This window comes from Chiloscyllium plagiosum, unplaced genomic scaffold, assembly GCF_037043375.1.
Source record: "Chiloscyllium plagiosum isolate Xiang-an unplaced genomic scaffold, Cpla_swu_hap1 HiC_scaffold_30, whole genome shotgun sequence".
Taxonomy (NCBI): Eukaryota; Metazoa; Chordata; class Chondrichthyes; order Orectolobiformes; family Hemiscylliidae; genus Chiloscyllium; species Chiloscyllium plagiosum.
The window spans coordinates 32,917,676-32,989,764 of record NW_028270168.1 but is presented as its reverse complement, the minus strand read 5'-3'; the positions used below and the strand labels follow the sequence as shown (position 1 = coordinate 32,989,764).

Below are 72,089 nucleotides of genomic sequence, written 5' to 3'. Positions count from 1 at the left end.
TAAAAGGAACCTAAGGGGCAACCTTTTCACATATAGGTGGTGCGTGAGCTGCCCGAGAAAGTGATGTAGTTTGGTACAATTACAACATTTAAGAGGCACCTAAATGGGTATCTGAATAGGAAGGATTTAGAGGCATATGGGCCAAGTGCTGGCAAATGGGACTAGATTAGATTAGGATATCGAGTTGGACCGAAGGGTCTGTTTCTATGCTGTACATCTCTGACCCTACGACTCACGCCAAACATTCTCTGATCAATCCAATATCAAAGTATGGCCTGAACATAAAATTGTGTTCGATGATCATTCTGGCGAAGGCATGTTTCTATAAAACATGCAGTTGGAATATTGCATTGGTGGCCTGGGACACAGCTGTAGAAGACAGCCTTGGAAGATAACTCTAGCCTTGTTTTGGGGGTCAAAATCTGTTGGGTCTGTCTTAAAATGAAGGAATCATGACAGCTGTCAGGAAAGTTAGCAAGTATTTACATACGTCAGTGCTGATAGTTGCATACAGCAGAATATTAAGAACACAATCCTGTGATTCATTTACGTAGTGACATTGTGTGATGAAGCATATATCATTGTACGAGTGCAACCTGTGATGTTGGTATCTTGTATTCTATCACTCTAAAATTGTTTAGTCTTCTAGTGTTCCCATCAGGGGTCCATGGGGAATGCACTACAATTGCTCAAAATAAAGTACCTTCAACTTGCTTCACACCTCTACGAGCGGCTGATTGGCTGCTGTTTATGAATCTCTATTGACAGCTTGAAACAATGTTGACACACAAGACTCCAGGGTTACTGTGACTTCTACAACCACTAACAATACCATGCTTTTGTGAAGCTGGGAAATGACAGTCTCTGATCAGTGGTGACAAACGAGCCTCTCAGTCAGAAGACCATGGGTTCAAACTCACTCCGATTTTGTTAATGCTCTATTAAAAACAGTTCTCCGTTTGGTCAAGTGTTCACTATTGGGAGAGGGCTTCTGTGGTACAGTAGCAATGTTCCTACTTCTCGACCAGAAGATCTGGGGTTCAAGTCCCACCTGCTCCAGAAGTGTGTCATAACATCCCCTGACAGATTGATTTAAAATATCTGTACTATTGAGAGGAATCTGAGATTATAATAGTCAACTACTTGTACGGACAGTCATTTCATTTTAACCTACCGCTGTATCATTGCTTCAAATGAGCCAAAATTTTAGCTGTTCACCTATTTCACTCGTAGTTTATTTGGTCCCATTATTGTTTACTAATGGTACCACTCTAAGAGCCACCTCCTTCCTCAACTGCTACTGCATTACCATTGATTCCCTGGCTAGAAGTCCAGCTCATCCATGTCCTCACTGGCTGAACTGGGCTTCCCATTCCCTTAATCAACCCTATCCATGAACTCAGCATTATTTTGACATGCCTTTAGGAGCTCCATTCTCCCAAACACTTCCCTCTAACTCAGAGTTCATACACATCCCTCCTCCACAGCCACATGTTTGGCAGCCATGTTTTTAGCTGGCTGGACCTCAGTCTTGATTGTTCTCACCAAACCCCAACTGCCCCTCCACTTCCCTCTTGGCCTTTTCAGTTAATAAACTATGTATTTGTTGATAAATAATTAAAAATGACACTTCACCTGCATTGAACATTTAATTACTTAAATGAAAGTGAAAACTATCGTACTACAAGTTAAAAGTTTGAGGAAGCTATCTTCCATCATTCGGGACAGCTGTGTTCACAGGGAATGTGTAGACTGAGGATGTTAACAGAGTACATTCTCAAGGGGTAACAAATGCTTTATAACTCATTATCCACATCTTTATAAAATTGTCTTTACAGTTCTCCAACTCATACTCACCCAAATAGATGTGATATTTAGATCATTTTTCATTAAAGTTCAAGCAGTGCCCACTCCCTTAAAGTTTGAAACCTATTTGATTTAATGCTGCTTTTGGAGTAAGCTATTTTACACCTTCAATGCCCCCGGTAGGAGATTCTCAGTTGACAATCCACTTACCTTTTCCTATCTTGAGTCTGTTCCCTTTTGTCCTAAAACTTCTGTTAATATTGGACTTTTCTGCTGAATCTAATTCCTCCACATCTTTAAAATCTTGAATAGTTCCTTAAAATCATTTCCCAGTTTCTTCCGACATAAGAATTTGCTTAACCTGAAGATGGTAATTATCATCTTACTGTAGTTAACTTTCTCTGCTCCTGAGAGACAAGGATGTGGATGTGGATGTAGGTTTGCTCGCTGAGCTGGAAGGTTTATTTTCAGACATTTTGTCACCAGACTAGACAACATTTTCAGTGAGCCTCCAAATGAAGCACTGGTGGTGTAGCCCACTTTCTATTTATATGTTTGAGCTTCCAAGGGTTGGTGATGTCATTTCCTGTGGTGACATCATTTTCTATTCAACCAAAGAGAGGTTTCTGTTTGGTACCATGTCTACAGTAGACATAATGCTCATATTTTGCAGTCAGCAGTGAAAGAACCTATGCTAAGGTATTCAGCCTTGTTGGATGGCTGCAATAAGATTTGAAGCACAGGCTGCAGCTGATGAGAAGAACAGTGAGGCCCTGCTACGAAACATGTTCTCAGTGAAATCATGGCCACAGTTGTTGTCATGAGCTGAAATCATGTTGGCAGCAGAAAGGCAGGTTGAATGTTTTATCATGATCTTTTAAAAATAAGTTTTTAAACATGTTTTCAAATTTCTACAAGCTTGTAAGACATTGACAACTTAATGAACATTTGAAAACTTTTAGAAACATTATAAGTTGTAAAATAAATAGACAAGTTTAGGGTGGCATAGTGGTTAGCACTGCTACCTCATAGTACCAGGGACCCAGGTTCGATTCCAGCCTCAGGCAACTAGAATGTGTGGAGTTTGCACATTCTCCCTATGTCTGCGTGGGTTTGCTCTAGTCTCCTCCACACAGTCCAAAGATGTGCAAGTCAGGTGAATTGGCCGTGGTAAGTTGCCCTTAGTGTTAGGTGCACTAGTCAGAGAGAAATGGGTCTGGGTGGATGACTCTTCAGAGGGTCAGTGTGGACTTGTTGGGCCAAAGGGCCTGTTTCCATACTGTGGGGAATCTAAAATGTAATAGACAGTCAAGCTAAGTTTTTTATTAAATTAAGTTTTGTGCCTACTGATAAAAAGATGACAGCATGAGAGGAACAGGCATCATTCTATCATGAATAGGATCTAAGAAATTTCATAACCAGGGAGAAGTACTGGCTCAATGGTAATGATAAATGTAGGGCATCCAGAGAAGTTAGCATCTTGGTGTGAGAGGAGGTCTTAGAGGCTGTGACTGCTAACAGCATCATTCTGTGGATCAATGGAACATGGAACAGAATGATTGCTCGGAAAGTCAGTCCTTGGAATTTCTTTATATAAATCTGAAGTGAAAATTTAAATGAGTTATAAAATGAGGATCTTGTTTGCGGGTGGATGGAATCATTCCAGGTTAAATGGCATCAAGCGACTACAAAATTCAATTGCCTTGGGGGATAAGGTTCCCCAGCTGTTCAATAAAGATCTTTTATCCACAGTCCTCTGAGTAGAAGCATGTCATCTCTAAACCACTCAAGTCTTAGCCAAACCAACAAGCAGCACAAAGTAACATTTATTTTGCGTGTGCATTTAGAGAAAGATAATGCTCGAGGGTATTCATTAAGCTGGGATGGTGAGACTTTTTGGAAGATCTTAATGAGCATGACAAGAGGGGCTGACAGTGTTGTTTATTGAGAGCTATGTTTATAAAATTCTGTTTGTGTTTTAAGCTTGTCATTATATTTACACATCAACCTATTATCATTCAAAAGTATTATGATAGGTTACAAAGTAGAAAAATCACAAGCGTAAATTGTTTTAGAAGTCTTGTTCCAAGCACCTGAAGTATGCATTGTTTAGCAATAACTACCTCAAAAGTCTTGCCATGCATCTTTGCCCATAAGACTTGTTTCACTTGCAATTGACCCAGTGTGGTGAAACGGTTAAAAATTATGTCCCAATACATGTGTGAATCTAACCGGAATGGAGGTGTTGCTTAGTCCCGTGTGAATCTTATTACACACCTCCCCGTGTGAATCTTCTTATCTGTATGTAACCAGAATGGAATGTGTTTTTTAGCCTTGCTCTGCTGTTCACATGAATGTTTATATCTGGAAAAGAGTATATCAGCTGGAAAAGTCTCCAGTTCGGTGAGTCTGCTCCGGGGTTACGTTTAACCGCCGAGCGTGGGTTGTTGGCAACCGCTCTACGAGAACTGACGGCTCCCAGTTCCGGTAACATGTAGAGTGAGTATAAGCCAGACCCGTTGGTTGTGGCGACGCTGCGGGGAATAAAATGCCCATATTCTAGCAGACTCGCCTCTTGATCGTTTGTTCTGTGTCAGACTACTCTCCTACGAACCTGACCTTGAGAATTTTTTAAAACACCCAGGCAGCACAGGGGCTCAGTGGTTAATACTGCTGCCTCACACCACCAGGAATCCATGCTGGATTCCAATCTCAGTCAACTTTGTGGAGTTTGCTTGTTTGCCCTGTGTCTGTGTAGGTTTCCACTAGGTGCTCTGGTTTCTCCCCACAGTCCAAAGATTGTGTAGGTTTGGTGGATTGGCCATGTTAAATTGTCCGTAGTGTCCAGGGATGTGCAGGTTGGGTGGATTGGCCATGCTAAATGCAGGGATAGGGTGGGGTGGATTTAGGTGGGATGCTGTTCGAAGTCATGGTACAGACGCAATAGGCCAAATGGCCTCTTTCCATTCTGTATGGGTTCTATGATTCAACCCATTTGCATTGCTCCTTGCTCTGATTTTGAAGGGAGAGAGAGAGAGAGAGAGAGAGAAAGGAATGTTGTCAATGTCCAAATACATGTTCAGCCAATGTGGATGTGGCAGCCAAGATGTCCTCAGGTGCTTCAGTAGGTATGGCCACAGCAACATCCCCATTAGCATTCTCCATTTCTTTTACTTCTATCACAATTTTTCCTGCAGGGAGGAGGATTAGCTTTTGCTGCAGGACTAAATTGCAATTCTTTCTGTTCTTATGTTCCTGATCAGCCGATAGGAAAGGTACCTGACACTCTGCTGACCCATGTACCGGGTTGTTATATCATAAAATATGAAAACCGGTGCACAGAGGAAAGGTATGTTTGCCCCTCTCGGGCTTAATCATTAAAAGGTGTTAACCAAATCAGCCAGAACGTTCCCTGTGGGTTTCAAAACCCCGTTGTCAAGCTCAAAACGTGGCCTTAAAGCCCACATGAGGTTCTGCCACAATCCGATAATACCCAATGTCAGTAAAGTGATAGAGGGGAGCCCACTGTCCAAACAGGGATGCTGGGTGTGCTCTCAAAGCCTGAGGACCAAACAGAGAACTTTCAGCTAGAAAGGAGCAGCTGCCTGAGAAGACAGGAAGGTTTGAGAGAATGACCGATCACTTCAAAATGCAGGTGACCTCTCTCTCCAATCTTTAAGTATTAAGAACTTCGTCACTGTTGGGAAAGGGGAGATACTGTCTATAAGGTGGTCAATCTATCTGCTGAAGCATGCTGGCAGCCAAGACCTCTAGACTTACATAAAGCATTGCCTAGCCTCAGGTTAGTTGGTGCTCACCGGGAGTGGGCAGCTGGCCCCACCACATAACCCCTTCCCAATCCCACCTTTGTAAAACTGGGGAGGTGAAGCCAGGCAACTAGCTTGCCAGCGGATGGCACTATTTTCAGCTGCCATTTGCCTCTGACAGCTAAAGAACAAGTGTAGAATCCCATAGTGAAGATATATTACAATGGCAGGCACAGGTAAGCAGGATTTTGAAACATCTAAATTTTTTTCAAAGTCACTTTAATCTTGTTAAAGAGTCTTTTATTGAAACATCAAGCAAATCAGACAAACGTTGATTAGACATCATATACATTTACAAATCATTTAAAAGTCACTTCGATCTTGTTAGAGGCTTTTCTATTGAAACATCAAAGTAGTCAGATAAATGCTGTTAAAATGTTAAATACATTTAACAGTCACTTCAATCTTGTAAAAGTTTTTATTACATTGAAACATCAAAACAAGTCAGATAAATATTGATGAAAAGGGTCATGTACATTTCAAGATCTTTATAAAAGTCACTTCAATCTTGCTAAAATAAGTCAGAAAACCAATTTAGGTAGTCTGATAAGGCAGGCTGAAAAGTTACATAAACAAAAAATTCAACATGTAAAATGTCAATAGAAGCTTTTACCTTAAAGTCCCCTTCTCCTGCAGCCAGTACCTTCTTGGAAGCATGGAGGTGAGCTGAGAATATAATAGATTTACTCTCCCAAGCTGTCTCTGTCACTGATAACAACAAATCTAAACAAACCAATGGAAGAATCAGTAATAATTGTGGACAATTAGCTCAAATTCACAAATCACAAATCCCCATTTACAAAGCTGGACTGTTCTACGAGAAGCAGCAGTGGAAACTGAACTACTGTTCTCTAGTTTTAGAAGGATAAGAAGTGATATAATTGAAATGTACAAAATCCTTAAAAGACTCAAGAGAATACGTGCAGAAAGGATATTTCCCTAGTTTGTTGTGGTGGGGGTGTCTCTAAAACCACTAGACGAAACCTGAGAATAAGGTGCAAGTCATTTAGAAAGAACATGATGAGGAATTTATTCAGTTGGTGGGAATAGTTAGCCTCTGGAATTCTCTACCCAAGCATGTACATGACAGAAATTGATAGATTTCCAAACACCAATGTTAAGGACATGGATCTAGCATGGAAAAATAGCACTGAGGTAGATGATCCGCCACGTACTAGAACAGTCTCAAGAGGTTGAATGGTCTACTCCTCCTTCTATGTTCCTAAACAGGGCAGCAGGAACATTTCAATTTCAGCATGAAGGTGCAGGTATGTGCATTTCAAACATTACAGTATAAATGTCCTCAAAGCTGGCAAGTGCCTCAGAGCTCACTACACTTGGTGCTGCAAACTCCAGACCCAATATGTGCCTTCATCGGAATGTCTGAACCTCTTTCTAAATTTCAGAAGAGTCAGTGCTAATCTTTGGTGATGACTTAACAGTTGCTAAGTATTGTCATATCTCCCAATTCTACAAATGAGTGGGTACAACAAATGTCTCATTAAATCAAGTGTAATAATATAAAAGGAGTCAAAAGTATAATCAAATAAATTAATATCCTAACAAAATAACTAATATATACACTATTCACCTAAATATTGATTAGTAACATAGCAACATGCAGTATGCATCATTCCACGAGAAATTATACTGAATACTAATAGAAAAGCTTCTTAGGCATGCAATAGGTTCTAGGACACGAGCATTCCATTATTCGAATAAAATAACAATATGCCATTTTATAAGCAGCTGTGAAAAGGATTAATGTACGATTCTTTACAAGAAATTAGTGACCTAATGAAGTGGCTAAGAATACTGTCATGATTTTTTTTATTGGATCTAAATTATGTAGTACAGGAGTTAAGTGCCTAACACATAATGACATAATGAATAATGACTGGAGCTGGGCTGCTAATTTGTCCCAACTCAAGTCAAGGGAGAGGGTTACTTGCCAGAAAATGTTATATTTTCATATCATTTAAAGGCTTTGGGGATGAGAAGAAACCATTGATACTAAACCTTGGGCTGCATCAACTAAAGGTCTTGGACCATGTAAATTTGTGTATACTGATGTCAACAGAGAGGCTTTCACTTTATCTGCACAAATTCCACAATTCAGTAAACCAGTGCCAATACCTACTCAGTGTTTGTGACTCTATATATTACTATGTTACCTTATTATGTAAGTATACAACATCAAAACACTCACAAAAAGAATAAATATCATCAAGTACTAGTTCACAGCCTCAGCTGGTATAGTGTGACCTATACTGAACACCACTTTTTTTTTAAAAAGGGGATGTGAACATTTCAGTGAAGAAATGATTTACAAGAGTTCCTTCATAAATGAGGGATTTCAGCAGATTACATTAATTGATTATTTTGCCTTAGCAATGACATGACAGACATGTTCAAATCACGAGGGGTCTAGATGTAATTTATAGAAATGGTTCCCATTGCAAAAACCTGAGAACACGGAATTAAAGGGTTTAGGAAACGAACCAAAAGGCAAGATGGGGAAAAGCTTGATTTTAAAGACAATAAATGGTTACAGTCAGAAATGTGGTGTCTGTAAGGTTTGAGGTGGTGGATCAATCATGGTTTACAAAAGGTAAAAATTGAAAGAAGGGCTGGGGAATTACAAAATTGCTCCTGCAGAGAGCCACCACTGGCTTAATGGACAAAGTGGACTCCTCTGGTGTTGAAATCATTCTGTAATCTTATTCTACTTATTCCATACTTCAAATGCACAGAATTCAAACAAATTATTTGTAAAGTTGTAAAATTTATATATCTATCTCAGATACTCAAGAGCTCAACATTTTCAACACAATCTTGGGGTTCAGGTGATGGGCATCACCCACTAGGAATCCAGGTTTCCTTTCACATATTCAGTCCCCAAGGCAGAGCTGAGAACACTAAGTTATTGTTCACTGCAACCTCCAGGGGGAAGCAAAGGGCAATGCATCAAACATCCATTTTGCACCTCACTTGATCTCCCTAGTCAACAGAAAAGGAGAATTAAGCTGGTGTTAAACAAGCATCCAATTTCTACCACCATTTTGCAGTTCCACAAGTACATTTAAGCTGTACTCCAGAACTGTCACTTCCATGCAGTACTTAGCAAATGCTACATTGTCAGAGGAGCGTTTATTTAGTAACATTAAACTGAGATTCTATCTGCTTGTTTATTCTCATTATTTGTGGGAGAAGTGTATTTTCTCCAGTTCCCTTAAAAAATATTTGATTCACATATTGCTTGTGAGACCTCGCTGTACACAAAATTAAGTGCTACTTTTACCTCAATAACAATACAATATAAAAACCTAATCCATGGGTATAGATACAGGTACATGCTTAGTGATGCTATACAAATACATTTTTTCTTTTCCCCTGCAACTTTTTAATCAAAGCTTTCATTCTTACAGATTTATTTCAGTGTTATGAAAGTGAACTTAATATTGTTGCTTGCATTTTTACCAGTTCCAATCCTTAATTACCCACATGAGCTTCTTCTGATTGTCAAGCGTAAATGTACGGTTTGAAGTATCTCACACAAAGAAAACAGATGAAGGGGTGACCAGTCTGGTTCCTATGATTCTCTTTCAAATATTGATTATTATTTTGGAAAATGAGTACTCAAGAGCTATAGTCACTATATGGCTGTTGCTCCTAACAAAACATTGATGCACTTTTATCATGGGTAAAAGCTGCTATGTTAAATTATATTAGAATGTATTTAAGTCAGCCACTGCAAACAATGCAGCAAGATGATATCTACAACTTGGACTGACAACAGTTAAATTGGAGATCTTACAATGTAAACTATATCCCCCCTATCTAGTCTGTAAAACGTTTGCCCTGTTGACCTGTGTTTGGTACTTCATCCATAAAATATCATTCACCTGGAAAAGGAGCATGTTTAAGCAGCTTAATCATTTTATCCAGACTATGCATTCATTCAGTCTTTTGTGTTTTTAAAATAGTTTCTGTATTCACTCGTGGGACATGGAACGTGGGCATTGCTAGCCAGGCCAGTATTTATTGCCAGACCCTTAGTTTTCCTTGAGAGGGTGGTGGTGGTGGTGATCTGCCTTCCTGAGCTGCTGCAGTCCTGGCTAGAATGGATAATTTAGTGAGGTATGGTGCACTGCTTTGCTGGTCTAATTCTGATTCACACCGAGGTTCTTCAGAAAACTAGATTATTAATATATTTGGTTTCAGTTGTACAGCCATTAAAGTTTTATTCTCAAGTTGTTAAATGATTGATTTGAAGGAGGTGAAAACAACCAGTTGGCATTCTTGCCTTACTTCAAAGTTCTGAGGTCTTATCTAAACTACAGAGCATTATTTAGATTTAATAGGCTGCTATTGAACAAAGTTGTGGGAATTCCAAATTCCAATATCATAAAACCTAATACGTAACATTTGCCTCCCTCCATTTCCTTCTTCTCTTCTTTGCGTCTCCCTCTTCTGAAGGGAGTGACCTTTTGCTGGCCGGTTTCATAGGCACCAATCATCCTTTCAAATTCAGTCATGTCCATTCTCTATGTTTGATCCTAAACAGTGGCCAAACAAATTGGTCAGTCAGAGAGTTACCAGAGTGAACCCAGATCCTGTTCTCACTTCAGACTTTTCTTTTGTAATATATTCATCCACTGATAGGATTAGTTGTTTCTGGCAAGGACAGTAATTATGATCAACCTCCAATTTCCCTTAAAGGTGTTATTGAACCACAATGTTGAACCTCTGTAGTCCATGTGAGGCAAGTCCAACCATAGGTAGAAATCTCCAGAAATTTGACCCAGCAATGAAAGAACAGTGATATTGAAACATCAAGGTGGTACAGCGGTTGAGCAGAACTCAGGTGGATTTCTATTACTTTACATTCTTTTGGTGATACAAGGCCACAGGTTTGGAGGGTGCTGTTAAAGAAGTGATTTAGACATTGCAACTTATGGTTTTGACACACTGCAGCCATGCAGTAGTAGAAGGAATGTATGTTTATAGTGGGGGGTTGGGCTGTTAAGCAAGCAGGCTATGTGCTGGATGGTGTTATGCATTAAGAGTACGCAGATAAGGCGAGAATATGTCAGCACACTTGTCGCTTATAGATGGTGGAAAAGCATTGTGGTATCCCAGGTGAGTCATACACCATAGAATATCCTGTCTCTGATTTGCTTTTGTCGCCACAATATTTTGTGGGAATGGCTGAGTTAATATTCTAGATCCCTGGATATTCAGGAACTCCTGGGACTGAATTACAATCCAAAGATGCTGAAACCTACTCGTGAGATCAGCAAACCCAGAGAGACCAATTAGGACCTTCCTACAGCTTAGCTGCTCATCATCTTAAGCAGATCCAAAGAGAATGAACAGAGCAATAGAGGTTGCAATAGCTAAGACACCAGCACTGCATGCAGATGATGTGTAGTGCTAATGGTGGCAGCAGCGGCTGAGGGTGGAGGAATAATTGTGAGGGTGAAAGATCCTCCTTTTGCCTTTCTTGGCACCTCTATCGTGACAATTTCTTTACAATTCACTCACCATTTGTATAGTTTTTAATTTCTGTAATGCTTTTGCCCATCATTTGTCTGAGACCTGTTTGTAACACTCAGCTTACGTTTATTACTTCCACCCTCACCTCTCCTCTCTGGTTCCATTAATGCAAACACAAAACAGGTTGTCTGTTGTCTCTAATCCCTAATGATTATCCATTTATATGGTTACAGCTTTTAAACATTTTCCTAAACGAGCTTTTTAAGTGTTAATTCATTGAAACTATATGCCCTGAAATTGCAGTCCATGACAAAATCAAAGTGTCATTTCTCGCCTTGGCTTTTCATATGCCACATGCTCAAGATGACACTTTTACATTGTCAGGAAACGCTGCCATCAGGCATTTGAATACAGAAAGATAACTGTTTATCAAATTTATCATTACATTACGGTGCTGATGGGTAGATCATTAAATTAACTCTTCCCTTTAAGAATTACTTTGTAACATATTTTGTGCCACCTCAGACTGCCCACATCATATCAAAACAATTAAAACAAATTAGTAAATCAATTGAATGCAGCTTTTACAAACCTAAGGTGTGCCCAGTCAAAGTGGTTTCCTCCAGACCAGCTGCAGGAGAGCTGCTTGAACATCAGTTACGGGTTCTGCCTCCTAATGTCATGTCACTAGTTTAATGAGACCTCAGGGACTCCCTAATACTTTTTGGCATAAATAGTTTTATTTTAATCTTCATGAAGTACTGCGATAATAAGCAGAATAGTATGTAGATACATGTCAGAAGGTTAGATTTCACTGGAAAGTGAAGTGGGTATAAATTATGGAAAAATGTTTTGTTAATCAATATATTTCATCTTTTCTTCAAAAATGCATATAATTCAAAAGGAACACAATTTTGCATTCCAGTTATAAAATACATCAGACTCAATCAAATCTCTTCAACAAGGAATTGTGATGTGTTATTTCAAGAGCTGAAATTTTATAGAATTTCAATTTTATTTCAAATGTTAATATTTTAATATAACACTAATCACTACTGCCTTATATTTATTAATATTGCAAGTCAAAATATTTTACTCCATAAAATTAAACTTAAACCTACACAATTATTTCAGATGATTATTTAATTTTACAATTCTGTACCAAATTACAGTAACATTTATCAGAAAGCTACTGAATAGAACTTTTGTAGGAGCAGAGGAATAGCAGCAGAGGTTAAACTAAACAACTGAATTTTTCAATACCTACCCTTGTCATCGGTGAATTGTGCCGATCTGAGCAAGCTTGCCACCTGCTGACGCATTCTATTAAATACAATAGAGCGGCATTAGTTTTTAAGAAATTCGACTTCTCCAGGTTTGAACTCCACTGGCCACTGTAAGACAAGTGCATTGTTCAGTAATTCCATTATTCAATGCCTAGCGCTGATTTCTTTACGTCGTTGCTTACTCCCTACAATTCGTCTCATGTTAGTCATCCCAGGATCCAATACTTATCAATGAAATGCATTTTAAATTAAACCAGACAAAAACAATATTCAGATGATGGAGTATTTTTATGTATATGTGTACTCACCTGTAGCAAAGAGAGAATGCAGCATTCAGAAAGGCTGCGTATGAATAGACATTTTCTGCTTAGTTGCAAGTCAAGAAAATGTTTCCTCATCTAGGCAGAAATCGAGTGACCAACCTTTACCTGATGCTATGAGATAATCAAGGATACGAAACTCACTTGTTCGCTGGCTGAAGTTTCGCTAATGTAACACATGTGGTTTCTCAGTCTGCAAGGTATTTGGCGATGAATCTCGGAAGGTAATAGATGAAAAAGAGAACAAAGTTGACTGTCAATTTAAGACAAAATTGATACAACCCCAGAACGTTATTGTTGATATATTAAAAGATTACATTGAAAGTGCAGCCGCACTTGTCACTGCTTACAGTACCTTTCTATTCAAATCTTTTTGCAAAACGTAGGAATGAAGTTTGCAGCAGGAATTGATTTAGAAGTTACTTTTTAAAGAGGGCATTTCCCCAACTCTGCACGAAGTTTCAGCAGACTTGGTCTTTGGCATTTTGGAGCCTGCAGTAGGCGAGTAAGTCTGTTTTCTTTTCAAAATAAAACTCATTGCAATTCCAACCAATTACAAGATAAGTTTAGAAATTCTGGTCAGAAAAGGAATGTTCCATGTGAGGGAATTAATACATTCAAACCGGAGCTGGAGGAGAATTCTAACTCAACAAATTTGTTGGAAGCATACTTTGGGAGAGAAGAACCTACGTACAAGGCAATAGCATGGCACACGCTGGGAGAGGTAAAATGCTGGTCTCACACCCGTCACTCAAACCAATACCTTATTGAATACTTTTCTTGCTTTCAACTTATGCAAAAACCTTTGGCGCTCGCTGAAATTCACACTGATATCAGGAAGCGTCTTTGAAAGACGGAGAGTAAGGATCTTACGTTCTCTGGATCACTATACAGTACCATAACCCATGCATTGCAAGTCCTGTATTGCAAATGAGCTAAATTGACGATATGTTTCAATCTCAAACAAGGATGGGCTTTTCCTTCTCTGAAAGGCTGACAAGCTCATAGGAGTAAAAATGCAGTCAGTTTTAAAACACGGTTACAGTGACAGTGATTTCCTTGACAGGAAAACTTTTACTTTTAAAAGATTTTAAGCAAACTGGATTGGGAACGGGAGGAAAACTCTGCTTGGTACATCAACCTCATGTCTAAATGCGGATAAAATGGGTTTTAGTACATAATTCCTAGCGAGGACAGGTACATGCATTAAGTTTTGAAAAGACCTAAACTGCATTTGAGATCATTTCATTAGAGGCAGAGAATAACCGAGTCAAGAAATAACAATAAGTATGCACAAAAACGTTAAGAGTATCGATCGGGGACAATTGGTAAAGTTTTCGGGCATCCTATTATGAAAGGAGGAAGAGATATACCAAAAGTATAGAATTCAAGTGAGAAGACGAAACAGGAACCGTTTCCGCTAGTTTCCGCCGTAGTGAGGTGTTTTGATGGGGCAAATAGGGAAAGCCCATTTCTTCTGGTTGATGTATCAGTGACAAGTGGTCTAAAGTAGGTCACTGGCAATTAGAAAGATGGAGACGTTTCTTTATTCGGGGCTATGGAAGCGTTCAATGCTTTGCCATAGCTGATTGAGTCAGACACCATTTCATCTTTTATTGGAAAACTGGATAAATATTTAAAGCCGAAGACAGCCTATGGCTCAGGGTAGGGAAGGAGGACTAACATTCAGACTACGATTGGCATAGACATGATGAAAAGTGCAATTTTAAGTCCAAAGTATTTTCTAATCCTTTAATTGAAATAGTAGGGATGTAAGTTTGGTAAGTTAGGATTGATAGATTTGACTAAAGAGGAGTTTTTTTGGCAATCTGACTTTACCTTAATTATTTAAAGCTTGTTTTTCGTAAGTGGCTGCATTTCTAATCACCAAAAGGCGGCTCTCAAAATCATGGATTAGTGGTGCTGGAAGAGCACAGCAATTCAGGCAGCATCCAGGGAGCAGCGAAATCGACGTTTCGGGCAAAAGCCCTTCATCTTTATTCCTGAAAGGCTTTTGCCCGAAACGTCGATTTCGCTGCTCCCTGGATGCTGCCTGAATTGCTGTGCTCTTCCAGCACCACTAATTCAGAATCTGGTTTCCAGCATCTGCAGTCATTGTTTTTAGCTCTCAAAATCATAGTGAACGTTTTAAGAACGTGCTCCAAGTGAAATTGAAGTGAGTGAAATTGGGGAGTGAAAGATTATTAAAACACAGCATATTATAAACTATTCTTAGTTCAGTACCCAGATAAATTTGGAGTGAACAACAGATTTCGATATAGGCTGACTTTATTCAGAAAGCCATCAACTGATTTCGGATCCTATGCCATCAGTATTTTTTTTTAAAAAAGTGTGTTTAAGCAGGTATATCAAGGGAAAGGGCTGCTTCATAGCCTAGTTAATTTTTTAGTAAAATTTTGCACCAAGTAACATTTACTTTTTAAACGCTAATTTCGCTGTAACGATGGCAGGCCGAAGAAATATTGAGAAAGTCCTCTCTACCTACAATACTTTGAAGTCAAAAACACCCGAGTACTGAACACAAAGGTTTGGCTTCCTGAATTGCTGATCACTTATTTAAAAACTCCCGAGAAATGGGCCCCATCAGAAAGAAGATAAGCCTTCTTGGTACACGCCAGTCATATCATGAAACATGGAGAACAGGCTCTGGGAAAAAAAAATCTTCCAATATCACTGTCAGGGTTTGAAGCGTTCAATACGCCTTTTGGTACGGGTATACCCTGCCCTCTAGTGGTGTCTTAAACTCGAAGCACTTCGCAGATAATGGTTACATTCTTCTCGTACATTAACTTAAACAATTTTCTTTGTATGTTACAACAGGGCAACAATTTCTTTTAAATGTTGTTTTCACGAATTTATTTGGTGAACGGAAAATGTATTCAAAGTTGTAGGAATCAAACGCCCCAGATTAGAAGACAGATGAGGTAGAGTGCAATGGTAAATCCAGTATCCTTAGAGGAATTTAAATAAAGCAGGTTTATGAACAGTTATATGCAAGCTTCCAGATACATTTTTCAACTTTACGCGTTCCATTATAATTTTATTAAGCTTTAACCAGGAGGGCCTTATGGTACATCCAAAGAAGAAATCTTCCCAACATATACCAAGGGCAGGTAAACAGCAGAACAAAGATTCTTGGTCAGTAATGTAACAAGGAAACTTAGATCCTCTATGATACAGCTCCAGCCAACTTGAACATACCAGCTGGTGCCAACACGCATTCAGTCTCTCCTCCAATTGAGGTAAATACAGACCTCTCTCTCTCTCCTTTCTCCCTCTGCAGTGTTCCTAACACAAATCTGACTCACCTTCAGGCAAAGAATTCAAATAAAATGTGCTTAAAACAGTTGGCTTTTTTTCATTCAGGAAAAATCTAGCAGAATATTTTCAGAACTTCAGCTTTGAGTGTAGGAAGAGATGAACAATTATTGTCTGCTGTAGGAATCTCCCGAGAAGGTTTAATCCACCATACATCAAAACAGAGACACCACTCAAATAAGTATGAGAGAGACTGGGATTCAAACAAACAATTATGTGGGGTGAGGGGGCACAACAGGACAGCAATGGGAAATGGAGAATGAACATGGGATGGAAGAGAACTACAGAACATGTGATTGTTTAATTACTACATCAAGCATTTCCTGAAGAATTGGAAGAATCAATAAATGTAGATACTTTGATTGTGGGTAAAAAGTGAATGAATCAATAATGCTGTTATTGTAAGTTAAGAACAAAAGGAACAGAGGTGGAAGACTCAAAGAAAATGGGAACCCTGAAGTTGTCATCGTATCCAAGAGTACTGTTAATGTACAAAGTGGAAAAGTCCCTCAGTTCTCTTTTGCAGGCTCACCCAAACATCAGCCCTCAGGCCTCTTAAAATGCCTGAACACTGACATGTTGCACTACAGAAACAGGACCTGCTATAGGATGGATGTTGTGAAATTTGAAAGGATTGCAGAAAAGATTAAGTATGTTGCCAGGTTTGAGCTACAGGGAGAGGCTGAATAGACTGGGGCTATTTTCCCTGTGGTGGAGGCAGGTGGTGACCTAGATGTTTACAAAATCGTGAGGGGCATTGATAGGTTAAGTAGACAAGGTCTTTCAGTGGGGGAAATAGAAAACTAGAGGGCATAGATATAGGGTCAGAGGGGATAATTTTGAAAGGGATCTAAGGGGCAACTTTTTCAGGCAGAGGATGGTGCATGTATGGAATGAGCTGCTAGAAGTGCTGGTTGATACAATTACAATATTTAAAAAGCATCTGAATGGTATATGAATAGGAAAGGTTGAGGGGGATATGGGCCAAGTGCTGGCAAATAGGACTAGACTTGTCCATGCTGACCAGGTATCTTAGCTAAGTTGGACTGAAGGGTCTGTTTCCATTCTGTATATCTCTGACTGACAGAATTTAGGACATCAAATCTGCACCTGTTCTAGAGGGGCCAAAAAAAAAAAAGCAGAAAAACCACCATGGATAGTTTCAATCCTTTGGTGCTGAGAGAGGTATTCTCACTAGTTCTTCAGTTGTTGCAACGGCCCTTCTCAAAGGGCTGCTGAACTAGAAAAATAGTCGTCAGAATTTGTACGCAGCAAGATTCATAACATACTTTGCATCAGTCTCCTGGGTCCATTATATACCTAAAACTGGAGGACCACAACAGATTAAATGCATGACAATGTACCAAAATATGGTACATGTTCCAAGTTTGGGGAAATACTAATTTCCAGCCAAACATGCCCAAATAATATTTGCTGACTATCATTAAGTCCCAGGATGTTAACTCAGGCTTACTTCAAGACACCTCCACTGAAGCACTACTTCAGGCAGTGGAGGTGACAAGAGACAAAATGGCTATTATTTTCACTTTGCTTTCATCATGTTACACTGCTGTAATTTGGCATAGTTACCAGATTTCAAAAATGTCTTGACTACAAATTCAAATTACACAGCATCTGTTAGAAGAAACACAGCCAGAGTATGCTACCTACTGTCTTGAAAAACTGGTGGCCTAAAATTTGGAACAACTCCATGCCCCTTTGGGTCCAGTATTTCAGACTTTGAAAGCATTCTTTCGAATTGCACATACTAATGTTGGACAGGGTCAAAGAAAATACAAAATGGAAGAACAATTCCAAACATCTTTGGCTTTGGTGTTGTGAAAATGTACATTAAGGTATATCCAACCTGCAAACCCAAATCAAGAGCACAGTCTGCAGAATTACATGCAACTAAAACAAGCTAATTATAAACAAGAAAGCAGCACCCTCAGCATAAGATAGTTGCAAATGAGACATTCCACTTTGACCTTCAGTTGATGAACAAAGAACAATGCGACTCTCATGAAAGACTTAATTACAGTTTTAGCATTTCAATTCATCAATACCTATACTGAAGTCCGTTATTCTCAAACATCATTTTAGACAGAAACAGACTGCCTTGGTTGGGGGTGGGCAGGAAATTATGGAAAAAGGGAAGAAAACATTGCAACACTGGAGATGAAAAATTATCGGTTTATTCCAGCACACATTCTGACATCAGAACGTGCATATTTTTTGTAGATAATACAAGGATTCAGTAGGCTGTGTATTTATACTCTCATTGCACAATAATTAATCTGGGGGGGGGGGGGGGGGGGGTGGAGGGGAGAGTGTTAACAGCCATTACAGCACCTTTTGCAATAACAAGCCACTTGAAGGGATTTAAAGAAAAGGGCATTTCAAAGGAGCTGACAGTAGCCAAACAGGATCCAATTTCAATGTATAAACAGTTCTTAAAAATTCTTCCCACCTCCAGGATCACACATTGCATAACAAGAAAGGCAATTTAATTGACAAACCACAAAGCCTCTGCAAACAGTAGTCAATAACTGGACATCAGGAGTGCCTCCTTAAGTTTGGTCACACCTTGCAATATTCCCCCCTCTGCAGGAAAATATCTCATGAATCACATCTAAAACAATATGTTACAAGGCAAACCTCAAAGTTAGAGATCAAAGATTCAAGACGCAGGGTTGGTGAGATGTATAGGACCGTAGCCACATTTAAGCCTGTTTATTAACTGCTAGTTTCTGGTCATAATGACATGGAAATTGCCCCCCACCTGCTTTAGAACTTGTCATGTTATCAAAAATGAAATGCTTGTTGAACACACAAGCAATCTCATCTTCAAGTTTGAATAGTAAAAGCTTATGATCTACAGCCTTTAAGAAAAAAGCAAATCAAGGGCTATTTCGCAAATCAACCTGCTATGGTCCTTTGTGCTTCAAGTATTTATAAGTAGAATATGTAAAACTTAATCTGCCAGATAAATTGATCTAACTTGGGTGATTCTGCTCCAGTGCAAGATTCAGACATACATCTCCAAAGTTCTGGAAATCAAAACACACAGGCCTAACATTTACAAAGTTTGTATATCATTCACTGATTAGTGCTGACTTTTCATTGACTTGCTAGGAAATGTGATTAAATTATTAGGGCATGCTGATAAGCAAAGTTAGTTATTTTTAACATAAATCTTATTTAAAATTACCAAGTAGCTCTTAAGAGTCGGAATTCCATGAAAAGGACAAAACATCTGAAGCCAGAGACCGATTTATTGATAACCCAAGTTTAAAACAGATCTGTGAAAGAAATAAGCTATAAATATGAAGGTATTAAGTTATTAAGGAACATGGAAGGTGGGGGAAGAGATGTTTAAGTGAATACTGAAGCAAATGAACAATATATACTCAATCACCTGCAAAGTGTGCTAGTATGAATTCTAATCACACTGAAAGCATACAAAAAATATATAGTGGCAATTTTATGATGTATAGTAGGGGGAATGTGAAACAGTACATATAGTGGTAACATTGGGGAGTTCTTGTCTATTAGGATATACAATATTTTTGTATAAGGCTCTGCCATAGAGAATAATCAATTAAACATATACTGGTTTACCACTACCCACATGTAATATCTCTCTTTCTCTCTCTCCCGTTTACTTGATTGGTCAGTTGACCATTTTCTCAGATGCCTATTATTAAAGCATAAACTCTTTTCACTTCGTCTCATTAATCGACGATGGCAGCCAAGTGGTTATTCGTGGTCATTACTGATAGCATTTTGAATGAAATATTATTCAGCAGAGATCAATGGCTTTGCATTCAATTCACTTCATTGTTGGCATGTATTTGTATGTTCTGCAGTATTAGTAAACAGAACAAATCAAATAAGCTAATGACAATAGTTTCCTGCAGGAATTCAGAACATCTGCAATGCAACTGTAGGATGCTGAAAATTACCACATCAAACCATACAGCTAGTTCAGGGCCTCCATTTCCCTTCAGTCCATCCTCTATTTATTTTAATGAAATTCAAGATTTATTATTATTTCATTTGCACATTTTATGGCGTTAAGCTTTTGCAGTGAAGGAATATTTCAAGTGTTCTAGGTCAACTGAACTTGAAAGGGGGACAAAACTGTAATCTGCAATGTACTGTAGGAATGACACCAGTACTGACTCTAGTGCAGAGATTCTGGACCATTCTAAGCAGCAGGTTATGCCACGTGAACTGTCAGGGCAAAGTTATTTATGCAGGCAGTATCCCCTCTTGAAGCCCTGCAAAAATCCCTCAAAACTATAATTGGTCTTTACACAAAGATCAGGTGACTGTACTTTATTTTACTATCGGCAGTAGCAGCATACACTACTACAATTATCTCAACTTTCACCTTGGGTCCACAAACCAAAGTAAAAAAAACATTGTGGTGTTGGGCAGAAAGCAGGGGTGGATAATGCACAGATGACACTTGTAAGAACGTAACAATTGTAGAAGTACTCAGGTCATGAAAGTGATGTTATCTTAATCCATTTGTACAACAGTACAAATCAGATCAAAAGGCTGGACCAACAAAATATTATTCTGGCATGATTGTGGGTTTGGTACTTTGCAAAGCCACCACTGTACTGACACAGCTAGACCTCCCAGTGTACAGATACAGCTTACAGAATCGCTTAGCGTTAATCCACAAAAGTTCAGGACACAATGTTCTTCTCATCAAGAGAAAGGGCACCGCTCTAATCTTTAATGCAAGTCCTGTTGTGCTCTGCTTGCGTTTTGTTTTGTCTGCTGTGGCATCAGTAGACCTGGATCATGAGAAGTTGGCACAGTCATTCCTATGGCTGGGCTACACAGCAGCTCTGGGTGTGCCATTATGAGTCACTGTCTTCATGTTCTGCATGTTCACTTGGTGGCTGCTTGGTCTGTGAGCACTCACTCCAACCTCAAATACCTCATGGATGGCTTTCCGAAAACAATGGAAATTGTAGTCTATCAACCCTGTAACAAATCATTAATAAGAAATACAACTTTAGTTTTCACTTTTCATCATAACCACTCTGGAGAGGTAGACAGCGTTTGCCATATTATATAGGCAGCATAAATTGAAGAGTATTTAAATGGTTATTGGATAAACATATCGATGAAAATGGAATATTGCAGGATAAATAGGCTTCAGATTGTTGCACTGATCTGTGGATCCAAAGGCCGAAGAGCCTGTGCAGTGCTGTATTGTTCTACGTTCTAAGTAATTCAGACTAAGCGTACTTTAACTTAAGCTGAGCTCCACGAGTTATAAATTCAGATCATATTCAAAATAATGGAACCAGTAAAACAGTTAAATGATAATCAGGAGAACCCTTGTAATATCCTTGCTAATGAAATGTTTGACATACTTCAATTCCTGGAAAGTGTACAGTTGAGTTGGATAGTACTTGTATGTGGGAATATGAAGATGAAGCACGAGACTGACACTAGTTAATTGACCCATTCTGCCTTATCCACGTCTAATAGTCTCCTTCTGCACCCTAATAATTCGGTGATTGTGGGTTAAGATGGCATGTATGGTTCAATCCAAGCCAAGAAATCCTCAAATCCAAAATGTAGAAAGACAGCTGACACTATCATGCATTTCTACAAAAAACCCCAGCAATTGTTCCTCCAAACTGTTCTTATAGTATGGTCATGTTTACCTTTCTGGCATGGGCAAGGGATAGATTAGTCCTCAGTGCCATTTCCTAAGCAACATAACAGAACAGTTTTATTGGTTTGGTGTAAATTTCACCTTTCCTTAAAGTAACAAAGTGAAAATTATTGGATTGAGAAAGGAAAATAAAAAATCTTAAGGTAAGCTTTACCAATGCATTGCCAAAAATTCTGGAACAAAATTGAAAATGTTCTACTAGCAACACTTCAGAAGAAGTGGACCACAAATTCAGACCAGTGCAACCTCAATAGATTGAGGCACGGAGAAAGACCATAAAAAAGGAATGCGATTGCTACAACCCTTGCAGGGAAAAAAATTAGCATATTTATTCATCAACAATTGCACCCTAGTTTACATTACCTTTTCTCTCAAAGCTTTCCTCTCTTAGGATGCATACAAGAGCAAGAAACCTAGTCACTTCCTTCAGGTACAGGACTGTTGTGTTGTTGAGTTTGATAATTGCCATAGACTCTTTATCATAAGCACTTCCAGTGCCATCTTCTTTAAGTCTGCAGGGAATTTATTATATGTATTACTTCATAGATCAAAGCTTCCTGCTTCTCTAGGATGTAATTGAATATGATAGAAAATAAACTCAAGTCATTAATATATTGCTGCAGTATATAAATTTCAGACCGTAGACAGCAGATTATGCAGGGTTTGCTAGAAAAACTCCAGAATAGGAAACCATTCCATCTATGTTCTTGGGAAAATTTTAGTCACTACAATATGAATTAGAAAAGTGCCATCATGTTCACCATACCATTGTCTGGAAAAAAAAAGTGTTCATAAATGCTTTGCCAGTATTTGAATTTAAGAAAGATGACAAGATGAAGAACAGGATCGAAGGTGACAGTTTAAATAGACAAAACGCTGTTTTCAGTAAATAACTGATAAATATTCAGTTGAGGCCTGGATCAGTGTCCCTAACTTTCAGCATTCCAGGAAGAATCTGAAGGCCACAGTGGGCTGAGAAGATTTATTCAAATGATAAGGGATACAAGACTCCAGTTAAATAGAGAGACTCAAAAAAACTAAATTCATTCTCTTTAGAACTGAGACAGTTAAGCTGAAGTGTTTGAAATCTAAGAGCCTTGATGCAGTAAATAAGGAGAAACTGTTCTCGGTGACACACAAGTCAGTGGAAAAAAAGACTTCAAATGATTGGGAAAGGAAACAGAAGCAACGTGAGGAAACTATTATTTTACTCAACAACATGTGATCTAGAATCAGCTGTCTGAAAGATGGTCAAATGAACTCAACACATTTCAAAAGGTGTCTGGATAAGTATTTGAAGAAAATATTCATAAGCCATGGGAAAACTTCAGAGGAATTAATTATTTTACAATTAACTATTGAACTAATTAATTTAGTAGCATTTCAGACAGCTAGCACAGACCGAATATACATGATTCCAGCAAATTGAGCTTTACAGATGTGATGATCCATACCACTCCACCTCAATGGGAACTTGTAACCTGCTTGAGTAACAAGTCTTACATTTCAAGTGGGAACAATGGAAAACAATCACAATGCCAAGTCTGAAACATAGCTTGAAACAGTTATTACTAGAGGCATCACAGCAGGATCCTTTAAGTACTAAGTCATAACTCAACTGAAACCATAATGTGCAGTTTTGAAAAGGTTTCTTGCCCTCCTGCAGAAAGGTCAATAATGAAGGGATACAAATTTGAGGCAAATGGCAAAACAGCCAGAGGTGGGATAAGCAGAATTTTGTTTTTAAACATTTTAGTGTGCCATTGTGCAGATTTAATAACAGCTTTCAAAAGGGAATTGGATAAATACTAAAGGGAAAATAAAACTGTTAGGCTATGAAAGAGAGGACAAGGGAATAGGATTAATTAGATAGGCTTTTTTTTCAAACTGCTGACACAAGCATTATGGCTGAATCCTGCTGTGCTGTGCCCTGCTGTGATTGGGATTATAGGAAAACACTTCTCCACAACAGGGATTTTGGAGAAGACCAATTTACTTACACTCCAGCAGAGTAGATGAAAATGAAGCAGATATTTCTTGTGACTTGAAACCAGACAGAATAATGAAAATCATAATACAGGGTTCAAAAGTGTATTAAAAATTGTAAATATTTATTAATGCTTCCAGTTACTTACCCATAAATGCAGGAGACATCAATCACCACATCAATCATATCACAACACAGCTCATATGACTGCATGTCTACAGGCGAACTGTCCGTAGCAATATAAATTTTACTGACTACATCAAAAAGAAAGGCCTTCTCAATCCCAGAATTCTGCAGAAAACAAAAACATTTAGTTTACCATATTTTAATTTTTTAAAAACCACTGCTTTAAGAAGAGTAATTTTCACCAACTCAAAACCAATTCTTGTCAAGATTCATTTTGGACTGTTACAGTAAACAGTGCAATGATAGCATACCAGCAACTGCTGATTACAACGCAGACAGAGACAATCAGGCTACAACTTCTGTTTTGGTTGTTAAATTTCACTTTAGTCATTTCTTGGATACAATAGAATTTATTCCTCGGAATTCGAAGTCATTTAATTGAAATTATTTATATCAATGCCTGCAGTACTAAATTCTCATGTGTTATTGGTGGTGCATAACTCAAATGGTTGGAAAATGACTTAAGGTGCACATATAACAAATCAGAAGACGACTAATTGAAGCATATTGTGAACAGCAGCCAGTAATAGAAGAAAAACAGAATAAACGATAATGGAAGAAAAAGTAGCCCAGAGGTGGTTCAACAGGTTGATCCTGCGTAAGGGAAGTTGGAGAGGCTGAGCCTCTTTCATTAAGAATGAAAAGTGACGCGGTTGAAACAGAAAAGATTCTTACAGAAACTTAATAGGTAGATCATGAGAAGCTATTTTTCCTTGAGGTAATTGCAGAGTAAGGGGTTCCCCTATTAGGGCAGATATTAAAGGATTTCTTCTCAGAAGGCAGTGAATCACTAGAATGCTTTATTACACAGCACTGGGGAGACTGGGCCATTAAATATAGTTTAATAATCAGATTTTTAAATCAGTAAGGGAATCAAGGGTTATGGGGTAAAAACATAGGCAAGTGGATTTGAGGATTATCATATCAGCCACAAACTTATCAAATGGCAGAGCTGACTTGAGTGGCTGAATGGCCTACTTCTGCCCTTATGCTGTGATCTTAAAAAGTCAATGTTAGATTTAGAAAATGTGTAGATTTGTAAAAAAAGGGGGAAAAATTATGACATTCAAAGTTCAGATCTCCAAGAAATCTTCAATTGAAAACTTTACTGATGTAATTCGTTGTGGAGAGGATCAAAGAGCAAAACATTGAGAAGGGGGTTAAAAATGATGAACACTTAAGTGATTAATTGTAGTCACAAAAATTTAAAGATTGTCCATTGTGATTTGCACTTTCCATTCAGTGTGTATATTTCCAACACAAACACAGTATAATGTTGCAATCCATCTGAGATATTACACTAGCTCATTTTCTGCCCATGCAAACTTTTAAGATTCAACTAATTAATTTCACTTCAATGGGAAACTAAGGCAAATTATCTGAAGATAATCTGTAAAAAAAAAAGCAGCAACACCAATAAGGAAGCAGAAAACGTTGCTCTTGCATTAACTTTATGCACAAATAATCACTGACAACTGCATTCCCTGCTTTCTTTCCAAATTTGTAATGTGTAGGAATCCCAAAGAGCAAACATTTTTAATACTGAAAATGTCCCAAGGAACTAGAGGTGTAATTGAAAGTAAACAAATGCGCAAAAAGAGGAGCTATTGCACATATATGAAATAGTTTGGCTCCACCTAGCAGTGACATTGGCTACAAACACAGCTTTTCCCAATAACCTTTGAAAGATGGATGAAAGGTTTCACTATTTCCTAGGTAAATTGTCATTGGGTCTCCCAATAACATGGCCAAAACTTGCATCCCAGGCAATTCAAAGATTGTGCCTCAACACCGAAGGCCTCAAATCCCACAAGTTATACAATGAGCAAGAAATTTAAACAAAAAACATCTAAATAATTCAATTGTCTACTAGTAGCATAATTTCCTAATTTACTTTTCAAAAAAGGAATCAAGTTGCAGAACCTCACTCCTACTGTATTTCCTGAACAAAATGCAGTGGATTCCAATATGATTTTTGTGACTTCACTCCCAAGTTATACTGCACACTTTGCATTGTTTGTGAAAGTTTAGCATTCCACAATGCAAAACATATGGCATAATTATCCAATAGTAGATTAACTTCAGTGTAAAAACAGATAGAAATAAGACTGGATCAGAAGTCTGAGCTGACATTTCCAGTCAAAATGTATTTTTAGTTTAATAAAATAAATTTTCCTTTATCTACTCCGAATTGAAATGCTTTTAATCTAGGTACTCACCGATATAAAGATGTTAAGTAGATTTTCCAGTGTTGGCAGCTGTGGGATAAGCTTCTGTACAACTTTACTAAATGCTTCAAATATCGAATGATCATAGATACTGGTCAAGTAAAAGCTGGCAAAAAGGCAGACAATATAATCAGTAATATTGAACAGAATTCTTCTAAGTCAAGATTATTCAACCAGCCCACAAGCATATTAATAAAAGTAAATTGAAAGAAACTGAAGAGATTTCACACAAATTAAGCTGTAGTTTTAACTTAACATGTTTTAACTAATATTGCGCTTTTTAAAACATTCTACATATTTTTGGAGAGAAATTCTAGAAAGTGAGATTGCACAATTACTACTTAATTAAGCTCTTTGGTGACCTGCACACGATCACATTTTTCCAAAGCCAGAAGAACCAAATTTGGGGTTAGATTGCAGTGCCTACACAATGGTGGGTTCACTGCTGGTCATTCTCACCAGCACAGGTCTTAATTATCTCCTGTTGTGGAGAGAGGATGGATTAATATAGAGCAGAGAGTTTGCACATTATAAATTTCTCCACAAATTTTTCTTCTGGCTATCCTGAAAAAGTCCTTTTTGATAAACTTCTCCGAAGCTTTGCAACTCTCAAACAGAATGCTCATTAACTGAAACTAAGTTTCCAGCCTTATGGTCCACCAAGACTGCAAAGTAATAAAGTCAATATGCTGTGCATGCAGTATATTCAAAGTTCATCATTGTTTGAGGAGTTCGGTGTAGAAACTTGTCAATGAGCTGTGCATCTCCAAGAAGAGGTTGTGAAAGAGACATGTACTGTCCAACACAAGGGCTTTAAAAAGAATAAGACAGACCAGTTACCCTAATCATATGACCTTGCATTAATGTTAAATTTCAAGCAGCAAATCTGCATGCATAGTTTTATTCAGAGACAAACAAATGAAAATCTTTTAATGCCTCAATATAGTGCTAGAAGGAAGCAGAACTGTTAAAGGCACAACTGGTCTGCAGGAACAGCACATGTACACCCTTTAGCATTGTCACTTTGCCAGTTTAGTCATGCAAATTGATTAGTTCGAAGAAAGGTAAAATAAATAAATTAGGAAGGACAACAGAACTGCAAGAAATGTTTAATGTTTCTGTAGTTCAAGGCTATATAGTGTTACAAAATTAATACTTTAATACGGCTTCAAAATCTTAATGAACATTTATTTAATTATCACACATTAAATGCAATTGAAACTAGCTGTTCTAGCAAAATGGGCTTTTCCCTGGATATATTAGACCATAAGACATAGGAGTGGAAGTAAGGTCATTCGGCCCATCGAGTCCACTCCGCCATTCAATCATGGCATATGCGCATTTCAGCTCCACTTACCAGCGTTCTCCCTGTAGCCCTTAATTCCTCTAGACAACAAGAATCTATCAATCTCGGCCTTGAAGACATTTAGCGTCCCGGCTTCCACTGCACTCCGTGGCAATGAATTCCACAGGCCCACCACTCTCTGGCTGAAGAAATGTCTCCGCATTTCTGTTCTGAGATGACCCCCTCTAATTCTAAGGCTGTGTCCACGGGTCCTAGTCTCCTCGTCTAACGGAAACAATTTCCTAGCATCCGCCTTTTCCAAGCCATGTATTATTTTGTACGTCTCTATTAAGTCTCCCCTTAATCTTCTAAACTCCAACGAATACAATCCCAGTATCCTCAGCCGTTCCTCATATGTTAGACCTGTCATTCCAGGGATCATCCGTGTGAATCTCCGCTGGACACGTTCCAGTGCCAGTATGTCTTTCCTGAGGTGTGGGGACCAAAACTGGACACAGTACTCCAAATGGGGCCTAACCAGAGCTTTATATTGACAGCGTAAAACATTTAAGTAGAAAGCATAGAAAGATCTACCCAAGGAATCATCCTAAAAGAGTCAAGGTTATTTAGGAAAAGCTATACCTATCTAATCTTGATAAAATAAGCTGAGTGTGTGTAAATTACATTGGATCAAAACAGGGCATTTGGCACAACCAGTCCATACTGGTGTTTATGTTTATTTAAATCACTTCATATCTGCTGCCATCTAGTAGTGTTTGCAGGGATGAGAGAGTCCAAATGAAAATAGAGACTAGAGTTTGTTAATTAAACCATAATTGACTATAAGGTACAGAAGGAGAAACAAGCCATTCAGACCATTAGGTCTCCTCCACCATTTGATAATGGTTGACATATTTCTCAATCCCATTCTCCTGCTTTTCTCCACGTAACTGGGTCACATCACAACTGGTTATACACAGGGAATAACTATTCGGTTTTGTACTGCACCAGCCAAAATAAAAATCATGCCCGGGTCTCTTCCTAACCAACCTTTAACCTAGTCTTTAACACCATATCTAAACTTTATCAGGATAACCTGTATTCCTTATACGTATTGAGCCTTCCTTGAATGGATCAATATCATACACTTTAAATTTTCCACATTCCTAGCATTTTTCAGATTCCTCTGAATTCTCTATTCAATCTCTTGGCAACTAGCTTACATCATTGGCCTTTAGTTTCTACCATCCCTTCAAGTAGAAGTATTTTCAATACCTAAAATTATGCAAGGTTTACTAGAGTAAATGCCTCAGAATTGCTCGATTTTCTAAGAGAGAGAGAAAGTTTTATGAAACAGAGCAAATTTTGCCTTATAAACAACCAGTTCATTCCTCTTGATATGAGCAAAAATTGCTACGAATGTCACAAATTGGAAAAAAATTGGTGACAAATTCAGTATTTTCAAAATTTGGAAATATGTCTTCAAAATCAGCCAGAATTTTAAACCTTCTTGTACATTACTTTTATTAAGGACCTACTTGCTGATAGAGAGAACAGCTAGTACGATAGCAAGAGCAATGGTTCACTTGGACCTTTCAACAAGCAACAGTATTAGCAAACGAAGTTTAAGGATGAGTGAGGAGGAGGAATAACTATTCCGAAGAGTAAATTAGAGTTAAATCTAGTAGTAAGGTAGGAAATGATTGGATCAAGAAACAATTTGCCACTTGTCAGAATGAGACTCTGGTTTACACAATTTCTGGGTCAGAGGTTGTTTGTTAATGCATTAAATAATTGCTTTATTAAAGTGATATTTACAAGAATAATTTACCATCTTGATTTACTGCAAATTTTAAACATCTACAGCAAAGCATGGGTGAGATTCAATTCATGTGAGGAGAATTGGACAGCATTTCTGGAGAATTGCAGCCAATTTTTTGAATGTTTGGAGAATTTACATATTAGCAGGAGGGCAAATCATTTATTTTTCATCAAGATCACAAAATGAATTAAGATATAGGGCAGTAAAATGATGGAAGCAGAGATTCTAAATTACCAAGACTGCGAAATAACTGCAATGATTTACTTTCATATCAACGGTTAATTACAAATACATTTCTGAGATATCTTTCATACCAAGCTTGACAGCAATGCATCAGGTATTCTGTCATTTACATCACTTACCTCAGGTGGAGTTTCTCTAAACCAGCATCAGCAAGATCATCATTGGCTCGCTGGTGAATATCTCTTTGGGTTTCTATCTTGTGATCATCGGATAAACCATCTACTTTGTGAATGAATACTTCAAAATTGATTTCAGGATTGACTTTGTATGCTCTGGATACTGTCAAGTGAAGTCTTGCTAGAGCTTCCATATAATCATCCTGTCGAGGACACAACATTCATCAAGACAACGTGGTAATGGCAACAGCTCTTCCAAAGAAACTACAGAGTCGTGAACACAGCCCAGTCCATCACCCAACCACAGCCTTCCATCTATTAGCTTCACCTATACTGCCTGCTGATTTGGGAAAGCAATCAAAGACCCCGCCCACCCTGGCTATAATCTCTTCCACCCTGTGGAAGTAAAAAACGTTTGTATACATGTCTGAACAGTTTCAAGAACAGCTTTTTCTCCCCCCCCATTATCAGACCTTTGAATGGACCTCTTAAATGTGAGCGTTGACCCTGTGCACCTTTTCAGTGGCTGTAACATTGCATCCTGCACTGTTACCCTGATGCACTTGTATAGTATATTCTACTAATGAAGCACACAAGACAACACTCTTCATAGTACCTCGGTACACATGACAATTAAATCAAATCAAACCTGAATTTAGAAAGAAAAAACACATGACACCATCAGCATGAAAAAACAAAAACCATACGTTTGCTTTCCTGAAACAGCAATCACTGTAGCCTTAACTATTTTGTTCACCATTCAGACCATGTTAACTGTTTTGGCATAACAAAAGAAAATCAATTCTGACAAGAACAGTAATTCAGTTTTATGGTTGCAGCAGGAAACAGCTGTATAGGTCATATCATAGTGTTCAAAATTATTTTCAAGGTAACAACTACTGTCTCTCCTCTCTACTTGCCCCACCCCCACTAGTTGAAAAATGAACTTTCAACTCACATTAAAGTTTTATTCTCCAGTTTGGTTAAGAATACATGTGCTGGCAAAGAATCAAACATTTGCCAGTCATGTCTACACGTATCAGCGACATCTATTTTTAGTATATAATCCACAAACAAGAAATAAAACAAGCTTACTGATTATACTTTTGGAAATATAATGCAAAGTAGAAATTCATGCAGAGGGAAAGAGGTATTTTAACCAGGAATTACTATAAACTGCAAAAAAGTAAATGCTCCAGAGTGGAGGGTAAAGGCAAAAATCAAGAGGCCGACCTCCAATGAGATCAGTGATGGAATGATATCACTAATCACAGTGACACGTGCTGGGAAATATGCTGATTGTGTAGAACTGGTGAATATATCTAGTTTTTAAAGTAAAAGTAGAGGTTTCAGCTTGTGTTTAGGTTGCCAATGTTTTCTCAGAAAATAACTAAGCATTAGATTGATAGTTTTTAAAGTTTATAAAAATGATATTATATTAAACTTTAAGGATAGGGAATCCAGAGTCATTAGATCATAAATTTAATTAAATAATTAATTAATCAATGTGATCTAGAGTAAACATGCAATCAGTGTTTGCAGCTAAAGGAACTTCGGATCAGAGTTGAGGAGATAGGATCAAAGGTGCAGACATTGTCACACTTTGCTCCAGAGAACGGTCATATCTCTCATTACGCAACTCAAAATTGATCTATGATCAGGGACAAGAAGATCTGACCACAGGTGACGCAGTTCTGAGGATCTCGAATTTAAAACCGAGGAGCCTTGACCTTGACCCCGTATTTGTCTAATGGTCACATTGCTTTTGCAATCAGATTTTTCCGGGGGCGGGGAAGAAAGAGGAGAGAGTTACTGGTTGAAAGGGACAGAATAGGAATATGGCAGTGGTAAGGGACAGTATGTTCTCTGCAGGTCATAACTGGGGGCCCCACTGGCTGTGTTGTCTGCCCATTACCACAACTGCGGACATCTCTTCAGGGCTGGAGAAGAATTGGTCACATTGTTACCAATAATATTAGTAGGAGGTTCTGCTGAAAGATTTTGAACAGTTGGGTGCTAAATTAAAAAGCAGAGCCTCCAAAAGTAATCATCTCTGGATTACGCCCAAGCTACGAGCAAACTGGCTTAGAGTTAACAAACTCAGAGTTAATCCATGGCTCAAAGATTTTTGTGGATTGGAATGGATTGGAGTACATGGGACACAGCATCAGTACTGGAATAGAAGGGAGCTATTTGGGTGCGATAAGATTCCCCTGAACTCTCCTGCTGAATCAAATAATTAGGACTATAACAAAAGGCTTTAAACTAAATGGGGGAGGGGGGTGAGGGTGGAAGGGAGACAGAGCAAGAGAAGCGAGACAGATGTGTTAATTATGTATCACCAGATCCAACCTTAAGTTCATGAAATGTCAGAGTGAAAGATCAGAAAACAGTGAATGTAGCATGGTAGAATTCAGCAGTCTGATTTTACCCTGACTTAAGCTTAGCAAAGGAACGAGGGCAAGCAGGCTGGAGTAAACAGAGAAAGGAATCTAGCAGCAACGACAGTTGAGGAATTATAGCAGACATTCAAGAATATAGTTCATGGCTCACAGCAAAGATATATCCTGGTGAGGAAGGATTGTAGTCAGGGCATAAGTCAAGGATTGTTAACCAGGTAGTCAGGAAATTAGGAGAAAGTGAGGACTGCAGATGCTGGAGATCAGAGCTGAAACTGTCAGGAGATTATCAAATTAAAAGAAAAAAAAAACAATGTGACAACGATTAGGGGCGAGCCAGAAGATTGGGAAAATCTTAAAAACCAACAAAAGATGACAAAACCAAAGAGGAAGAAGCACCCTGACAGGAAACTTGTAGAAGTATCAATACAGACAGTAAGAGCTTCTTTAAATACAGAGGAAGTGGTAGAGAAAAGTACAATTACAACATTTCAAAAAACATTTGGGTAGGTACGCTGGTAGAAAAGGGTTAGAGGGATATGGACAAGCACAAGTAATGGGACGATTTCAGTTTAGGAAACCTGGTCAGAAGGGTGGTTTCCATGCTGCATTATTCTATTAAAAGAAAAAAAGTGAATATAAGCCCCTTAAAGAACAAGGCTAGGAAAATAATAACGGCCAACCAGGAAATGGCAGAGGAGTTGAATAAATGTACTGCATCAGTCTTCACAATAACAGACACTAATCCCATTCCAAAATAAGTGAGTAATCAACAAACCAACAGACAAAAGGAGAGGAAATAAATGTAATAACTAGAGAAAAAATGCTAGGGAAACCAATGGGACTAAAGATTGATAGGTCCCCTGGACCGGAAGGCATGCATCCTAGAATATTGAAGGAAGTAGCTACAGAGATGTTGAATGAAGTGATAGGAATCCTCAGCGGATTCTGGAAATGTCTCAGAGGATTGGAAAACTACCAATATAACATCTTAACTTAAAAAGGCAAGGAAGCAAAAAGACGACAGGTAATTGTAGGCCAGTTAGCTTAACATCGGTTATTGGAAAATGGTCTATTAAGGTCACTGCAGAGTACTTAGAAGTACATAAATACACAAACAAGCACAGTCAACATGGCTCCATGAAGGGGGAATGATGCCTGACAAATTTATTAGAATTCTTTGGAGATCTTAAACAAGATAAAGAGGAAGCAGTGAATGTAATATACAGTAAACTTGTATTGTCTAGCACCTGTGGGAGCAGTAGTTTGCCGGTTGATTAAATACTCTGGATAATCAAGACATCCACATAATCAATGTAAAAATACACGCTAAGTAATAGAAACAATGCAAGAGGTATACACACATGTTTTATTTACAGCATAAATCACTTAAAGTGCTATGCAATTTTGCCTTAAATAAAACTTAGCAGCAGTGAGCCTTCTTACTTGCACCCTCAACTGATTACTTGATCACAGTAGATCGTGGTATTTAAGAAGAAGTTGACTCAAAATTAAATCAACTGTTGATATTTCATGTGGTCATTCAAATGAACATATTTACATTGAAGTAAATAAATTTTAAAAACTATAATAACTGGACAGAATAACTGAGTAAGCTTATATTTGAGGTATATGATTTTTGCCTGTTTATTGAGAATGCCAGTTAAAACAAAGTTTTAGATTTTCACACGGCATTTGATATGGTACCACATATTAGACTACTTAAGCCAAGAGCCCACGATGTTGGAGGCAGTATTTTAGCAATTAGCAGAGGAACCGCAATTATCCAAAGGACAATGTGGGGGAGGGGAAAAGAGTATTTCTTTTGGTTAATCAAATTAAGGATAACCGAATGCTGGATAACAGTTTAGCCAAACAAACATCGGGACTTTGCGATCTTGACAAATTATCCAATATTCGGATAATTGAATGCTAGATAATCGAGGCCCCTCTAGATAGAAAATTGGGCGACTAAGAAGTTGGGATAAGGAGGACATTCTCAGGATGGTAACCCCTATCTGGTAGTGTGCCACAGGGATCAGTGCTGGGACCACAATTGTTCAGAATTCAAGTCTTTGAATCGGCACGGTGGCACAGTGATTACCACTGCTGTCTCACAGCACCAGGATCCCAGGTTCAATTCCAGCCTCGGGCAACTGTGTGGAGTTTACACATTCTCCGGGTGCTCCGGTTTTCTCCCACAGTCCAGGTGCAGGTCAGGTGAATTGGTCCCACTAAATTGCCCATAGTGTTAGGTGCATTAGTCAGAGGGAAATGGGACTGGGTTGGTGTGGACTTGTTGGGCCGAAGGGCGTGTTTCCATACTGTAGGGAATCTAATCTAAATCATTGATATAGTGTTAGAATCCCCCTCCCCCACTGATTTTTTTTCTTCATTTGTTACTTTATTAATTTCCATTTGGAGTTGTGAACTGGGAACTGAGAGCTGGAAACGACTTGTGGATTTTGAGACAGCCTGCATTAACAAGAACAGACCAAATGAGATTTGTTTGCTCGTGGGGCTAGGCTTGGAAGCTAATTTCAGGTTGATTGTTGATTAAAAGGATTCTAACAAACACAGACGCTGCGAAGAGCATTATGTTCTTTGAATCAAGGGATATTGGGAAAAGACAGGAAAGTGGAGCTGAAGATCACCACGTCAGTCGTGATTTTACTGAATGGCAAAACAGACTCGCCTTGAACATCCTACCACTTCTGCTACATCTGATGGTCATAACAGCATTCCTTTATACTTGTCCTCTTACCTGCTCGACCCTGAAGATGGTTCAAGTTTCATTTCCACATTTAGAAAAGCACTCCTCCAAAATCACTAATTTTGTAGCACTTGGCTATTCATCTATAGGAAATATAAAGGCGAATTCTCTCCCACCCGATATCTACTTTTAAGCAGCTTTCACGTTTCCTTAATAAAACTGCTCTTTAAAAAGGTTGTAAAGGGTGAATATAAGCATACTTTGTTATTTAGTGCCCATCAAGTTGTATACACATGAATTCTTGAGCAAGAATTCTTGAAAAACCCTGACATGTAGGGATATGGGAGGTCAAAACTTAGAAACTTGCTTGTTTATTAAGCAATGCTTCATTGTGCTGCCCTTACCCTTTTAACAGCAGTGGGCAGAGAAACCAAAATATTCAAGGCTAAATCAGATAAAAGAACATACCAATCTCATTTGGCATCACCCTGCAGTACAGACATACCTTTGCAAATGCTGGTGAATCAAGATTGAACTTGGTGAGAAAAGTGTGGTCCAGGGGTAAAACACCTACCAGACAGGCCTTTGACATTTTCTCAACGGCTACATTTTAATTTGAGGCTATGTTTTGGTTTTCAGAGGATCCTTTACATTCTCATTACTCATTTATTAGGTGACATAATTTGAGCAGAATTGATAGGTAATAATTAGGGATGTTGAATTCTATGCACCATTAAACATAAGGCCACAGCACAAAGAAAACATTTTAAACACCAAAGTGTTTGAAATTCCACAAAACCGCATAAATTTAAATCTTCAAAATAACTGACACTGCTAAACTTAAAAAAAGCTATTTTCCAAACAGAACAATACAGCACAAAACAGGCCCTTTGGCCCTCAATGTTATGTCAATCTATGAGCTAATCTAAGCCCACCACCCTTACATGATCCCATCATCCATATGCTTATCCAAGGACTGTTTAAATGCCCCTAATGTGACTGAGTTAACTGCATTGGCAGGCAGGGCATTCCACGCCCTTACCACAGTGTGAAGAACCTGCCTGACATGTGTCTTAAATTTATCACCTCTCAATTTGCAGCTACACGCCAGCCTCATACAAGCTGACAACATCCTAGGAAAAAGACTCGCTGTCCATCTTATCTAATCCTCTGATCTTGTATGTCTCTATTAAATCCCATTGGCCTCCTTTTCACTGAAAACAGACCCAAGTCCCTCAGCCTCCCCTCTAAGACCTTCCTACCAGAGCAGGCAACACCCGGGTAAATCTCCACTGCACCTTTTCCAATGCTTCCACATCCTTCCTGTAATGGGGCGACCAGACTGTACACAATACTCCAAGTGAGGCTGCACTAGCGTTTTGTATAGTTGCAGCATGACATCACAGATCCAGAACTCAATCCCTCTACCAATAAAACCTAACACACGGTATGCCTTCTTAACAGCACTATCAGCCAGGGTGGCAACTTTCAGGGATCTATGTACATGGGCAGCATTTACCTCTGTACATCCACACTACTGAGAATCTTTTCACTGACCCAGTATTCTGCCTTCCTGTTATTCTTCCCAAAGTGAACCACCTCATTTATCTGCCGTGAGCTCCAATTGCCACCTCAGCCCAATTCTCCAGTTTATCCAAGCCCTCCAGCAACTGCAGCATTCTTCCAAACTGTCCACCACTCAGACTTTAGTGTCATCTGCAAACTTACAAGACCCATCCACCTATGCCTGCAGGTCAGACAGCATCCAAGGAGCAGGGAAAAAAAATTGACGTTTCAGGCACACCTGTGCAAAACTGGTGTCCACACTTCCCCCCTCACCTCTGTTCAAGGCCCCAAAGGAACCTTCCACATCCAAAAGTTTCACCTGCTCTTCCACAGGTCATTTATTGTATCCATTGCTCCTGATGCGGTCTCCTCTACATTAGAGAGAGACAACACCTACTCACAAAGTGCTTCAGAGAACATCTCTGGGATACCTGCACCAACCAACCCCACCATCCCGTGGCTAAACACTTCAACTCCCCCTCCCACTCTGCCGAGGACATGCAGGTCCTGGGCCTCCTCCATCGCCACTCCCTCATTACCCGATGCCTGGAAGAATGCTTCATCTTCTGCTTCAGGATCCTCCAACCAGTTTCCTCATTTCACCATCTAACCCAGTTCTAACCTTCCAGCTCAGCACCATCCTCATGACCTGTCCCATCTGTCCATCTTCCTTCCCACCTATCTGCACCACCTACCCCCAGACTCATCTTTACCCCCACCTCCATCCACCTATCGCACTCTCAGCTACCTTCCGTCCAGCCCCAACCCCCCTCCCATTTATCTCTCCATCCCAGAGACTTCTAGCCTCATTCCTGATGAAGGGTCTCTGCCCGAAATGTCAATTTTCCTGCTCCTCTGATGCTGCCTGACCTGCCATGCTTTTCAAGCACCACACCTTGGCACTCTTCCTGCCCTAGTCATCCTTTTAGTCCTCACATACCTATAAGAATGCTTTAGGGTTCTCCTTTATTCTACCTGCTAAAGACTGCACATGTCCCCACCTTGCCCTTAACTCTAAATCCTTCCCTCTCCATTGCCTCATTAGAACCATCTCATCTCAATGTCACATCAGCCTCCCTCTTCCGCTTGACAAGAGCTACAATTTCTTGAGTAAAACTATGGTTCCCTTACCCTATCACTTCCTCCCTGTCTGACAGGGACATAACCTATAAATCAAGGACAATATCTGTTCCTTAAACTAGCTCCACATTTAGATTGCCCCCAAACCCTGCATTTTGCTACCCCATTCTATGCCTCCTAAGTCTTGCCTAATCACATTATAATTGCCCTTTCCCCACCTATAACTCTTGCCCTGTGGCACATACCTATCACTAAATCAAACACCTGGCCTGGTTCATTACCAAGTACCAGATCCAGTGTGGCCTCCCCTATTGTCGGCCCTTCAACATACTGTGTCAGGAAACCCTCCTGCATAATTGGACAAAAACTGATCCATCCAGAGTTATAGCATTTCCAGTCAATGCTGGGGAGGTTAGAGTCCCCCATAATGGCCACCTTGTTCCTTTCAATCCTACCTGGAATCGTTTTGCCAATCCTCTCCTCCAAATCGCTGGAACTTTGTGAAGGCCTATTAAAAACTCCCAGTGTGACCTCTCCTCTCGTTTCTAACCTCAGCCCATAGCATCTCAGTACACGAGTTCTCGTTAGAAGTTCTTTCAGCCACTATTATAGTGTCCTTGACTAACAAAACCACACCTCCCCCTCTTTTTTTAAAACCACCTTCCCTGATCTTAAAATGAAAGATCTAAACCCTGGAACCTGCAACATCCATTCCTGACCCTGATCTATACAAGTCTCCAAAATGGCCACAACATCTCAGGTACCTATCCATGCTGCAAGCTCACTTACCTTATTGTCGATAGTCCAGGCATTAAAGTAGACACTTCAAACCAGTTTGCTGTCTGCCAGCACACTCTTGTGACTGAAATCCTGTCCACGTCCTCCCTACTCGCATCCTGTGCACTGGAACTACACCACAGGTTCCCATCCCCCTGCTGAGCTAGTTTAAATCCACTGGAAGAACACGAGCAAAGTTCCCACCCAGGATATCAATCAAGTGACGATCGTCCTGTTTGTAGAGGTTCTACCTCCCCTGAATAAGCCCTAATTATCCATATACCTGAAACCCTCCCTCCTGCACAATCCCTCCAGCCTTGTATTCAGCTGATATCTCTCCTGGTTCCTCACCTATCATGAGGCACAAACCAGAGATAACTTTGTTCTAGTTCTCATCTTCCATCCTCCACCCTAGCTCCCTGAAATCCTGCCTTACATCCCTATCCCTCTTTCTACCTAGGTGGACCACAACTTGGAGCTGGATACCCTCTCCCTTCAGGACCCCAAAGGGGCAATCGGAGACATCACAGACCCTAGAACGTAGGAGGCAACACACCAACCAAGAGTCTCTTTCGTTTCCATTGTGGGCAATGGAGGTCAAAACTAACAATTCCATCACATATGCAAAAAAATTAATTTCTTAAAAAGGGTAAGCAGTTCAAACCCTTTTTATTGCATTTCATTTAAATTTAACTGACAGTGTTCATGACAAAAGCATCCACTATATCTCTTCTCATATAGTAGCTCAAGTTATGTAGCCTTAAAGTTGAGACTTGACACTCATTTGCAAGAATAGCTTTAAATGATTTTAGGTTTCCTGGCCTCCAATGACCCAAGTATTCCTGCATTACTGGTTTGAAATTGTGGTCTCCTTTGCAGCTTCACACCACCTCCCCCACCACCCAAAAAATTACCTACGTTGTCCCAGTCTTTGTAACCACTCATTACACGATCCCTTGCAGCCAACGATCAAACACCCTCTTCTTGAAGCCATGGACATTACCAACCACACATTCTCCTTGCAATCACCTATTTTCTCAAAAAGAGGAACTTGTTACAAGGAACCTTAAAAACCCAATTTTTTTTTTAAATAAAAAAAAAAGAGAATCTCACCAGATTTAAATGCCTGCTTTTTTTGAAGCTGTAAAAAGCAGGATTTGAAAGGCCGCATTTTTCAAAACAGTTGGGGAAAAAAGTAAATACAGCAGGCAGTCCTTTCGTCTTGTGATGCAAGGAGTGTATAATGTTACAGTAAACATGCATAGACATTGGAAAATAAGAAACAAAGCAAGGATTGGCACATCTACAGAAAATTTCTCCCAGAATGGACAATGAATTAAGATGTAGCTCACTACAGCACCATGTTTTCTACCTTACCAAGAATGTCAATAACAGACTGTAACCAGGTTCCTTTAGCAAAGCCCTCAACAGGTTAAGCAGTACACAACAGCAAATTATTTTTTCAGAGATGTTGGTTTTTTTGAAAACACATTTCATAGAGTGCGCTAACCATTTACGATTACTGGATCTTCTTGCAATAGACTTCTATAAAGGCCAGCCTTTCTCATAATAAAAAACCTTGAAACCTGCTAAACTTATGACAGGAAATACAGAACAATTAATCCAATCCACTTAAAGCAGATATTTATACACCTGAAACTGTCACAGGCCAATCATTTGGCTAATAGTTTTGCATATAACAAGACTTAGGAAACAGGCACTTTCAAGATGATGCCCACCCAATAAAACATATTTTTTGTGCTGTCATGAAAGTTGATACATTAAGTAGTCCCGTTAGTGACAAGTTTACAAAGCCAGTTCAAGCCATCACCACTGCATGATACACCAAGCAGAATCAACCACCAGCTAAAAGCATCTGACAGTACTTCATTCAAGATACACGCTAACGGCCAGTTTCAAAATAAATTGTGTAATAACATCTTACTGCCCCTAATATGCTGAGTCAATCATGGTATTCACACTTTTTTGACTTTGTCATTAAACTCTCAATTTTCCTGCTCCTCAGATGCTGCCTGACCTGCTGTGCTTTTCCAGCACTACTTTAATCTTGACTGTAATCTCCAGCACCTGCAGTACCCATTTGCACCATCAAATTCACACACCTAATCATGGGAAGCAGCAAAGAATTCAGTTATGAAATATGGCTGGTAAATACTGAATGCTACAAAGTACCATTGTCAACATGAGACTGGCCAGATTTGACAAGTGTTTAGTCATGTCGGAGCTTCAATTGTTTAAAACAGTGAAGTGGTTTATGGCCAAATTATTGCATTTCTCTTCAGAAGCTGCCATTCAAAAAGTGAATGCACTCATTACTCTCCAATCAGGATGGGTGAAACATTGCCAGTTATTTCAAGACTTTCAGATGCTGTGGATACTCTGGAGCATTTTTACTTCAAACAATTACAAAGACTCTACATCACATTTAACGAAGGAACCATCGATCAAGTTCAGGTGGGTGCTGCAACATTCTATGGCACTGTTGAAAAGAATGTAAAGATTGATGATGTAACATTAGTTGATAGCATGCAAGCTTATAAATATTCTCTCAAATGAATTTACAGGACTCCTGCAAACATGTAGCCAACCAGGATCTTCAGTTATGTCACTTTTTGAATGACCAATGAAAGACCATGAAAAGCAAATGCGAGCTTTAATTGAGAAAGTGGCTAGTGGTGTAATGAAACAACTGTCTATTCAATAATTAGAAGCTTTGTTCTTAACAGTCCCTTGTGGTGGAGGATGACTTGCTTCCACACTCAAATGAGCTTTCATGTGACCAAACAGTCCAAAACACATCCTGAAGTATCTCAAATGGAGCAGAGAGTGATTCAACAAATGGGGACAGGGACAGGGAGGGGGGGGGGGCAGATACTTGTTTGATGAGATAAATCAATTTGACCTCAGAAGTGAGAATCCAGTTATACAGATCCTTCCCAGATATGTTCCCTACACTTTTAGGGGTCTTGGGTCAGGACTTCAGGTGTGGATGAAGAAGTTGTATTTTTCCAGGAAGTTGAGTCTGTCTTTGGAGGGCTTCATTTGTCACGTCAGGGTGTCTAATCAGGCATGTAAATTACATGGCCCATCATGCTAAATATTGATGCAGGGAAATGGTGGTCTGACAAAGAACAGAGATTTTGGAACACCTATTCTATCAATTCTTTTGCAGGATCTTGGAGGTAGTACTGGTGGAGCCTCTCGGGTTGAGGTGTTTGAACACAGTCTACAATACTAAATCATATAGGAGAGTAGGAATTACTACTGCTCTGTAGACCAGGAGTTTGGTTCTGGTTTGCCGAAACTTAAAGAAACTGAAGGAAATGCTGGCACAAAGGAGATGATATTGAACATCAATGTCTGCTTTGTTTTTTTAATTCATTCATTGGATGCGCCATTATTTGCTGGGCCAGCTGTTGCCCTTTAAAGGTGGTGGTAAGCTGTCTTCATGAACTGCTGCAGTCTATTTTTTGAAGCACATCCACATTGCTGTCTGGGAATGAGTTCCAGGATTTGACACTTAATGAACAGTGATGTATTTCCAATGAGTGGCGAATGGCTTGGAGAGCAACTTGTAGGTGGCGATATTCCCATGCACCTGCTGCTTAGTAGTAACAGTTGTCAACATGCAAGGTGGTCTGTGGAGTCTTTTGTGAATTTCTGCAGTGCATCTCGTAGATGGTACGCAGAGTTACTACTGAGCACCAATGATGGACGGAATGAATGTCTATTCACGTGGTGCTAATCAACCTGGCTTTTAACTGGATGGTGTCAACCTTCTTGAATGTTGTCAGAGGCTGCAGTTAGCAGGCAAATATTCAAGTCATCATACTCCTGACTTGTGCCTTGTCAATGATAGACGGGCTTTGAGGTGTAAGGTGGTGAGTTACATGTTGGAGGATTCGAACATCTGACTTACTTTGTAGCCACAATGTTTACGGTTAGGCCAGTTTGATATCTGGTCAATGGTAGCCCCAGAATGTTGACAGTGGGGTATTTAGCAATGGTAATACATTGAGAATTTAACCACCCTGTCATGTTCAGAGTTTTTTTATGTACCATTTATGTAATGTGACTGTTACTTGCCACTCATCAGTACAACCTAGAAGTTATGCAGGTTTTGTAGTATTTGAATAGGAACTGCTTCAATATCTTCCTCACAAATGGTGAGAGACATTGGGGATGTTTGGTTGCTCAACGAAGGGTGCTAGGCACCTTAATACTAGATGAAGGGCTTTTGCCCAAAACGCCGATTTTACTGCTCCTCGGATGCTGCCTGAACTGCTGTGCTCTTCCAGCACCACTAATCCAGAACCTTAATACTAGACGCAGTCAAATGTGGCCTTGATGTCAAGGGAAGTCACACACATCTTATCCAGGAATTCATGTCTTTTGTTCATAATTGAACAGAGGCTACAATGAGGCCATGAGCTGAATGGCCCATGCAGAACCCAAATGGAATGTCAGTGGCTATTTATTGCCAAGTTTCATGACACTGTTCGTGACACCTATCACTTCAGAAGTAGCCAGAGGCCACAGCTTTATGGTACCAAGTGTTACCTACCATTTCTTGATGCAATGTGGAGCTCAAATTGAGTGAAGACTGTCACCTATGATGCTATGGACATCTGAAGGTGCACCATTCATTCAGCACTTCTGGATGAAGATTATTGCAAATGTTTCAAGCTGGTCATTTATGCTGGATTTATTAAGGATGGGATAATTAAACAACCCACTCCTGGAGGGGGCTCCTTAATTGTCCACCACCCTTCAAAACTGTATCTGACAGAACTGCCTAGCTTAGATCAGATTTGTTTGCAGTCTATCCCATTTAGCACAATGATAGTGCCACACAAAATGATGAAATATCTTCACTCTGAAGAAGGGACTTTGTCTCCATAAGAACTGTGTTGTAGTCACTCCTACAGATATGGTCATGGACAGATGCAACTGTGGCAGGTAGCTTTCTGAGAATGTGGTCTAGTGTCAAAGATGTACAGCATGGAAACGGATCCTTCAGTCCAACCTGTCCATGCCAATCAGATATCCCAACCCAATCTAGTCCCACCTGCCAGCACCCAGCCCATATCCCTCCAAACCCTTCTTATTCATATACCCATCCAAATGCTGCAATTGTACCAGCCTCCATCACATCCTCTGGCAGCTCATTCCATACATGTACCACCCTCTGCGTGAAAAAGTTGCCCCTTAGGTCCCTTTTATATCTTTCCCCCCTCACACTAAACCTATGCCCTCTAGTTCTGGACTCCCCAACCCCAGGGAAAAGACTTTGTCTATTTACCCTTTCCATGTCCCTCAATTTTGTAAATCTCTATAAGGTCACCCCTCAGCCTCCGACGCTCCAGGGAAAACAGCCCCAGCCTGTTCAGCCTCTCCTTATAGCTCAGATCCTCCAACCCTGGCAACATCCTTGTAAATCTTTTCTGAACCCTTTCAAGTTTCACAACATCTTTCCAATAGGAAGACCACCAGAATTGCATGCAATATTCCAACAGTGGCCTAACCAATGTCCTGTACAGCCGCAACATTACCTCAATACTCTGACCAATAAAGGAAAGCATACCAAACGCCTTCTTCACTATCTTATCTACCTGCGACTCCACTTTCAAGGAGCTATGAACCTGCACTCCAAGATCTCTTTGTTCAGCAACACTCCCTAGGACCTTACCATTAAGTGTATAAGTCCTGCTAAGATTTGCTTTCCCAAAATGCAGCACTTTGCATTTAGCTAAATTAAACTCCATCTGCCACTTCTCAGCCCATTGACCCATCTGGTCCAGATCCTGTTGTAATCTAAGGCAACCCTCTTCACTGTCCACTACACCTCCAATTTTGGTGTAATCTGCAAACTTACTAACTGTACCTCTTAGTTTTAACCTTCATACTGATTCCTATTGGTGGTGGTACCTCTTGTGCAGCACCTTGTCAAAAGCTTTCTGGAAATCCAAACAGATCACGTGCACTGCCACTCCTTTGATTAACTTGCTCATTATTTCCTCAAAGAATTTAACAGATTTGTCAGGGATGAACTCCCTTTGACAAAGTTGTTCTGACTCAGTCCTATGTTACCGTGCTGTTCAAAGTACTCCTCAATCTCAACTTGAACAATGGTCTCGAAAATCTTACCAATGACCAAAGTCAGGCTCCTGTCTCCCTCCCTTCTTAAAAAGGGGGAGTGTTACATTAGCCATTTTCCAGTCCACTGGGACCCTCCCTGACTCATGATTCTTTTTTAAAAAAAAAACTACAATCTCCTTCAGAACCCTAGGGTGTAGCCCACTTAGTATGGGTGATTAATCCACCAGAAATTTCAGGCTTCCCAGGACTTGCTCCTTTGTGATGGCCACAATGCTCACCTCTGTCCCCTGACTTTCAAAGTTTGGTAAGCTACTGGTACCTACCACCCTGAGGACTGATAAAAAGTCACTATTCAGTTCCTCTGCTGAATCTTTGTTCACCATTACTATTTCTCCAACCTCATTTTCCAGCAGTCCAAAATCCATTCTTGCCTCTTTCTTACCTTTTAAGATACCTAAAATAAACACTTGCAATCTTCTTTCATAATACTGGCCAGCTCACACTCATTTTATCTTCTCCCCCTTATTGCTGTTTTAGTTATTCTCTCCTGCTTTTTAAAGGCTTCCCATTGTATACTTTTTGCTTTTATACTGTCCCTGACTCTTGTCAGCCATGATTGCCTTGCTCGCCCCTTCATTTATTTTGTCTTCCTTCAGATGAATTGCTGTGCCTCCAGAATTACCCCGAGGAAATCCTACAATTGGTGTTTCATCACTTTCCTTGCTAGGTTCCCCTTCCAAGTAACTCTAGCCAACTCCTCCCTCACGACTTTGTAGTTACCTTTACCCAAATTGTAGTAACCTCTCAAAATGCAGGATGAATTCCATCATATTATGGTCATTGTCCCCTAAGGGTTCCTGGACTTGAAGTTCCATCATGAAGTCAACCTCATTACAAAAATCCAGAAATGGATGTTCCCTAGTGTGGGTTACCCACAAGCTAATCCAAAAACTATCTTGTAAGCATTCCATGAATTCCTTTCCCAGTCATCTGCAACCAACCTGATTTCCCTCAGGCCACCTGCATACTGAATTCCCCCAAGATTCTTGTGTTGGTGACTTTCTTACACGGCTTTTCTATCTCCTGATTTTCTGACCCACATACTAACTACTTCTAGGATGCCTATACATCACTCCCATCAGGATTCTCTTTTGCAATTCCTGGTCTCTACCCTACATGCATTTGTATGCCTTCTTGCTATTGGTGCAATTGCACTTCTTACTAAGACAGCAATCTGACCTCCTTTGCCTATCCTTTCAGACCTCCCTCCGGATCCTCCGCTCCACGCTTGCAGCCATGCGCCGCTACCTACATTCCCTGAAACTCGACCTACCCCAGCTCAGGGCAACACTCTCAGACCTGCAAAGGACCTCTACTGTTCTTCATCCACAGAAGGATCCATAAACGAAACAAACAGTTCTTCCTGGCCATATCGGAAATCAAAGACAGTAAGTACCAAAAACTTTCATGTACTTACCCCCACACTCCGGATTCCTCAACTGTTCCAGAATCTTCCATCGGCCTCCGAAATCAGTCTGGCGCCATTGCCCACACGCGGCCGCTACATCGCCCGCGGCAATAGCTGCCACCGCCGATGACGTCACCTCCACCGACCTCGCAGCCTCCGCGATCGCCGCCCAAACAACCGCCTCCGCGATCACCGCCCAGACAACCGCCTCCGCGATCGCCATGAAGACAATCGCCGGCAGATTCACGACCTCCGCGGCTATGGGGAATAACTCTGTCTCTGCGGTCGCCGCAGCCACTTCCGCCCCCAGTGACGTCACTAACCTACACGCCCACTACGCCGCATGTGTCTCCGCCCCCACGCCGATCTCCACGCCTAACCCTGCCCCCCGGCGAGTTCCGTCACCACGTCTAACCCCGCCCCTTCGCCTATCGCCATCAACACGCCCAACCCCGCCCCCAGACCTAACCCCGCCCCCACACCCAGCTCCAGCCCCACACCAGGTCCTAGCTCCCAGCCCTGCCGTGTTTTCACTATCCCTCCAGACCTACCCCTCTGAGGATGAAAGATCAGTCCTCAGCAGAGGCCTCACCTTCATTCCCCTACGCTCCCGGTTTAATGAATTCAACACGCGGCGTGACATCGAACAATTCTTCCGCCGCCTTCGCCTCTGTGCCTACTTCTTTAACCAAGACTCCCGCCCACCCTCTGACGACCCCTTCTCCCGCCTCCAACACACCCCATCCACCTGGACACCCCGTGCTGGCGTCCTACCTGCCCTCGACCTCTTCATAGCCAACTGCTGCCGCGATATTAACCGCCACCTGAACTCCCCCACCTCTCTCACCCACTCCAACCTCTCACCCTCGGAACGCGCAGCCCTCCACTCACTCCGTTGCAACCCCAACCTCACTATCAAACCAGCAGACAAGGTGGGTGCGGTAGTAGTTTGGCGCACCGACATCTACACCGCTGAGGCCAAACGCCAGCTCGCAGATACCTCCTCCTACTGCCCCCTTGACCATGACCCCACCCCCCACCACTAAACCATCATCTCCCAGACCGTCCATAACCTCATCACCTCGGGGGATCTCCCATCCACCGCCTCCAACCTCATAGTCCCACAACCCCACACCTCCCGCTTCTACCTCCTGCCCAAAATCCACAAACCTGACTGCCCCGGCCGATCCATTGTCTCCGCCTGCTCCTGCCCCACCGAACTCATCTCCGCATACCTTGACACCATCCTGTCCCCCTTAGTCCAAGAACTCCCCACCTATGTTCGGGACACCACCCATGCCCTCCACCTGCTCCATGATTTTCGCTTCCCCGGTCCCCAACACCTTATTTTCACCATGGACATCCAGTCCCTGTACACCTCCATCCCCCATCACGAAGGACTCAAAGCCCTCCGCTTCTTTCTTTCCCGCCGTACCGACCAGCACCCTTCCACTGACACCCTCCGACTGACTGAACTGGTCCTCACCCTGACCAACCTCTTTCCAATCCTCCCACTTCCTCCAAACGAAAGGAGTAGCCATGGGCACCCGCATGGGCCCCAGCTATGCCTGCCTCTTCGTAGGATATGTGGAACAATCCATCTTCCGCAACTACACTGGCCCCACCCCCCACCTTTTCCTCCGCTACATCGATGACTGTATCGGCGCCTTCTCGTGCTCCCACGAGGAGGTTGAACAGTTCATCCACTTTACCAACACCTTCCACCCCGACCTCAAATTCACCTGGACAGTCTCAGATTCCTCCCTCCCCTTCCTCGACCTTTCTATTTTTATCTCAGGCGACCGAATCAACACTGACATCTACTACAAACCGACCGACTCCCACAGCTACCTGGACTACACCTCCTCCCATCCTGCCCCCTGTAAAAACGCCATCCCATTCTCCCAATTCCTTCGACTCCGCCGCATCTGCTCCCAGGAGGACCAGTTCCAAAAACGCACAACCCAGATGGCCGCCTTCTTCAAGGACCGCAATTTCCCCCCCCCCCGACGTGGTCGACGATGCCCTCCACCGCATCTCTTCCACTTCCCGCTCCTCCGCCCTTGAACCCCGCCCCTCAAACCGCCACCAGGACAGAACCACACTGGTCCTCACCTACCACCCCACCAATCTCCATGTACAGCGCATCATCCGCCGTCATTTCCACTACCTCCAAACGGACCCCACCACCAAGGATATATTTCCCTCCCCTCCCCTATCAGCATTCCGTAAAGACCACTCCCTCCGTGACTCCCTCGTCAGATCCACACCCCCCACCAACCCACCCTCCACTCCCGACACCTTCCCCTGCAACCGCAGGAGGTGCAAGACTTGCGCCCACACCTCCCCCCTCACCTCCCTCCAAGGCCCCAAAGGAAACTTCCATATCCGCCAGATTCACCTGCACCTCCACACACATCATCTATTGCATCCTCTGCGGCCTCCTCTATATTGGGGAGACAGGCCGGCTACTTGCGGAGCGTTTCAGAAAACACCTCTGGGACACCCGGACCAACCAACCCAACCACCCTGTAGCTCAACGTTTCAATTCCCCCTCCCACTCCACCAAGGATATGCAGGTCTTTGGACTCCTCCATCGTCAGACCACAATAAAACGACGGTTGGAGGAAGAACGCCTCATCTTCCGGCTAGGAACCCTCCAACCACAAGGGATGAACTCGGATTTCACCAGTCCTCATTTCCCCTCCCCCCACCCTGTCTCAGTCAAATCCATCAAATTCAGCACCGCCTTCCTAACCTGCAATCTTCTTCCCGACCTCTCCGCCCCCACCCCAGTCTGACCTATCACCCTCACCTTGACCTCTTTCCACCTATCACATTTCCAACGCCCCTCCCCCAAGTCCCTCCTCCCTACCTTTTATCTTAGCCTGCTGGACAAACTTTCCTCATTCCTGAAGAAGGGCTTATGCCCGAAACGTCGATTCTCCTGTTCCCTGGATGCTGCCTGACCTGTTGCGCTTTTCCAGCAACACATTTCCAGCTCTGATCTCCAGCATCTGCAGACCTCACTTTCTCCTTTCTAAAGGCCAACCTTGGATATTTAGTTCCCAGCTCTGGTCCGTTATAGCCATGTTTGTGCGGTGCCCACATCATACCCAAACTTCAATCTGTGCTACAAGCTCATTTACCTTTGTGTACTGTGTGCATTTACGCACAACCTCAATCATGCATTGACCACCTCCCTTTTTATGAGAAGTGAGGACTGCAGATACTGGAGATCGGAGTCAAGAGTGTGGTGCTAGAAGAGCACAGGTCAGGCAGCATCAGAGGAGGAGATTCGACGTTTTCGGCAAAAGCCCTTCATACCTGATTAAGGGCTTGTGCCCGAATTGTCGATTCTCCTGCTCCTCGGATGCTGCCTAATCTGATGTGCTTTTCCAGCACCATATACTTGATTCCCACCTCCCTTTTTATAGCTGTCCCATTATCTGCCATGCCTGAAGTTATATTTTTGAGCCTTTTTACACTGTCCTATTACATAAACTTAAAACTTTAACAACATCTGCTGAGTCATAAATGTTTATTGGAAAAAAGTGATGCAGACATTAATTATGATTTTGTTGGCCCTGTGATTCTTCATATTCAGACTTTGGGGTGTTTTTGCTTTTGTTCATCTAACACTGTGCTCAAACACTACGTAGGACAAACAGGAAGAAAGTTAGCCACCAGGATACACGAACACCAGCTAGCCACAAAGACACGACCCCCTCTCCCTCGTAGCCCTACACACGGTTGGAAAAAACCCACCATTGCGACTGGGACAACATCTATCCTGGGACAGGCTAAGCAAAGACATGCCAGAGAATTCCTAGAGACCTGGCACTCGAACCACAACACCATAAACAAAGATCTAGATGCCATCTATCCCCCTCAGAAAACGAACAGGAAATGACATCACCACAAACCCCAGGAACCCTATCCAGGAGAAAGATATAAATAGAAAGCAGGAGACAACAGCTTCGCTTCATTTGGAGGTCTCACCACACTGATGTTGTTACCTAGCCAGGTAATAAAACGTCTGGATATCAAACCTACAGCTCAGCGAGCAAACCTACACTCTAAACTGTACTCAAAAAAGCTGGCTTTCATTGAGCAAAATATTATAAAAAGCTAAAGTATTAAAATCTGAAAACTAACGGCTTGTCTGTTTTACATTTTTGTGGATTGACATAATACACCCGATCACTACAAGTACAGCAAAAACAATAGCTTTTCAGGAATTTTCATCCTAAGAAATGAATCGGTCATCCTTTACATCTGTGTCTAAAGTTTTAAATAAAATGTAAAATTTAAATTAGAGGAGATTACGACATTTACATTTGAGAAGGTTTTTAAAAATCAGTTGGTAAATCAAAAACTGAATAAGTATTACCAGTAAAACAAAGAACCTTTTTCTATATCCCATCCATGAGAAAAAGAAAACAAATGCTCAAATCAATTAAGTTAAACAGTTAACCGTCAAATATAAAACCATCCAAAAAAAATTTCAAAATGAATTTGCTGGTCTTCAATTATTTCGCGAGTTGCAATTATACTTCAATGACAGACAGTATAGAGAATGAGAAATTTCTTAACAGGCAATGTGCATGAGTTCATTTTACAGCATACCAGAAATTGGAGGGACTGACTTTGTAATAAGTCTGGTTTAATATGTCACTTCCAGAATGCACTTCTATTGTGAATAAATACATTAGGTAATCCTCCGATTGACACTCAACATACCAGCGTGAACATTTAAGCATAGTACAAAAGAAATCACTCATGGCCAATTAGTACAGACCATAAACTTTATGGACACTAGGCAAGAACAAAAAGTTCAAAAGTGTTAGAACTCAAATCAAGGATATTGTCTGATATTTCTTCAGATAAAAACAATTTTTTTAGAAAAATGTTTGATCTTTGTCATACTCACTTGGATTTCATCAGCAACTATGTGTGAAGTATGGCATCTCATGATGCAGGAGTAATGAGACTCACCAAATGGATCAGAGAGAAAAAACAGTTGATTTGGCAGTGATGGGACCAGGGGATAGCAGTGTTGAGAAGAGGGGGAGGGTGGGTGATAGCTGCCCAAGACTAAATGTTTACTTATTAACAAATTACTAACTTGTAGCACCTCTTCAATCTAAAAGCACAAATTGGAATCCCATCCTTTCAACTGCTAGTATCAACTATAATTTGAAGTGGCATTCTGAATATAATGTTCATAAACAAACAAAAGCTGCAATGCTTAAAAATAGATAAAATAAACCTTTCAGCAACACCTTACAATGTCCTAATTCTGTAGTATGATTGTTTAAAAAGCAGATATTACTCCTCAATACAATGCAACTGTAAGTTAGTTTTACAATCTGTGTTCCTTCCAAGAGTTGGAAGGATCTGTTCATAAAGAGCATTTAGATTAGATTCCCTACTGTAGGGAACCTAATATAAAATGCTCTTTGTGAACAGATCCTTCCAACTCTTGGAAGGAACACATTGTAAAACTTGCTTACAGTTGCATTGTATTGAGGAGTAACACCTCCATTTTAAACAAAGTTAATATTGATCTTAGAAAGATTTTTCCTTTTGCATGCTCAAGATAAAATTCTAATCACCATTCATACAAAAATTTAAGAACTGGCAAGCCACTAAGCTCAAAGGTTCAAATTTTACAAGGGTACTATATTTGGAGTACTGTGAAAATCAATGCCTTTCAAAAACTCTCCAAGTGTATGAATTGGGTCTGTTGGCTTCTATATTCTTTATGATTTAATGGAAAAAATACAAGATAGTCCATTGCAAGTCACAGAGCTCAATTTTTTACAATGCAGATTGAAGAGCAAATGCAGGTTGGGTAAAAGAGAAGAAAAAGAACAAAAGAGGAAGAAAGCTTAACCATAAATCTACACAACAGCTCAGCTTTGTGTTGTTTGCCTCTGACTGACCTGCATGGCAATGTTTTGTTTTCATTTTAGGAAATTTCAAATGGGAAAACAATTTAACAGAAAATGTTTCACTCCGTGAATCTCACAATTAAGACCAAACAGAGAAACCCAGGAAAGACATGTGTATTTGTATGACTAAGAATTTGCAGTTTCACTTCACACCAGGCCTTCAGTTACTTACCATTACTGTTGCTCAAATTAGTCAGTCCTCCAACACAGCGCTCATCTCCAAGCCTATAAACCACAGACTTGAAAAGATATGACAGACAACTGATTTACTCATCTACTGTACACAACCATATGCTCCAAATTATTCCTAACTTAACCGCTGATCACCCAACTTCCCCTCCAAGTCACGATGTTCGCCATTCTCTTCAGCTGTTTTTTTTAAATCCAAAACCCCCTCTTCAAATAGTCAACCTTTGATGCCATTGTCCTTTGTAAACTACTGCCCCACTTCCTGCCTTACCTCACCAAAGTCCTTGAATACATTCTAGTGCCACACAAATAAATGCTTCCAATCAAGTTTATACCTTTACCACCGAACACAACCAGAAAGTTAAGTGATACAAAAGTTACCAAAGTCACAAAAGATATCCAATGACTATTGTTCCTTGTCCTTTTCTACTTTGTTGCAACCAGTGACACAAACGATTACACCAAAATGGTCCCCCTCCATCAGTCAGGAGATGTTGATGGATGATTGCACAATGTTCAGCACCACACACTCAATTGCTCAGATACTGAAGCACTGTGTTCATAATTAGCAAAACTTAGACAACACAGGCTTGGGCTAATAAGTGGCAAGTAATAACTTTGCCACAAGTATCAGCCATTATCCATCTCCAACAAGAAAATCTAACCATTCAACAGCATTAAAATTGCTTGAAGAATTTTCCACTAATATTTTTAGGTCACCATTAACTAGAAAAGGAACCGGACCAACCATATAAATACATTAGTTACAAAAGCAGGCCAGAGGTGAGGAATTCTGTGACATGTATCTCAGTACCTGTCTACTACCTACAACTAAAGTCAGATGTGTGGTAGAACACTGTCCATTTGTCTGGAATGGCTGCAGCTCCTACATTCAAGAAACTGGTTGACATCTGGAACAATGCAGCCCATTTAATTAGCACCCCACCCACCTTTAGCATTCATTCACTTCCTTCAAAACTGAACAGTGGCATCCACAAGATGCAGTGCAAAATTCAAAGCTCCTTCAACAGAACGTTCCTCTATCTCCTATAAAGAAGATTGCAATGCATTTCTGTGGGTCTGGAGTCATTAAGCCAAGTAAGAGTGCCATAAGTGAACCAGATGGTTTTCACAGCAACTGACAGTGATTCTATGGTTCTCGCTTTTAATTCCATATTTTTATTCAAATCTTATCTGCTACTACAATGGGCTTTGAACCCATACCCTATAGTGTTAGCTAGGTCTCTGAATTACTAGTCTACAGACAATACTACATCACTGCCTCCTATGAAAATTATATTACCATCCTTTCACTGTCACTAGGTCAAAATCCTGGAATTCCCCAACACCACTGTGAACGCCCCTAGATATCAAGAACTGCAGTGATTTAAAGCTGCTCATCATCTTTTCAATGTGAATGACTGCTGATTTAGCCAACAAGAAAGTTTTTTTTAAAATTGAGGGGCAAATGCAATTAGCTATTTATCTATATTTATACAGTCAATATTAGACCACATTATACTACTAGGAGTAATGTGAACTGCAGTGGAACACTGGACCTAAAAGCAAATACTGTATCATTCAATTTACCAAACAGCTCTGAGAACATCTAGTTGCACGGAGACTTAGTAACTTTTACTCCCTACATTTCAGATTCAAAAGGAGGAAGTGGTCAGAAATCAAGAGTACAGTTAGGAACAGATCACTGATAGCTGGATTTAGTCCAAAGCCAGTTTCGTAGTCAGAGTCAGATGTACAGTATGGAAACAGACCCTTCGGTCCAACCAGTCTATGCCGACCAGATATCCCAACCAAATCTAGTCCCACGTGCCAGCACCCGGCCCATATCCATCCAAATGCCTCTTAAATGTTGCAATTGTACCAGCCTCCACCACATCCTCTGGCAGTTCATTCCATACACTTACCACCCTCTGCGTGAAAACATTGCCCCTTAGGTCCCTTTTATATCTTTCCCCTCTCACCCTAAACCTATGCCCTCTAGTTCTAGACTCCCTGACCCCAGGGAAAAGACGTTGTCTATTTATCCTATCCATGCCCCTCAATTTTGTAAACCTCTAAGGTCACCCCTCAGCCTCCGACGCTCCAGGGAAAACAGCTCTAGCCTGTTCAGCCTCTCCCTGTAGCTCAGATCCTCCAACCCTGGCAACATTCTTGTAAATGTTTTCTGAACCCTTTCAGGTTTTACAACATCTTTCCAATAGGAAGGAGACCAGAATTGCACACAAAATTCCAACAGTGGCCTAACCAATGTCATGTATAGCCGCAACATGACCTCCCAACTCCTGTACTCAATACTCTGACCAATAAAGGAAAGCATACCAAACGCTTTCTTCACTATCCTATCTACCTGCGACTCCACTTTCAAGGAGCTATGAACCTGCACTCCAAGGTCTCTTTGTTCAGCAACACTCCCCAGGACCTTACCATTAAGTGTATAAGTCCTGCTAAGATTTGCTTTCCCAAAATGCAGCACCTCTCATTTATCTGAATTAAACTCCATCTGCCACCTCAGCCCATTGGCCCATCTGGTCAAGATCCTGTTGCAATCTGAGGTAATCCTCTTCACTGTCCATGACACCTCCAATTTTGGTATCATCTGCAAAGTTACTAACTGTACCTCTTATGCTCGCATCCAAATCATTTATGTAAATGACAAAAGATAGCAGGCCCAGCACCGATCCTTGTGGCACTCCACTGGTCACAGGCCTCCAGTCTGAAAAACCACCACCCTCTGTCTTCTACCTTTGAGCCAGTTCTGTATCCAAATGGCTAGTTCTCCCTGTATTCCATGAGATCTAACCTTGCAAACCAGTCTCCCATGGGGAACCTTGTCGAACGCCTTACTGAAGTCCATATAGATCACATCTACTACTCTGCCCTCAATCTTCTTTGTTACTTCATCAAAAAACTCAATCAAGTTTGAGAGACATGATTTCCCACGCACAAAGCCATGTTGACTATCCCAAATCAGTCCTTGCCTTTCCAAATACATGTACATCCTGTCCTTCAGGATTCCCTCCAACAACTTGCCCACCACCAAGGTCAGGCTCACTGGTCTATAGTTCTCTGGCATGTCCTTACCACCTTTCTTAAACAGTGGCACCACGTTAGCCAACCTCCAGTCTTCCGGCACCTCACCTGTGACTATCGATGATACAAATATCTCAGCGAGAGGCCTAGCAATCACTTCTCTAGCTTCCCACAGAGTTCTTGGGTACACTTGATCAGGTCCTGGGGATTTATCCACCCTTAATCGTTTCAAGACATCCAGGACTTTCTCTGTAATCTGGACATTTTGCAAGATGTCACCATCTATTTCCCTACAGTCTATCTTCCATATCCTTTTCCACAGTAAATACTGATGCAAAATATTCATTTAGAATCCCCCCCATTTTCTGTGGGTCCACACAAAGGCCGCCTTGCTGATCTTTGAGGGGCCCTATTCCCTCCCTAGTTACCCTTTTGTCCTTTTAATAAATTTGTAAAACCCCTTTGGATTCTCCTTAATTCTATTTGCCAAAGCTATCTCATGTCCCCGTTTTGCCCTCCTGATTTCCCTCTTAAGTATACTCCTACTTTCTTTGTACTCTAAGGATTCACTCGATCTTTCCTGTCTGTACCTGACATATGCTTCCTTCTTTTTCTTAACCAAACTCTCAATTTCTTTAGTCATCCAGCATTCCCTATACCTACCAGCCTTTCCTTTCACCCTGAAGAAATACACTTTTTCTGATTCTCGTTATCTCATTTCTGAAGGCTTCCCATTTTCCAGCCGTCCCTTTACCTGCGAACATCTGCCTCCAATCAGCTTTTGAAAGTTCTTGCCTAATACCATCAAAATTGGCCTTTCTCCAATTTAGAACTTCAACTTTTGGATCTGGTCTATCCTTTTCCATCACTATTTTAAAACGAATAGAATTATGGTCACTGGCCCCAAAGTGCTCCTCCACTGACACCTCAGTCACCTGCCCTACCTTACTTCCGAAGGTTAGGTCAAGTTCTGCACCTTCTCTAGTAGGTACATCCACATACTGAATCAGAAAATTGTCTTGTACACGTAAATTCCTCTCCATCTAAACCTTTAACATTATGGCAGTCTTAGTCGATGTTTGGAAGTGTTGACATCATTTAACTAACACAACTGAATTCTTCAGCTAAGGTTTTTGAACAATAAATTATGTCAGCCTCTGCCCATAATACCTTAATTTCAAGAACTAAGAGAGGATCTGAAAGTAATGAAAAAATTCCCCTACCTGCACAGCTGCATCATGGGTGCCACCACTAACCAGGAAGTATAAATACAAAAAAGAAAACACAAATGAATAGTCGAGATGCACAAAGAGTAAAGTTGTGACATGGGTACTGGAAACACAAATGTCAACTTTAAAGACTCAAATTTAGTCTGAGTATTGGAGGCAAGGAAAAAGCCCCAAATTTCTAACAGGAGATTCAGAGTTCTGAAGAGGAGTCACTTCATCCTTATCACATTAACTGCTTCGCTCTACAGAGATGCTGCCAGATCTGTTGATTTCCTCAAGCTTTGTTTTTACTTCAGATTTCCAGTACCTTCAGTATTTTGCTTTTAAATCAGAAAATTCCATGCAATTTCCAATGCAATCAAGAGCAATGATCTACATACCTATTGAAAGAAAAGCTGGAGATAACCACCTGCGCTTCCAAAGCCGCATTGACATAAAATATCCCAAGGTACTTCATAGAAGCACTATGAAAATGACACTGAACCATCAAGGATTTATTGGATCAAAGAGGAGAGACACATCTTAAGAGGAAAAGATCATAGAAACAGAAATCCAGAATTTACATACTAGACAACTAAAAAATTACTAGATAAGAGTGGTACTGGAAAAGCACAGCAGGTCAGACAGCAACCGAGGAGCAGGAAAATCAACGTTTTGGGCAAAAGCCCTTCGTCAGGAATAGAGGCAGGGTGCCTGCAGAGTGGAGAGATAAATGAGAGGGGGGTGGAGGTAGGGAGAAAGTAGCACAGAGTACAACAGATAAATGGGGGGGGGGGGGGGTAGATGAAGGTGTTAGGTCAAAGAGGAAGGTGGAGTGGATAGGTGGAAAGGAAGATAGACAGGTCATGAGGGCAGTGCTGAGCTGGAAAGTTGGAGCTGGAGTGAGGGGGGGGGGGGGGGGGGGGGGTGGAGAGAAGGGGAAAGTGAGGAAACTGGTGAAATCCACATTGATGCCATGGGGTTGAAGTGTTCCGAGGCTGATAATGAAGCATTCTTCCTCCAGGCATCAGGTGGTGAGGGAGTGGCGGTGGAGGCGGCCCAGGACCTGCATGCCCCACCAGCAACAGAAAAACAGAAAAAAAATTGGATGTTCAAAGGCCAGAATGAAATCATACAAATTCCTCAAAAGAATTGTGGTGCCAGAAGAAATTACTGAGGGTGGGGGCAAGAGACAACGGACAGGGAGAGGGTTTTGAAAATAAGGGTGAGAATTTTAATGCCAAGATGTTGGTAAATCTGGAACTAGCATAGGTTTGTGACCAAAAAGGGTGATAAGATCAATAAAATTTGGTTCAAGTTAAACATGGGCAAAGTTCTAATGACCCCAGGCTTACAGAGCACACAGGGATTAGTCAGAAGCATGCTGAATTGGTTAAATACTGTATACAAAATAAGGGTTTCAGTAACATGAGCTGGCACAAAAGCTGATGCAAGCAACATAATGGAAGTGGAAATAAGCAGTCACGATATGATCAGAAGCTCCTATCAGGGTCCAACATGACACGAAGGCTCTGAACAGACTGGTTTCATCTCAGACTGTTGCTGGGAGACAAATAGTGTCAATGAATGGGAAATCCAGTTTGGAGAATATATCAAAAACAATGGCTTAGTTTTCTCAGTACTGAAATGGGAGGGTATTTCCATTCATTTAGCAGCGGGTGTCACATAAGACTAGGAGTTAGGACATCATGTTAGGTTGTACAGGGCGCTGATGAGGCCATTTTGAGTACTGTGTACAGTCCTGGTCATCCTGCTATAGGAAGGATATTATTAAATTGGAGAGAATACATAAAAGATTTACAAGGATGTTACCAGGACTGGAGGGTTTGAGTTTTGGGGAGAGGCTGGGATTTTCTTCCTCCCTGCAGCTTAGGAGGTTGAAGGGTGAACTTAAAGATATTTATAAAATGATGAGGGGAATAGATAATGGTGAATAGATAAGGTCTTTTCTCTTGAGTAAGTGCATTCAAAACCAGAAGGCACAATTTTAAAGAGTGAGAGAAGCACGATTTAGAAAAGACACGAAGGACAGCTTTTGCACAGAGGGTGGCTCGTATGTGGAATGACCTGCCAGTGGAAGTGGTAGATGCAGGTACACAGTTACAACATTTAAAAGATTTGGACAGGTACATGAATAGGAAAGGTGTAGATGGATACGGGCCAAAAGCAGGTAAATTGGACTAATTTAGTTGGGAAACTTGGGTTGGTATGGACACGTTGGTCCAAAGGATCTGTTTCCAAGCTGCAGGACTATGACTAAGTCTGATATTGTAGCATTGGTTTCACTGGAAAAGATGGTGATGAGATAGAGCTGGGTGTCATGAGCACACAGGAAAATATTGCTTTTATGAAAGGAATCAAAAACAAAAATAGAAATAGCTGAACAAGCTCAGGTCTGGCAGAAATTGTGGATAGAAATCAGTTAACATTTCAGGTGGAATGACCCTCCCTCAGTACCAATGGTAGCAACGAAAAGGTTGGCTTATATGCAGGCATGCGCATGGGGAGAGGGGGTACTCGCACATCGTTGCGGAGGGGAAGAAAACGTGTGAGGGCTGCAGTGCAAGAGATGGGTCGGATGAGCAGTGTGGATGAGCAGAGGGATCTTGGTGTCCATGTACACAAATCTTTGAAAGTTGCCACCCAGGTAAGTAGTGCGGTGAAGGCATATGGCGTACTGGCTTTTATTGGTAGAGGAATTCAGTTCCGGAGTACTGAGGTCATGTTGCAGTTGTATAAGACTCTGGTGCGGCCACATCTGGAGTATTGTGTGCAGTTTTGGTCGCCATACTATAGGAAGGATGTGGAGGCACTGGAACGGGTGCAGAGGAGGTTTACCAGGATGTTGCCTGGTATGGTAGAAAGATCGTATGAGGAAAGGCTGAGGCACTTGGGGTTGTTTTCATTGGAGAAAAGAAGGTTTAGGGGTGACTTGATAGAGGTGTATAAGATGATTAGGGGTTTAGATAGGGTCGACAGTGAGAATCTTTTTCCACGTATGGAGTCAGCTATTACAAGGGGGCATAGCTTTAAATTAAGGGGGAGTAGGTATAGGACAGATGTTAGGGGTAGATTCTTTACTCAGCGAGTCGTGAGTTCATGGAATGCCCTGCCAGTAGCAGTGGTGGACTCTCCCTCATTATGGGCATTTAAGCGGGCATTGGATAGGCATATGGAGGATAGTGGGCTAGTGTAGGTTAGGTGGGCTTGGATCAGCGCAACATCGAGGGCCGAAGGGCCTGTCCTGTGCTGTATTCTTCTATGTTCTATGTGGCTGAGGGTCCTGTCAACAGGAAGATTCCTTGGTTGAGGAAAGTGGTAGACATTTTGGAGGCTCCCTTGTCAAAGTTGGTATCAAAACAAATGCAATGAAGATGGAAGAATGGAAGTGTCTTTACAGGAAGCAGGGTGCAAGGACATATAGTTCAGTTAACTGTGGGAGTCAGTGGGCTTGAACTGGATATCAGTGGCCAGTCTATACCCAGAAATGGAAACGGATGTCATGGAAGGGGAGGGTGGAGTCAGATGGACCAGAAGAAGGAAAGAGGGGGTGGAAATTGGAAGCGAAATTGATTAACGTTTCCAATTGTAATCAAGGGAAGCAGGCAGCACCAATGTTATCATCGATATACTGGAGAAAATGTTGTGGGTGGAGGCTGGAATAGGACTGGAACAAGGAATGTTCCATGTACCCATGAAGAGAGAGGCATACCTGGGGCTCATGCATGCACCCACAAACACCTTTCTGACCTGACGAAAATGACAGGATTTAGAAGAAAAGTTGTTCAGGGTGAGGATGAGCTCAGCCAGGTGGAGGAGGCAAGTGGTGAATGGAGATGGTTCAAGCCTTTTTTCCAGGAAGAGGAGGAGAGTCCTGAGACGTTCTGGTGGAGGATGGACATGTAAAGGAAGTGCATGTCCATGGGAAAGAGGCAGCAGCTGGAGCCCGCAAACTGGAAATTCTGAAACTGGCATAAAGCAGAGGAATCGCGGATGTAGGTGAGCATGGCCTGGACCAGAGAAGAAAAGACTGAGTCAAGGTAGAAATAAGTTGTGAGAGACAGGAGCAGGCAGAAACAATTCGCCTGCTCAGACAGTCCTGATTGTGAATTTTGGAAAGGAGGTAGAAGCAAGCTGCATGGGGTTGCAGGAAAATCAGCTGCAAGGCAGTTGGCAGGAGGAAATTACCAGATGAAGTGAGGTTGGTGACCGTGGTTGGCACAATGGCCTGACATTCCAACGTGGAGTCATGGTCTGGGAGAGATAGAAGTTATCTGCAATATAGAGGTCAGTCCACCAGGCTACAGCAGCACCACCCTCATGGCCAACACATCGTCAACTCTGAAACCAGGATAAAATGTGAATTCAAAGTGATAAGACGACTGCCACTGTCCCTAAAACTGTCAAGTGTTTGTTCTTTAAAATGAAAATCAAGAAATTTAAAAAAGGTCCTAGAAAGCCAAAATCCAAGAGTAACTAAACAAAATAAGACCATAAGACATAGGAATGGAAGTAATGCCATGCGGACCATTGAGTCCACTCTGCCATTTAATCATGGCAGATGGGCATTTCAACTCCACTTACCTGCATTCTTCCCGTAGCCCTTAATTCCTTGTGACATCAAGAATTTATCAATCTCTGCCTTGAAGACATTTAGCGTCCTGGCCTCCACTGCACGCCACGGCAATGAATTCCACAGGCCCACCACACTCTGGCTGAAGAAATGTCTCCGCATTTCTGTTCTGAATTTACCCCCTCCAATTTTAAGGCTGTGCCCACAGGTCCTTGTCTCCCCGCCTAACGGAAACAATTTCTTAGCGTCCACCCTTTCCAAGCCATGTATTATCTTGTACGTTTATATTAGATCTCCCCTTAACCTTCTAAACTCCAATGAATACAATCTCAGGATCCTCAGCCGTTCCTCGTATGTTAGACCTACCATTCCAGGGATCATCCGTGTGAATCTCTGTTGGACACGCTCCAGTGCTAGGTATGTCCCTCCTGAGGTGTGGGGACAGTACTCCAAATGGGGCCTAACCGGAGCTTTATAAAGTCTCAGTAGCACATCGCTGTTTTTATATTCCAACCCTCTTGAGATAAATGACAACATTGCATTCGCTTTCTTAATCACAGATTCAACCTGCATGTTTACCTTTAGAGAATCTTTGACTAGCACTCCCAAGTCCCTTTGTACTTTGGCTTTAAGAATTTTCTCACCATTTAGATAGTCCATGCTTCTTTTTTCCCCAAAGTGCAATACCTCGCATTTGCTCACAGTGAACTTCAGCCATTTCCTGGACCACTCTCCCAAACTGTCTAGATCCTTCTGCAGCCTCCCCACTTCCTCAGCACTACCTGCCTGTCTACCTAACTTCATATCATTGGCAAACTTCGCTAGAATGCCCCCAGTCCCTTCACCCAGATCATTAATATATAACGTGAACAGCTGCGGCCCCAACACTGAACCCTGTGGGACACCGATTGTCACTGGCTGCCATTCCGAAAAAGAACGTTTTATCCCAACTATCTGCCTTCTGTCAGACAGCCAATCCTCAATCCATACCAGTAGCTCACCTCGAACACCATGGGCCCTCACCTTACTCAGCAGCCTCCCGTGTGGCACCTTATCAAAGGCCTTTTGGAAGTCTAGATAGACCACATCCACTGGGTTTCCCTAGTCTAACCTACTTGTCACCTCTTCAAAGAATTCCAACAGGTTTGTCAGGCATGACCTCCCCTTACTAAATTCATGTTGACTGGTCCTAATCCGACCCTGCTCTTCCAAGAATTTAGAAACCTCATCCTTAATGACGGATTCTAGAATTTTACCAACAACCGAGGTTAGGCTAATTGGCCTCTAATTTTCCATCTTTTGTCTTGATCCTTTCTTGAACAATGGAGTTACAACAGCAGTCTTCCAATCATCCGGGACTTTCCCTGACTCCAGTGACTTTTGAAAGATCTCAACCAACGCCTCCACTATTTCCTCTGCCACCTCCCTCAGAACTCTAGGATGTAGCCCATCGGGGCCAGGAGATTTATCAATTTTAAGACCTTTTAGCTTTTCTAGCACTATCGTACTCAACACAGCCCCCTGACTCCCTTTAATTGTTGGGATATTACTCATATCTTCCACTGTGAAGACTGACGCAAAGTACTTATTAAGTTCTCCAGCTATTTCCTTATCTCCCATCACTAGGCTTCCAGCATCAGTTTGAAGTGGCCCAATGTCTACTTTTGCCTGACGTTTGTTTCTTATGTATTGAAAGAAACTTTTACTATCATTTCTAATATTACTGGCTAGCCTACCTTCATATTTGATCCTCTCCTTCCTTACTTCTCTCTTTGTTATCCTCTGTTTGTTTTTGTAGCTTTCCCAATCTTCTGATTTCCCAGTGCTCTTGGCCACTTTATAGCATCTCTCTTTTTCTTTAATACATTTCCTGACTTCCTTTGTCAGCCATGGCTGTCTAATCCCTCCCCGGATAATCTCTCTTTTCTTGGGGATGAACCTCTGTACAGTGTCCTCAATTATACCCACAAACCCCTGCCATTTTTGCTCTACTGTCTTCCCTGCTAGGCTCTGCTTCCAGTCGATTTTTGTCAGTTCCTCTCTCATGCCCTCATAATTACCTTTATTTAACTGTAACACCATTACATCCGATTTTGGCTTCTCTCTTTCAAACTGCAGACTGAACTCTACCATATTATTATCGCTGCTTCCTAAGTGTTCCCTTAAGATCTTTCATAAAGTCTGGTTCATTACATAACAGTAGGTCCAGAATAGCCTGCTCCCTTGTGGGCTCCATGACAAGCTGTTCCAAAAAGCCATCCTGTAAGCATTCCATGAATTCCCTTTCTTTGGATCCACTGGCAACATTATTTACCCAGTCCACCTGCATATTGAAGTCTCCCATGATCACCGTGACCCTGCCTTTCTGACATGCCTTTTCTATTTCACGGTACATGTTGCACCTCTGGTCCTGACCACTGTTAGGTGGTCTGTACATAACTCCCGTTATGGATTTTTTGCCTTTGTGGTTCCTCAATTCCACCCACACAGACTTCACATCATCCGACCCTATGTCATTCAGTGCCATAGATTTAATTTTGTTCTTAACTAACAAGGCCACCCCGCCCCCTTTGCCCACCTCCCTGTCTTTTTCGATAAGTTGAAAATCCTTGGACGTTCAACTGCCAGTCCTGAACCCCCTGCAACCACGTCTCTGTGATGCCTACCACATCATAATCATTCACGATGATCTGTGCCATTAGTTCATCTATTTTGTTACGAATGCTACGAGCATTCAGGTAAAGTGCCTTAATGCTAACTTTCTTATCATTAGAGATATTGGAAGTCATAAGATGTCCCAAGTTATCCTTTTGTTGCATTCCTAATCTGCCTCAAGGTTAAATCCACTTGCATACATGCTATCCTCCTGCTTATCTTTCCATTTAACTCCATACTCCCTGTCGCTTTCACTTTCCCTCTCCACCCTCCTCCCAACTCAGAAGTTTAAAGTCCTGCTGACCACCCTATTTATCCTCTTCGCTAGAAGATTGGTACCAGATCGGTTCAGGTGGAGACCGTCCCAATGGTACAGATCCTCTCGGTTCCAAAACTGATGCCAATGCCCCATGAAATGGAATCCCTCTTTCCCATACCAATCCCTTAGCCACATGTTTACTTCCCTAATTTTCTTATCCCTATGCCAATTGGCACGTGGCTCGGGCAGTAATCCGGAGATTATGACCCTTGAGGACCTGTACTTCAATTTCCTTCCTTCCAGTAACACTTTCCCCAGTTGAATGTGGAACATCTACAGATCTAACAATAGATCTGGTTGTTCACTTTCTCCTCGTATGATTTGAGGTGACAACTGTTCTACACAGGTTACAGATTGCCAAATGGACTGCCATTTATTGATTGTTTTGAGCGCCTGGCTCTCCAACTCTCAGCTCAAGCCATGATCTGGTAAGTTTCTTTTTCAAAGTTATTTCACTTGGATCTGATCACTTACTCCTTCTGCTACTTCTGGCTTCAATTTTTTTTTATGCTGTTGAAAGAATAGTCTGATGTGATGCAACATTGGTTCCTGGACTTGGAGATTATGACCCTCGAGGACCTGTACTTCAATTTCCTTCCTTAGTGCTTGATAATCCCCAAACAGGTCCTCCACCCTAGCTTTGCCTATGTTGTTAGTCCCAACGTGGACCACAAAAATTGAATCCACCCCTCCAATATCCTTTCAAGCCGATCAGAGATGTCACGCACCCTGGCACCGGGCAGGCAACACACCATGCGAGACTCCTGATCCGGCTTGCATAGGATACTATCTGTCCCCCTAATTATAGAATCCCCTATACCAACTACTTGTCTTTTTGCTCCCCCCTCTTGAATGGCCTTCTGCAATATGGTGCCATGGTCAGCTGGCATGCATTGCAATAATGAGGTCAAAACATTTATTACGTGTGAACTAAACAGAAAAGATGAACTTCATCCAAAGACAGACAAAATGACCAAGATATGGCAAAAACTTGTACAATCTGTTAAACCAACATATAGTAGTTATTTCAGGAAATATGTAGTGGTTACATGCTGACATGAATAAAATTGAAATAAGCAGGTGGCTATTTGCAATGAAAAGGAAATTACATTCATGTCAGGGCATGAAAATGATGTATCCGGATTACCTGATATAAAGATTAGACAACTAGACTGAGCACATCCTACCTGACAAAATGTGAATATAATTTTTCTATAAAATCAGCAGCAATACAACATATTTAAGACTATGAAAACAATTGTTAAAAAAGTGATCACAATCACATAATACATTAATAATGTCACAAAGCTTCCATAAAGCAAATGAATAGGAAAAGAATGGATGTAGCTGTACAATGTTAACTGGGCACATGGCATGATAGGTGCCGATTCTAGCTAACATGCAACTGATTACCGCATATTGAGTCTTGACGGCACAAAGTCTTATGGCATCAGGTGAAACATGGGCTACAAATCTCCTAATGATCAGTAGCTACTGCCTCAGGCCAATTAAAACTGGAGTTGAGAGGTCATGTTGTGGCTATACAGGACATTGGTTAGGCCACTGTTGGAATATTGCGTGCAATTCTGGTCTCCTTCCTATCGGAAAGATGTTGTAAAACTTGAAAAGGTTCAGAAAAGATTTACAAAGATGTTGTCAGGGTTGGAGGATTTTAGCTTTAGGAAACGGCTGGACAGTCTGGGGCTGTTTTCCCTGGAGCGTCGGAGGCTGAGGGGTGACCTTATAGAGGTTTACAAAATTATGAGGGGCATGGACAGGATAAATAGACAATTGTCTTTTCCCTGGGGTTGGGGAGTCCAGGACTAGAGGGCATAGGTTTAGGGTGAGGGGAAAAAGATATACAAGAGACCTAAGGAGCAATTTTTTTCCACACAGAGGATGGTACGTATATGGAATGAGCTGCCAGAGGAAATGGTGGAGGCTGATACAATTGCAACATTTAAAAGGCAGTGGGATGGGTATATGAATAGAAAGGGTTTGGAGGGATATGGGCCGGGTGTTGGCAGGTGGGACTAGATTGGGTTGGGATATCTGGTCAGCATGGACGAGTTGGACCGAAGGGTCTGTTTCCATGCTGTACATTTCTATGATTCTATGTTGAGCACCATTTGAAAGAAACACTGAACACAGCAAGGGCACAAATGTACTTAAGGTGGCATGCGCTACCATTAACCTAGTCCACAGACTATATCTATGACAAGTGGTCAAAGGACTAACAGGGAAAAGCTTATAATTTATCCTCTCCAATCTATTGTTACAGATGCAGTCAATGACTGAATTAATAAGATTCATCACCACACAATCCATGTGAAGAGGAAGCTTTCATAGTGAAGATATTCTTCAAAGAGCTACATCAGGAAGGTTCAGTTCAGACCCAACAACTAAAATTGAAACATGAGGTACTGCGACACAAAAGCAACAAAATTGTATTCCAACACTACATATCACCTTATAGTCCAGTATACCTTCACAATAATCTCAAAACAGGAGACCATCCATGGGTCACAGGCAAGAGGAGCATACCTCAGGTATACTAAAAACTAAGGTGCCAACCTGATGAAGCTACAAACATAGCTGCAAGTATGCTAAATAGTGCAAACAGCATACCACTGAGCTAAGCAAGCCCACAAACAATAGATCAGATTACAGCTTTGCAGTCATGCCATATACAGTTGAGAACAGTGGAGGACAATTATGAACTGGAGAGAGACATCGGTTTTCTTGATTTTCAAGTGATGGAGAAGTACTGAACTTAAGCACAAAACGTTAAGGCTGAAGTGTTTGTAACTACCAACCAAGGATCAAGTGTATAACTTTGCTCCATCCCCAAGATCCCCATCAGATACCAGACTTCAGGGAGTGAATTCACTCCACATTAGAAGCAGTTGAGCACACTGGCTACAGTGAAGGTTAAAGACCCTAGCATCATCCTGGCTGTTGTATTAAATATCTGTTGTCCAGTATAGAATATCTATTGTCCAGTATTAGCCAAACATTCAGTCAAGCTGCTTTAAGACACCTACAAAACATGTGGAAAATTAGCCAGATATATCCACCTTTGCAAGGCAAAAAAATCTCATCTTATAAAATTCAAGTTAAGTGGAACAATACTCCCTCTCTGATAATAGTCTACTCTCAGAGTAATGAAAGGAATTGACAATAAATCTGTCAAGCAATACTTACACAGCAGTAACACATTGATGCTTAGTCTGCATTCTGCCGACACCAATTAAATAGAGTCATTAACTCCTTGGCTCTAATGGACAGATACTAGAATCCAGAAGTTCCAACACCAATATATTACAGCAGCAGTGTTTATAATTGACCAACCAAGATTTACTGCAGCAATTTACCCAAGATCCTGTTATCACCTTCCAAACTCCATGTCATTTTTTTTCCCAAAAGGTGAAGGACAGTAGGCACACAAGTAAACTAACTCAAAGTTGCCAGAGACCTGGGTTCAATTCCCACCTCAGGCGACTGACTGTGTGGAGTTTGCACGTTCTCTCCATGTCTGCGTGAGTTTCCTCCGGGTGCTCCGGTTTCCTCCCACAGTCCAAAGATGTGCAGGTCAGGTGAATTGGCCATGCTAAATTGCCCGTAGTGTTAGGTAAGGGGTAAATGTAGGGGTATGGGTGAGTTACGCTTTGGCGGGTCAGTGTAGACTTGTTGGGCCGAAGGGCCTGTTTCCACACTAATGTAATCTAATCTAACTATCCAAATTTGAATATTTGCTACTGCTCTGCATCACTGGGTGAAAATCCTAAAACTCCTTCACAGCATTGTGGGAATGTTTTCACCACATGGAATACAACAGTTCAAGGCAGCAGCTCACAAGCACCTTCTCAACTGTAATTAGGGCTGAGGCAATAAATTGTCAGTGACATCCACATCACAAACAAAAAAAAATGTGGCAATTTCACATTTGCATTACAACACAATTTGCAATGCAAAGCTAGTTGTGGTTCTTAGAGCAAGTAGTGCAGTGCATCTTGTGCAGGCAGTCAAGACACTTCAAAAGATTTTTTTGAAAACTTTGGAAAACTGACATCACAAGTCACAAGACCAATATATGCATCACCTTTGTAAATGGAATAGATGAAAGCAGAACTATACATGTCAGCTGTCAGACTGAGTGAATGACAAACCAATTTAGTTTGCTCATGGAAAAGCTCTTTCATCTCAATTAGGTAACTCCAGGACATTCTTCTGAATAATTGGGCTGTATAAAACAAACAGTTGCCCCCAGCTGTTTAGGTGAATTAAAGCAAGTTGAGGGAGTACAGGTACACAATTCAAAGTGACTGAAAATGCTCAGAGGTGTGCAGTGAACTAAAGTGCCAAGGGAAAGAGATTAAAAAAAACCTGAGCAAGTTCAGTTCCCAGCCCCTCCATCTTAAAGAGATTACATCATTGGTTTCAAGCGGCTCTGTGCAATGGGACAGCCTCAGTCAGGGATGAGGCTGCAGGCAGTTTACCTGCGCGTCAATGACGAAGATCAGAGCCCCGGTGCCCCTGAAGATCATCTCATAGTCGAAGGTGGGGTCGAAGAAGTCCACCTGGCCGGGAAAATCCCAAATCTGGAAGTTGACGAAGGAGCTGTTGGAGATGTCGTCCTTGTAGATCTTGTTGGTGCTCTCCAAGAAGAGGGTCTCGTTGGGGGACATCTTATGAAAGACCACCTTCTGGATGGAGGACTTGCCGCTGCGCCTGAGGCCCATCAGCAGGATGCGGGGTTTACTGTCCGACTGCGACTCGCTGCCTTCCATGTCGGACTCCTCCACCCCGTAGCCGAAGTCTTTGGGGAAAGAGTCCACCACCCCGTAGCTGCCGGCCAGCGGCTCGTCGTTGCTGTACTGGATAGACATTGTCGCGGCTGTGGCCGGGCGAGTCGAAGGAGGAAGGAGAGGAAGCCGCCCAGACCCGCCGCCGGACCCGCTCTCGACACCGCTCGAGTTCAGCCTCCCGCACCGCGTAACCAAGCTCACCTCACCTTACGTCGCGTTTCCACCCCCTCGCCTCTGCTTCCCGGCTCATTGGTTGGTCCTCCGCAGCGCGTGCCCGCCCACCTATATCGCCCGCACGGCTATTGGTTCATCCACACGCCCATCAGCACGGGACCCACAAGCAGGTTTGGTTGAGAACGTCATGTGTTAACATCACCTGACTGGCGCTGACGACCTTTGACCTCCCTCCCCTCCTCCTGAGGGAGGAAACAGCTAGCAGAGGGAGGAGGGGAAGAAGCAGGTGGAGGTGGGACAGCCTGGAGGAGGGGAGGGAAGAGGAAAGGAGAGGGGCTGGGCTGATTGATTGATGGCAGGGAGTCTTGTTGCTTCTGAGGAAGGTGAATAGGTCTCGTTATCAATGTGACTGCAATTCTGATTTTTCAACAGGTGGATTTCAATCAGTGACCACACAACAATCTCCATCATGTGGCTGAAGGGAAAGCATTTATTAATGAGATGTCAGATTGTAATGTACCACAATCTGTGAAACTGTTAGCTAAACTCATGCAGTAACTGCCTGTAATTTGATTGTGAGGGACAGCTGAATGCCAGGATACCTCTAGTATTTTTTTTAATACTTCTTATGGTATCTGGGTATCACTGGCCAAGCCTGCCTTTATTGCCCATTCTTAATTGCCTTGGAGAAGGTAGTGATGGCATGGAATTAATGAACAAAGCTGACCATTTTATTTGGCCAATCTGTACCAACTGTCTGCAACAATTCAGTGAATCCTCATCCTTCACTTTCCTCATTTTTTTCCTTCAGATCCCTTTCTCTTTTGAAAGCCACGATTAAATCTGCATTCACCGTCTTTTCAGACAGGACATTCCAGATCACAACCACTTGTTATATAAATGTTATTTTTCCTTCAGTCATCACCTTTGATTCTCTTGCCAATCATTTTAAATTGGTGTTCACTGGTTCTTAGCCCATCTGCCAATGAAAAGTTTCCTCTCATTAGACTCTTTCGAGACCCGTCATGATTTTTACGCTTATATAACTTCTCAGCCTTATTTCAGGAAAACAATTGCAAATGTTTTGTAAAGGATACTGAGCGTGACTTTGAACTGAGTGCTGTGATGAGTGATTAAGGGAATTGGAACAGAAATTCTCTTTTGCTTTTTCTAACTTTTTCATTCTCTCATAATTTGTTTCTTACTCTACGAGGTTTGATGATTATCTAGTAAGTGGTTGAGGTCCATTCTAATCCTAAGGTTTGAAATAATATTTAATATTAGTAATAATAAAACTACTAATAAGGTTAATAAAATGCACCCACTCCTTCTACCATAAACACTCAGTAGCAGTGGTGTGTACTATTGACAAAATGCACTGCAGAAATTCACCAAAGATCCTCAGCACCTTTCAAACCACAACCACATCCATCCAGAAAGACCACAGCAGCAGATATATGGAACACTTCAAGATCCCCTCCAAGCCATTCACCATCCTGACTTGGAAATATATCCCCGTACCTTCACTGTTTCTGGGTCAAAATCCGGGAATTCCCTCCCTAATGGCATTGTGGGTCAACCCACGGCAGATAGACTGCAGCAGCTCAAGAAGGCAGCTCACCACCACCTTCTCAAGGGCAACTAACGACAGGCAATAAATGCTGGCCAACCAGCAATACCCACATCTTGCAAATGAGGAAAAAACAATAATAAAATACATAAAAATAAAGCAAATAATTTAATTATATAAGTAATTAAAACACATTAGGAATATCAGGACAGACGGTGTGTCATGGTTGCATATAATGTTCGAGTGCTGGATGCTCTTATGATCCCAGGGAAATAGATCTTCAATACGTGCAGCTCGAGCAACTTCGGTCCAGAGTTTATGAGCTGGGTGTCGAACTACAAACACTGACACATCGTGGAAGGACAAAGTTACTTGACCACTTTTTTCCAAGATGTGGTCACACCTGTTAGGATAGGTTTATCTGATTTGGTCGCTGGTCAGGGATGGGAAGGTGTGACTGCAAGTGAGGCAGATAACGGAATTCCAGAGTGGAGTGCAGATGTTTCAGCTTATGCATTGTCCAGCAGATTTGAGGCTCTTCCAGCTTATCTGCATGAGCTAACTGACAATGGCACTGTAATACAGGAAAGCATTCAAGTGGAGTGAGAAAAATGCATAGTAGCAGGAGTAAAGACAGGATTGATGTTGTTCTCTGTAACAAAGAGTGAGAGCATAGAAGGCTGTGTGTTGCTTGCTCGGTGCCAGAGCTTGGGACATCTGCGTAGGGTTGGTGATTGACTTTCTGTAGAAGGTGAAAGATCCAGACACCGTGGTCCATGGAGATGACAGCAACATCTCTGTGGGCGACACGGTGGCACAGTGGTTAGCACTGCTGCCTCACAGCGCCAGAGACCTGGGTTCAATTCCCGCCTCAGGCGACTGACTGTGTGGAGTTTGCACGTTCTCCCCGTGTCTGCATGGGTTTCCTCCGGGTGCTCCGGTTTCCTCCCACAGTTCAAAGATGTGCAGGTCAGGTGAATTGGCCATGCTAAATTGCCCGTAGTGTTAGGTAAGGGGTAAATGTAGGGGTATGGGTCGGTTGCGCTTCGGCGGGTTGGTGTGGACTTGTTGGGCCGAAGGGCCTGCTTCCACACTGTAAGTAATCTAAGCTCGAATCATCTAATCTAACATAGAATGGATAAGGAAACACAGTCATATGAGGTGCTATGCTCAATTAAGAAGCAGAACCTCAAAGATCATAAACTCTGGATTACTACCTGAGCCACAGGCAAATTGGCATAGGGTAAATGAGAGTAGAAAAATGAATGCTTAGCTCAAAGAGTGATGAAGTATAAGTGAGTTCTGGTCCATAGGCCACTGGCACCACGACTGGAGAAAGTGGGGCTGGACCATTGATACAATGTATTCTTGAACTGGACTGGTGTCCAGTTGGGCTTCACTTGGAGGTCGCCACTGATGATGTTTACCTAGCCAGGTAATGAAACGTCTGGATATCAAACCTACAGCTCAGCGAGCAAACCTACGCCCTAAGTTGAGCAAATCCCATAACTATGGAAGTAGAGAGGCTTTAAATTAAATAGTGGAGGCATATTTGAGATGATATGGTCAATAAAAGAGTTGAGACAATGCAAGGAAGGCGTGTATTAATATGGGAAATGATAAACAGATCATGACAGGAAGGGATAGAGAGTATATATCTTACACTAAATCAACAGGCTACAAAAATAATAAAAGGACAGAACTAAAGGCTCTGTATCTGAATAACCATAGCATTCAAAACAGATGAACAGATAGCACAAATAGAAATAAATAAATATGATCCGGTAGCC

General features: G+C 41.4%; 1 protein-coding gene across 1 annotated transcript; it reads right to left on the bottom strand.

Moving 5' to 3' along the window:
• Window positions 1–19,334: 19,334 nt before the first annotated feature.
• rragca (Ras-related GTP binding Ca) lies at window positions 19,335–68,721 on the bottom strand. The gene is made up of 6 exons (XM_043717819.2): window positions 68,247–68,721; window positions 29,655–29,854; window positions 26,177–26,291; window positions 23,920–24,062; window positions 22,148–22,296; window positions 19,335–21,081 (listed from the first exon to the last, which is right to left on the bottom strand). The coding sequence occupies exons 1-6, from the start codon at window positions 68,634–68,636 to the stop codon at window positions 20,930–20,932; spliced, it is 1,149 nt and encodes a 382-aa protein (XP_043573754.1). The 5' UTR covers window positions 68,637–68,721; the 3' UTR covers window positions 19,335–20,929.
• Between the last annotated feature and the right edge of the window lie 3,368 nt (window positions 68,722–72,089).

Coding starts and splice junctions, on each gene's coding strand:
- rragca (XM_043717819.2), bottom strand. CDS start 68,636: ATGTCTATCCAGTACAGCAACGACGAGCCGCTGGCCGGCAGCTACGGG. Junction 29,855..68,246: donor TCTTCGTCATTGACGCGCAG/GTAAACTGCCTG, acceptor TGTCCTCGACAG/GATGATTATATGGAAGCTCT. Junction 21,082..22,147: donor GGAAAGCTTTGAGAGAAAAG/GTAATGTAAACT, acceptor GATTTGTTACAG/GGTTGATAGACTACAATTTC.